The following is a 72,089-nucleotide window of genomic DNA, read 5'->3' on the forward strand; positions in this document are numbered from 1 at the left end:
GAAGGTCCAGGAAGATAGAAATCCTTGTGGATGTGGCGGAGCGGTTCCTTGGGCTGAAAGATTTCTCGGTGAAGGAGTTACATGGAATATTGTGACAAGCCGTACCACCTTCTCAGACCCTAGAGCAGGGAGATATGGAGATTTGAAAGAAGTGGGAGTTTTTGTTTTGTCAATTTACTATTTTTATTTGGGTCGATTAAGTTAGTTTCCCCATTAGGTATGGATTTTCTTTTTACCTTGTTTTGGTTTCAACCCGTCCAGTTGGTGGCAGCAATACACCTTTTGGGGTTGTAGTCCGCCATAAAACCCACAGAAGAAGAAGGACTTTGAGGAGCTACGGGTAGGCAGCTGCACAACGATTGATTTCGCTATTTTATAAATGTGTAGCGTCAGTTTAAAGGCGCTAGACTTTGCTTTATGTAGCGAACTGTGAAATGATGCATATCTGTTGTTTTACCTAGTTAACATGTAGCTACCTAACAACGATTAGCCATCGGCTTAGGAAAGCCAAATCGTTTAGTAACAGCTAGCTAATGAGGGCGGCAGGTAGCTTAGTGGTTAAGAGCGTTGTGCCAGTAACCGAAAGGTCGCTAGTTCTAATCCCCGAGCCGACTAGGTGAAAAATCTGTCGATGTGCCCTTGAGCAAGGCACTTAACCCTAATTGCTCCTGTAAGTCGCTCTGGATAAGAGCGTCTGCTAAATGACCAATTATTATTATTATTATTATTATTATAATGCACCTAAACATTGTTTTACTACATATAACAGGAAGCATGTTAACTGTTCGCTATATTGACGTTCAAATGTGTGGACTAGCATAGCTAGCTAACGTTAGTATTTCCAGTGTAGGCTAGCTACTTTAGCTAGATATGGACAGCTGTTAGCTAGCATCACACACGGGTATAAAATAAGGATACTTTCAGAGGATTGAGCTTGTAGACAAGGTGCCCTAGACTGCCATGATTTACTCTGCAAACATTACTGTAATGTAATAGATCAAATAAGATACTTTAGTTAGCTACGTGGAAGCTAGCTAGCCAACGTGAACTAGCCACCAATCTATTCTGGAGGTGTTTATTACGCCGTTTTGCAACAAAACCGTTTACTCCAAACGCTCTTCAACGTGACGTGAAAGCTGTTGGGTTCTTAAATGTAAGTTGTAGTACATTTTAATTGTATGGTTGCCATTAGTCTGCAAAGTGTGGCACAAACTGCATATCTATAAGTGATCGCTTCTTCCATATGCTCTAAAGTGGAGTTAAGTCCCAAATTCTTCCAGCCACTTTATATATTTTTTAAAGGAGACACGACTGAACTACAACTTCCGTCTTAAGAACAAAATGGAAGTCGACCGCGTTTGGAGTAAACTGTTTTGCAACAATCGGCGTAATGAATACACCCCAGGTTAGTTATTATTCTCGCTAGAAAAGTAAATCACAGCTGTTAGTGCAGGGCTTTCCAAACCCGGTTCCTGGAGAGCTACCCTGCTGTAGGTTTTTTGCTCCAACCCCAGTTGTAACTAACTTCATTTTATCAACCAGCGCATTAGTAGAATCAGGTGCGCTAGATTAGGGTTGGAGTGAAGACCTCTTCCAGGAACAAGGTTTGGGAGCCTTGTTCACATTGGCAGTTTGAAGTGACTCAAATCAAAATAAAAAATACATATCCGACTCGAATCTGTTCCTTTTCCTACAGCCAAAAAAATAAATAAAATCTGATATTTCAAGCCAAGTCCAATAAAAATCTGATTCCTGGCCATGTGACTTGTCTGTGGTCAGATCTGATTTATTTGCCCTCAAGTGGTTTTTAGACTGTTATTTGGCATATATTGTTGCTTCCTAGCTACTCTGTTCACAGTTTTACAAGAACATGTGGTAGCTAACTAGCTTGTAAATAGTTTACTAATGAGTGAATGTGCTAGTAAGCTAAACAGATACCTAGCTAGCAAGTTGACTGCTGTGGCTAGACAAAAAGGACTCGTTTTGGAAAGTTGGATCATTTTATTGAGGCTTTAAAAGTGTCCTTTACATTATGATTTTGAACATTAAAAGCAACTGGGAAACGTCTGTGGCAGGCATTGTCAGTGTAGCTTGCTACACGTGGTCCTCTGTAGCTCAATTGGTAGAGCATGGCGCTTGTAACGCCAGGGTAGTGGGTTCGATCCCCGGGACCACCCATACACAAAAATGTATGCACACATGACTGTAAGTCGCTTTGGATAAAAGCGTCTGCTAAATGGCATATTATTATTATATTATTACATAACTCCTGAGTGATGGGAAGCACCACCACCTATCAGCATACACCACTGTGCACACACCTGTTGTTACTATGACAACTAGCTTAGCCATGTCAGCCAATGACTGCTGTCTGAACACTCGTCAGGCTCCGGACCTGGTAGAGTAAGAGAGGAATACCCCTGCCCCATAACAATACCTATTTGTGTACAGCCTTATTGTATAGCCTAACCAATTCTTATCCATGAGCGTGATTCTGCAGTCCCACAGTTTTCCGTTGCCTACCTGACCACAGTGTTGTTTTTCTATTTTAAAGTCAAGCTCGGCCTCACTGTTCTTCTTCTGCCTTGCCAATGCTATTCTCTCCCTGCTGGATGTTTGATCTGGTCTAATGGCTCTGGCCTTATTCTCAGCATTTCAGATGCTTAGTGGTCACATATAAGACAACAGGAAGTAGACATTTAACAGCTGAAGGATGGACCATGTAATGAAGGGTCAGTTGGGGCTTTCTTCCTGTTCTGTTCTGTTGGGGCTGTGGATGGAGTATGTGGGAGGGATGGGACTTTAATTCACACGTATTATCAAATGTATCAATTGATCATCAAAATAGCTATATTCTGGGTAGTTTCACAATGTCAGTTAGCCATTAAGTTCTAGAAGACGTGTTTTGTGTTTTTGCTTTTAACAAGTTTCTAACCTGGCTGTGCCATGTAAGGATATCATTACATTTAGTCATTATAAAATGTCTTATTTTGTTAAAATATGTGCTTTAATATATTGCCTAGACGTGACATTGTGCTATATTTCCTCTGTATTAATTTAAATCTAGCTTTTACAATTGCATCCTAGTTAGCCTACATAGTTTTCCATTTGTAAACACATTTTACAATTTCAAAATGTGGCTAATCAATCATAATTTGAATGAAAGAAAACATGCGCATGAGAACCTGAGTTTTCCTATATTGGCAAGATGATTAGCAAAATTATTCATTACACTGTTCAAACAGATGAACATTGCTGCCTTACATTGACAATGTGTCCTCATGTCTGCCCTTGTCTTCCAGAGCATGGGATCAAGTTTCAGACTGTTGCTGGGCTTCACCGGGCGAAACACAAGCGGTCGCAAGCATGAACTCATTCTGAGGGCCTTGCACCTCCTAAAGAACGCCTCCTGCAGTCCAGCCCAAAATCAAGGAACTTTATCAACAGCACTACCCCAGGGCGATAGACAGTAGTCTCCCCGACATAGCGGTCATCACGTCGACGTTCTTCTAGGCAGTGGAAGGTGGTGTTGGTGTTATCGTGGTGAGCTCTGACCTCACTGACCTGTCCCCCGACGGTGGTGTCTCCCTGGACTCTTACCTGCTATCTGATTCGCTGGTCCTGTCTGGTGATTCGCTGCTGCTACACGAGGAGACCAATAAGGAGCTGAGGATGAACCTCCAGCAGCCCGACCCTCTCATTCCCCCTGTCCACCCAGACGTCCAGATGAAGTCTCTGCCGTTCTACGACGTGTTGGACATCCTCATCAAACCCTCCAGCCTGGGTCAGTGTCTCTGGTAAATCTATCTATGTGGAACCCTACCATATTACTGGGCAGGCTTTACGTTACTGGTGACGTGAATGATTACTGATAGACTCTGATTAGGTGTCTGAATGTTTGTTCACGCTGGTCACAATCGGTCCATTTCTTGTTGTAAATTCCATTTTTGAGCCTGAAATCAGCCTGTAGGCTCTAAACTTTAGACAGTTCTCCTAGATCCAATGATGGGTGTTGTCAATATCATAATAGCTTTCTGGTCATCTGGATACTGGCCAGGCTTGACGTTACTGACCAAAGACTGCAATGAAGTGTCTGATGTCCTTATTCTATTAGGAGGCAGCACTGTTCAGAGATACCACCAAGAGAAATACTGTTCAGAGATACCACCAAGAGAAATACTGTTCAGAGATACCACCAAGAGAAATACTGTTCAGAGATACCACCAAGAGAAATACTGTTCAGAGATACCACCAAGAGAAATACTGTTCAGAGATACCACCAAGAGAAATACTGTTCAGAGATACCACCAAGAGAAATACTTCCTCTTCGCCTTGACGCCTCAACAAGTCAGGGAGGTGTGCATCTCCAGGTATGGCCTACCCTACTCTACCCTACTGTACTGTTACCCTACTCTACCCTACTGTCCTGTTACCCTACTCTACCCTACTCTACCCTACTGTCCTGTTACCCTACTCTACCCTACTGTCCTGTTACCCTACTCTACCCCACTGTACTGTTACCCTACTCTACCCTACTGTACTGTTACCCTACTCTACCCTACTCTACCCTACTGTCCTGTTACCCTACTCTACCCTACTCTACTGTTACCCTACTCTACCCTACTGTACTGTTACCCTACTCTACCCTACTCTACCCTACTGTCCTGTTACCCTACTCTACCCTACTGTCCTGTTACCCTACTCTACCCCACTGTACTGTTACCCTACTCTACCCTACTGTACTGTTACCCTACTCTACCCTACTCTACCCTACTGTCCTGTTACCCTACTCTACCCTACTGTACTGTTACCCTACTCTACCCTACTGTCCTGTTACCCTACTCTACCCTACTGTACTGTTACCCTACTCTACCCTACTGTCCTGTTACCCTACTCTACCCTACTGTACTGTTACCCTACTCTACCCTACTGTCCTGTTACCCTACTCTACCCTACTGTACTGTTACCCTACTCTACCCTACTGTCCTGTTACCCTACTCTACCCTACTGTACTGTTACCCTACTCTACCCTACTGTACTGTTACCCTACTCTACCCTACTGTCCTGTTACCCTACTCTACCCTACTGTACTGTTACCCTACTCTACCCTACTGTCCTGTTACCCTACTCTACCCTACTGTACTGTTACCCTACTCTACCCTACTGTCCTGTTACCCTACTCTACCCTACTGTACTGTTACCCTACTCTACCCTACTGTCCTGTTACCCTACTCTACCCTACTGTCCTGTTACCCTACTCTACCCTACTGTCCTGTTACCCTACTCTACCCTACTGTCCTGTTACCCTACTCTACCCTACTGTCCTGTTACCCTACTCTACCCTACTGTACTGTTACCCTACTCTACCCTACTCTACCCTACTGTCCTGTTACCCTACTCTACCCCACTGTCCTGTTACCCTACTCTACCCTACTCTACTGTTACCCTACTCTACCCTACTGTCCTATTACCCTACTCTACCCTACTCTACCCTACTGTACTGTTACCCTACTCTACCCTACTGTCCTGTTACCCTACTCTACCCTACTGTACTGTTACCCTACTCTACCCTACTGTACTGTTACCCTACTCTACCCTACTGTACTGTTACCCTACTCTACCCTACTCTACTGTTACCCTACTCTACCCTACTCTACCCTACTGTACTGTTACCCTACTCTACCCTACTGTACTGTTACCCTACTCTACCCTACTCTACTGTTACCCTACTCTACCCTACTCTACCCTACTGTACTGTTACCCTACTCTACCCTACTCTACCCTACTGTACTGTTACCCTACTCTACCCTACTCTACCCTACTGTCCTGTTACCCTACTCTACCCTACTGTACTGTTACCCTACTCTACCCTACTGTACTGTCCTGTTACCCTACTCTACCCTACTGTACTGTTACCCTATTCTACCCTACTGTACTGTTACCCTACTCTACCCTACTGTACTGTTACCCTACTCTACCCTACTGTACTGTTACCCTACTCTACCACACTGTCCTGTTACCCTACTCTACCCTACTGTCATGTTACCCTACTCTACCCTACTGTACTGTTACCGTACTCTACCCTACTGTACTGTTACCCTACTCTACCCTACTTTTACCCTACTGTACTGTTACCCTAATCTACCCTACTCTACCCTACTGTACTGTTACCCTACTCTACCCTACTCTACCCTACTGTACTGTTACCCTACTCTACCCTACTGTACTGTTACCCTACTGTACTGTTACCCTACTCTACCCTACTGTACTGTTACCCTACTCTACTCTACTGTTACCCTACTCTACCCTACTGTACTGTTACCCTACTCTACCCTACTCTACTGTTACCCTACTCTACCCTACTGTACCCTACTGTACTGTTACCCTACTCTACCCTACTCTACCCTACTGTACTGTTACCCTACTCCACCCTACTGTACTGTTACCCTACTCTACCCTACTCTATTGTTACCCTACTCTACCCTACTCTACTGTTACCCTACTCTACCCTACTGTACTGTTACCCTACTCTACCCTACTCTACCCTACTGTACCCTACTCTACCCTACTCTACCCTACTGTACTGTTACCCTACTATACCCTACTGTACTGTTACCCTACTCTACCCTACTCTACCCTACTCTACCCTACTGTACTGTTACCCTACTCTACTGTTACTCTACTCTACCCTACTGTACTGTTACCCTACTCTACTCTACTGTTACCCTACTCTATCCTTACTGTACTGTTACCCTACTCTACCCTACTCTACCCTACTGTACTGTTACCCTACTATACCCTACTGTACTGTTACCCTACTCTACCCTACTCTACCCTACTCTACCCTACTGTACTGTTACCCTACTCTACTCTACTGTTACTCTACTCTACCCTACTGTACTGTTACCCTACTCTACTCTACTGTTACCCTACTATACCCTACTGTTACCCTACTCTACCCTACTGTACTGTTACCCTACTCTACCCTACTGTACTGTTACCCTACTCTACCCTACTCTACTGTTACCCTACTCTACCCTACTGTCCTGTTACCCTACTCTACCCTACTCTACCCTACTGTACTGTTACCCTACTCTACTGTACTGTTACCCTACTCTACCCTACTGTACTGTTACCCTACTCTACCCTACTGTACTGTTACCCTACTCTACCCTACTCTACTGTTACCCTACTCTACCCTACTGTACTGTTACCCTACTCTACCCTACTGTACTGTTACCCTACTCTACCCTACTGTACTGATACCCTACTCTACCCTACTCTACCCTACTGTACTGTTACCCTACTCTACCCTACTCTACCCTACTGTACTGTTACCCTACTCTACCCTACTCTACCCTACTGTACTGTTACCCTACTCTACCCTACTGTACTGTTACCCTACTCTACCCTACTGTACTGTTACCCTACTCTACCCTACTGTACTGTTACCCTACTCTACCCTACTGTACTGTTACCCTACTCTACCCTACTCTACCCTACTGTCCTGTTACCCTACTCTACCCTACTGTACTGTTACCCTACTCTACCCTACTGTACTGTTACCCTACTCTACCCTACTGTCCTGTTACCCTACTCTACCCTACTGTACTGTTACCCTACTCTACTGTTACCCTACTCTACCCTACTGTACTGTTACCCTACTCTACCCTACTGTACTGTTACCCTACTCTACCCTACTGTCCTGTTACCCTACTCTACCCTACTGTACTGTTACCCTACTCTACCCTACTGTACTGTACCCTACTCTACCCTACTGTACTGTTACCCGACTCTACTGTTACCCTACTCTACCCTACTGTACTGTTACCCTACTCTACCCTACTGTACTGTTACCCTACTCTACCCTACTGTACTGTTACCCTACTCTACCCTACTGTCCTGTTACCCTACTCTACCCTACTGTCCTGTTACCCTACTCTACCCTACTGTACTGTTACCCTACTCTACCCTACTGTACTGTTACCCTACTCTACCCTACCCTACTGTCCTGTTACCCTACTCTACCCTACTGTACTGTTACCCTACTCTACCCTACTGTACTGTTACCCTACTCTACCCTACTGTACTGTTACCCTACTCTACCCTACTGTACTGTTACCCTACTCTACCACACTGTCCTGTTACCCTACTCTACCCTACTGTCATGTTACCCTACTCTACCCTACTGTACTGTTACCCTACTCTACCCTACTGTACTGTTACCCTACTCTACCCTACTGTCCTGTTACCCTACTCTACCCTACTGTCCTGTTACCCTACTCTACCCTACTGTCCTGTTACCCTACTCTACCCTACTGTACTGTTACCCTACTCTACCCTACTCTACCCTACTGTACTGTTACCCTACTCTACCCTACTGTCCTGTTACCCTACTCTACCCTACTGTACTGTTACCCTACTCTACCCTACTGTACTGTTACCCTACTCTACCCTACTGTCCTGTTACCCTACTCTACCCTACTGTCCTGTTATCCTACTCTACCCTACTGTCCTGTTACCCTTCATCTACCCTACTGTCCTGTTATCCTACTCTACCCTACTGTACTGTTACCCTACTCTACCCTACTGTACTGTTACCCTACTCTACCCTACTGTACTGTTACCCTACTCTACCCTACTCTACCCTACTGTACTGTTACCCTACTATACCCTACTGTACTGTTACCCTACTCTACCCTACTCTACCCTACTCTACCCTACTGTACTGTTACCCTACTCTACTCTACTGTTACTCTACTCTACCCTACTGTACTGTTACCCTACTCTACTCTACTGTTACCCTACTATACCCTACTGTTACCCTACTCTACCCTACTGTACTGTTACCCTACTCTACCCTACTGTACTGTTACCCTACTCTACCCTACTCTACTGTTACCCTACTCTACCCTACTGTCCTGTTACCCTACTCTACCCTACTCTACCCTACTGTACTGTTACCCTACTCTACTGTACTGTTACCCTACTCTACCCTACTGTACTGTTACCCTACTCTACCCTACTGTACTGTTACCCTACTCTACCCTACTCTACTGTTACCCTACTCTACCCTACTGTACTGTTACCCTACTCTACCCTACTGTACTGTTACCCTACTCTACCCTACTGTACTGATACCCTACTCTACCCTACTCTACCCTACTGTACTGTTACCCTACTCTACCCTACTCTACCCTACTGTACTGTTACCCTACTCTACCCTACTCTACCCTACTGTACTGTTACCCTACTCTACCCTACTGTACTGTTACCCTACTCTACCCTACTGTACTGTTACCCTACTCTACCCTACTGTACTGTTACCCTACTCTACCCTACTGTACTGTTACCCTACTCTACCCTACTCTACCCTACTGTCCTGTTACCCTACTCTACCCTACTGTACTGTTACCCTACTCTACCCTACTGTACTGTTACCCTACTCTACCCTACTGTCCTGTTACCCTACTCTACCCTACTGTACTGTTACCCTACTCTACTGTTACCCTACTCTACCCTACTGTACTGTTACCCTACTCTACCCTACTGTACTGTTACCCTACTCTACCCTACTGTCCTGTTACCCTACTCTACCCTACTGTACTGTTACCCTACTCTACCCTACTGTACTGTACCCTACTCTACCCTACTGTACTGTTACCCGACTCTACTGTTACCCTACTCTACCCTACTGTACTGTTACCCTACTCTACCCTACTGTACTGTTACCCTACTCTACCCTACTGTACTGTTACCCTACTCTACCCTACTGTCCTGTTACCCTACTCTACCCTACTGTCCTGTTACCCTACTCTACCCTACTGTACTGTTACCCTACTCTACCCTACTGTACTGTTACCCTACTCTACCCTACCCTACTGTCCTGTTACCCTACTCTACCCTACTGTACTGTTACCCTACTCTACCCTACTGTACTGTTACCCTACTCTACCCTACTGTACTGTTACCCTACTCTACCCTACTGTCCTGTTACCCTACTCTACCCTACTGTACAGTTACCCTACTCTACCCTACTGTACTGTTACCCTACTCTACCCTACTGTACTGTTACCCTACTCTACCCTACTGTACTGTTACCCTACTCTACCCTACTGTCCTGTTACCCTACTCTACCCTACTGTCCTGTTACCCTACTCTACCCTACTGTCCTGTTACCCTACTCTACCCTACTGTACTGTTACCCTACTCTACCCTACTCTACCCTACTGTACTGTTACCCTACTCTACCCTACTGTCCTGTTACCCTACTCTACCCTACTGTACTGTTACCCTACTCTACCCTACTGTACTGTTACCCTACTCTACCCTACTGTCCTGTTACCCTACTCTACCCTACTGTCCTGTTATCCTACTCTACCCTACTGTCCTGTTACCCTTCATCTACCCTACTGTACTGTTACCTTACTCTACCCTACTGTACATTTACCCTACTCTACCCTACTCACCCTACCTTTTCCTACCTTACCCTACTCTACCCTACCTTACCCTCACACCACAACTGACTCTTCCTACCACATTCCATAGTAGTTCTGTTTCTAATTGTATTGGTTTTTGTTCTTTCTTAAAGGGACTTCCTACCAGGTGGCAGAAGAGACTACATGGTTCAGATACAACTGAGGTGAGAATGTTTGGAATGTATAGAATGCGGTGATTATTCCAGTAGGAATGTAGACGCCTCGAGCCCCAAGAACAGATTCACTAGGAACAGCTTTCTGGGAATGTGTTCTGATTGATTCACTAGAAACAGCTTTCTGGGAATGTGTTCTGATTGATTCACTAGGAACAGCTTTCTGGGGATGTGTTCTGATTGATTCACTAGAAACAGCTTTCTGGGAATGTGTTCTGATTGATTCACTAGGAACAGCTTTCTGGGGATGTGTTCTGATTGATTCACTAGAAACAGCTTTCTGGGAATGTGTTCTGATTGATTCACTAGGAACAGCTTTCTGGGAATGTGTTCTGATTGATTCACTAGAAACAGCTTTCTGGGGATGTGTTCTGATTGATTCACTAGAAACAGCTTTCTGGGGATGTGTTCTGATTGATTCACTAGAAACAGCTTTCTGGGAATGTGTTCTGATTGATTCACTAGAAACAGCTTTCTGGGGATGTGTTCTGATTGATTCACTAGAAACAGCTTTCTGGGAATGTGAAACAGCTTTCTGGGATTGATTCACTAGAATGTGTTCTGATTGATTCACTAGAATGTGTTCTGATTGATTCACTAGAATGTGTTCTGATTGATTCACTAGAATGTGTTCTGATTGATTCACTAGAATGTGTTCTGATTGATTCACTAGTATGTGTTCTGATTGATTCACTAGAATGTGTTCTGATTGATTCACTAGAATGTGTTCTGATTGATTCACTAGAATGTGTTCTGATTGATTCACTAGAATGTGTTCTGATTGATTCACTAGAATGTGTTCTGATTGATTCACTAGAATGTGTTCTGATTGATTCACTAGAATGTGTTCTGATTGATTCACTAGAATGTGTTATGATTGATGTGTTTCCTTGTAGGTTCTGTCTGTCCGAAACCAGTTGTCCCCAAGAAGACAACTACCCAAACAGTCTCTGCATTAAAGTCAATGGGAAGCTGTTCCCCATACCGGTATGTACTGGTTTCTGAACTGATCTAGGACCAGGGCCCCTCTGTCCATGCAATCTTATTCATTATGATCTATAAGGCAAAACGGATCCTAGATCAGCACAGTCTATGGTGAAAGTATTTGTGAATATGGGCCCTGATATCATTCATAAACATTGTTTTATTTCTATGCGGTTATATGAATAACATAAGGCTAACTTTAAAATTAAAATACAGTGGTTCTTCCTTTAAAAGTTGCTTCATACTGCAGCACAGTCGCAGAATTCTATGGGTATTTAACTGTCAGCCATTGTTGCCACTAATGCTAGTTCGACCACCAGAGGGAGTCTTTGAGAAGCTGAGTTATTTGAAATGACATGGAGCTGTGGGCCTAAGAGTCCTGTTTTCTGTAGCTGTTTTAGCGTAACGTACTTATTGGCATAAAGGCCTACTTTATAGGCCTACCTAAAGCATACAAGTCATCCATGGCTTTAAATACAGTATCAGTCTAAAGTTTGAAGACATCAAAACTATGAAACAACACATATGGAATCGCGTAGTAACCAAAAAAAGTATTAAACAAATCAAAATATATTATATTTGACATTTTTCAAATAGCCACCCTTTGCCTTGATGACAGCTTTGCACACTCTTGGCATTCTCTCAACCAGCTTCATGAGGTAGTCACCTGGAATGCATTTCAATTAGCAGGTGTGCCTTGTTAAAAGTTTAATCTGTGGAATTTCTTTCCTTCTTAATGCGTTTGAGCCAATCAGTTGTGTTGTGACACGAATGCATTTGACTGTTTTTAATATTGCCTATCAACCAAAAACACAGCGTCTACCGTGGTAGAAATATGTTATTGAATTAGATTTTTTGTTGATGAACTATTTCAAAATGCATGTGTTTATTGGGCTACTGTGTCTTTAAATAGCATGCTCCTCCTACCCTTCCTGGTAAGTCTATTGTCCTGCTTATAGCCCATCATGGGTGGATGGCTTCTTTTTCTATTCCAATGTATTGAATTAATGTATTAATTACAGTCCTTTACCATTCTCATTCTCGGAGTGGAAACGTTGTTTGCAGAGTTCACAACCTGCTACACTTGGGAAAAACAAGTGTTTGAAAAAACACATTTTCACAATGCCTCCAGCTGTCCATCACTACTGTAAACCGAGAACTGTGCCTCCAGCTGTCCATCACTACTGTAAACCGAGAACTGTATTCTAAAAATGAATAAACAGCATCTACAGTGGTACAAATATATAGTTGAATTCTGAAAAAATAAGAAAATAAATACACTTTTTAAAATATATTTATTAGGCTACTGTGCTTCTGATAAAAACCAACAGGACAATGAGATGTTTACTGGAGCCTACAGGACAATGAGATGTTTACTGGAGCCTACAGGACAATGAGATGTTTACTGGAGCCTACAGGACAATGAGATGTTTACTGGAGCCTACAGGACAATGAGATGTTTACTGGAGCCTACAGGACAATGAGATGTTTACTGGAGCCTACATAGTAAAGTGCCTGATTCCTTACATAAGGGAGAGCAGGTCATGTCCAGACTTTCTCAGTGACCTCAAGTACTCATTAACTCTGTCTTTAATGCTTTTTCGGGTTGCATCAGTCATGGACAGAAACCTCTGAGACACAGTGTTAATGATGAACACTCCGAGGTTCACTGGTAAGCCACGTTAGCCTCGGGATCCATCCCAGTTGGTATTCTGTGTCCACTCGTGGTATCTCTCTTCGGTAACACATCCTTGGAACAGCAGAACAGCAGAACAGTATAACGGTTCCGGACGGCCCTTGCTGTGCCTGGTGAGCAGTTCGTCAAGTTGCAACGAATACATGGATAATCTCAGCCAGGTTTTACCCGTGGTCGTGGAGCTGGGGGGAAGTGGTTTTACCCGTGGTCGTGGAGCTGGGGGGGGGGGGTTTACCCGTGGTCGTGGAGCTGGGGGGGGGTTTTACCCGTGGTCGTGGAGCTGGGGGGGGGTTTACCCGTGGTCGTGGAGCTGGGGGGAAGTGGTTTTACCCGTGGTCGTGGAGCTGGGGGGGGGGAGTGGTTTTACCCGTGGTCTTGGAGCTGGGGGGGGTTTTACCCGTGGTCGTGGAGCTGGGGGGGGGTTTTACCCGTGGTCGTGGAGCTGGGGGGGGGTTTACCCGTGGTCGTGGAGCTGGGGGGGGAAGTGGTTTTACCCGTGGTCGTGGAGCTGGGGGGGAAGTGGTTTTACCCGTGGTCGTGGAGCTGGGGGGGAAGTGGTTTTACCCGTGGTCGTGGAGCTGGGGGGGGGTTTTACCCGTGGTCGTGGAGCTGGGGGGGGGTTTTACCCGTGGTCGTGGAGCTGGGGGGAAGTGGTTTTACCCGTGGTCGTGGAGCTGGGGGGGGGAGTGGTTTTACCCGTGGTCGTGGAGCTGGGGGGGGGGGGTGGTTTTACCCGTGGTCGTGGAGCTGGGGGGGGAAGTGGTTTTACCCGTGGTCGTGGAGCTGGGGGGGGGGAGTGGTTTTACCCGTGGTCGTGGAGCTGGGGGGGGAAGTGGTTTTACCCGTGGTCGTGGAGCTGGGGGGAAGTGGTTTTACCCGTGGTCGTGGAGCTGGGGGGGGAAGTGGTTTTACCCGTGGTCGTGGAGCTGGGGGGGGAAGTGGTTTTACCCGTGGTCGTGGAGCTGGGGGGGGAAGTGGTTTTACCCGTGGTCGTGGAGCTGGGGAGGGAAGTGGTTTTACCCGTGGTCGTGGAGCTGGGGGGGAAGTGGTTTTACCCGTGGTCGTGGAGCTGGGGGGGGAAGTGGTTTTACCCGTGGTCGTGGAGCTGAGGGGAAGTGGTTTTACCCGTGGTCGTGGAGCTGAGGGGAAGTGGTTTTACCCGTGGTCGTGGAGCTGGGGGGGGGAAGTGGTTTTACCCGTGGTCGTGGAGCTGAGGGGAAGTGGTTTTACCCGTGGTCGTGGAGCTGGGGGGAAGTGGTTTTACCCGTGGTCGTGGAGCTGGGGGGAAGTGGTTTTACCCGTGGTCGTGGAGCTGAGGGGAAGTGGTTTTACCCGTGGTCGTGGAGCTGGGGGGAAGTGGTTTTACCCGTGGTCGTGGAGCTGGGGGGAAGTGGTTTTACCCGTGGTCGTGGAGCTGAGGGGAAGTGGTTTTACCCGTGGTCGTGGAGCTGGGGGGGAAGTGGTTTTACCCGTGGTCGTGGAGCTGGGGGGGAAGTTTTCATCTATATTTTTCATAGCTGTCTATTTACCACCACAAACCAATGCTGGCATTAAGATTGCACTGAATGAGTTGTACAAGGCCATTAATCAACAGGAAAACGCTCATCCAGATGCAGCGCTCCTAGAGGCCGGGGACTTTAATGCAGGGAAACTTAAATCCGTTCTACCTCATTTCTACCAGCATGTTAAATGTGCAACCAGAGGAAATAAAACTCTAGACCACCTTTACTCCACACACAGAGACGCATACAAAGCTCTCCCTCGCCCTCCATTTGGCAAATCTGACCATAACTCTATCCTCCTGATTCCTGCTTATAAGCAAAAACTAAAGCAGGAAGCACCAGTGATTCGGTTAATAAAAAAGTGGTCAGATGACGCAGATGCTAAGCTACAGGACTGTTTTGCTAGCACAGACTGGAACATGTTCCGGGATTCTTCAGACAGCATTGAGGAGTACACCACATCAGTCACTGGCTTCATCAATAAGTGCATCGATGACGTCGTCCCCACAGTGACCGTACGTACATACCCCAACCAGAAGCCATGGATTACAGGAAACATCCGCACTGAGCTAAAGGGTAGAGCTGCCGCTTTCAAGGAACGGGACTCTAACCCGGACGCTTATAAGAAATCCCGCTATGACCTCCGACGAACCATCAAACAGGCAAAGAGTCAATACAGGTCTAAGATTGAATCGTACTACACCGGCTCTGACGCTCGTCGGATGTGGCAGGGCTTGAAAACTATTACAGACTACAAAGGGAAGCACAGCCGCGAGCTGCCCAGTGACACAAGCCTACCAGACGAGCTAAACCACTTCTATGCTCGCTTCGAGGCAAGCAACACTGAAGCATGCATGAGAGCACCAGCTGTTCCGGACGACTATGTGATCACGCTCTCCGTAGCCGATGTGAGTAAGACTTTTAAGCAGGTCAACATTCACAAGGGCGCAGGGTCAGACGGATTACCAGGACGTGTACTCCGAGCATGTGCTGACCAACTGGCAAGTGTCTTCACTGACATTTTCAACATGTCCCTGACTGAGTCTGTAATACCAACATGTTTCAAGCAGACCACCATAGTCCCCGTGCCCAAGAACTCTAAGATAACCTGCCTAAATGACTACCGACCCGTAGCACTGACGTCTGTAGCCATGAAGTGCTTTGAAAGACTGGTCATGGCTCACATCAACAGCATAATCCCAGAAACCCTAGACCCACTCCAATTTGCATACCGCCCCAACAGATCCACAGATGATGCAATCTCTATCGCACTCCACACTGCCCTCTCCCACCTGGACAAGAGGAACACCTACGTGAGAATGCTATTCATTGACTACAGCTCAGCATTCAACACCATAGTGCCCTCTAAGCTCATCACTAAGCTAAGGATCCTGGGACTAAACACCTCCCTCTGCAACTGGATCCTGGACTTCCTGACGGGCCGCCCCCAGGTGGTAAGGGTAGGTAACAACACATCTGCCACACTGATCCTCAACACGGGGGCCCCTCAGGGGTGCGTGCTCAGTCCCCTCCTGTACTCTCTGTTCACCCATGACTGCATGGCCAGGCACGACTCCAACACCATCATTAAGTTTGCCGACGACACAACAGTGGTAGGCCTGATCACCGACAACGATGAGACAGCCTATAGGGAGGAGGTCAGAGATCTGGCCGTGTGGTGCCAGGACAACAACCTCTCCCTCAACGTGACCAAGACAAAGGAGATGATTGTGGACTACAGGAAAAAAAAGAGGACTGAGCACGCCCCCATTCTCATCGACGGGGCTGTAGTGGAACAGGTTGAGAGCTTCAAGTTCCTTGGTGTCCACATCACCAACGAACTATCATGGTCCAAACACACCAAGACAGTCGTGAAGAGGGCACGACAAAGCCTATTCCCCCTCAGGAGACTAAAAAGATTTGGCATGGGTCCTCAGATCCTCAAAAAATTCTACAGCTGCACCATCGAGAGCATCCTGACTGGTTGCATCACCGCCTGGTATGGCAACTGCTTGGCCTCTGACCGCAAGGCACTACAGAGGGTAGTGCGTACGGCCCAGTACATCACTGGGGCAAAGCTCCCTGCCATCCAGGACCTCTATACCAGGCGGTGTCAGAGGAAGGCCCTCAAAATTGTCAAAGACTCCAGCCACCCTAGTCATAGACTGTTCTCTCTGCTACCGCACGGCAAGCGGTACCGGAGTGCCAAGTCTAGGTCCAAAAGACTTCTCAACAGCTTCTACCCCCAAGCCATAAGACTCCTGAACAGCTAATCATGGCTACCCTGACTATTTGCACTGCCCCCCCACCCCATCCTTTTTACGCTGCTGCTACTCTGTTAAGTATTTATGCATAGTCACTTTAACTCTACCCACATGTACATATTACCTCAACTACCTCAACTAGCCGGTGCCCCCGCACATTGACTCTGCAACGGTACCCCCCTGTATATATAGCCTCCCTACTGTCACTTTATTTTACTGTATATATAGCCTCCCTACTGTCACTTTATTTTACTTCTGCTCTTTTTTTCTCAACACTTTTTTTGTTGTTGTTTTATTCTTACTTTTTTTGTTTAAAATAAATGCACTGTTGGTTAAGGGCTGTAAGTAAGCATTTCACTGTAATGTCTGCACCTGTTGTATTCGGCGCATGTGACCAATAAAATTTGATTTGATTTGATTTGAAGTGGTTTTACCTGTGGTCGTGGAGCTGGGGGGAAGTGCAGCTAAAATGTAGTTTAAATAAAACATCTGCATTTTGAAAGTCTTTTTTTAATGATTATTTTATGAACGAAAACATAAAGATGTTAATGAACAGATACTGTATATGCATCTATATGCATTACTTGGCCCAGTTACAGCTTCCTCTGACAACGTAGAGAAAACATTTATATATTTTTGAGTGTGAAATTGCTTCATCTGACATTTTGCGGTTGCATGAGGCTCAGTGATTTACATCTACATTTTAGTCATTTAGCAGACGCTCTTATCCAGAGCGACTTACAGTTAGTGAGTGCATACATTTTTCATACTGCCCCCCCCCCCCCCCCCCCCGTGGGAATCGAACCCACAACCCTGGCGTTGCAAGCGCCATGCTCTACCAACTGAGCTACAGGGGGGGGTCACAGGATCAGTAGGATATTAAATACAGGGGGGGGTCACAGGATCAGTAGGATTTTAAATACGGGGGGGGGGTCACAGGATCAGTAGGATATTAAATACAGGGGGGGGTCACAGGATCAGTAGGATATTAAATACAGGGGGGGGTCACAGGATCAGTAGGATATTAAATACAGGGGGGGGTCACAGGATCAGTAGGATATTAAATACAGGGGGGGGTCACAGGATCAGTAGGATATTAAATACAGGGGGGGGTCACAGGATCAGTAGGATATTAAATACAGGGTGGGTCACAGGATCAGTAGGATATTAAATACAGGGGGGGGGGGTCACAGGATCAGTAGGATATTAAAAAAACACTGAACTAGGCAACGGAAGCAGGAACATTCCTGGCTTTCATTCAAAATAAGTTATATTATTAAAACGGAGTCTGGTGCTCTCTAAGGCCACTGGGAGTAAACGGATACCGGACTGCACGCTGGTCAGAGGGTGATGACCGACAGAAGCCCAGTCTAGGAGGGGTCCTCTGTAGCTCAGCTGGTAGAGCACGGCGCTTGGTCCTCTGTAGCTCAGCTGGTAGAGCACGGCGCTTGGTCCTCTGTAGCTCAGCTGGTAGAGCACGGCGCTTGGTCCTCTGTAGCTCAGCTGGTAGAGCACGGCGCTTGGTCCTCTGTAGCTCAGCTGGTAGAGCACGGCGCTTGGTCCTCTGTAGCTCAGCTGGTAGAGCATGGTGCTTGGTCCTCTGTAGCTCAGCTGGTAGAGCACGGCGCTTGGTCCTCTGTAGCTCAGCTGGTAGAGCACGGCGCTTGGTCCTCTGTAGCTCAGCTGGTAGAGCACGGCGCTTGGTCCTCTGTAGCTCAGCTGGTAGAGCACGGCGCTTGGTCCTCTGTAGCTCAGCTGGTAGAGCACGGCGCTTGGTCCTCTGTAGCTCAGCTGGTAGAGCACGGCGCTTGGTCCTCTGTAGCTCAGCTGGTAGAGCACGGCGCTTGGTCCTCTGTAGCTCAGCTGGTAGAGCACGGCGCTTGGTCCTCTGTAGCTCAGCTGGTAGAGCACGGCGCTTGGTCCTCTGTAGCTCAGCTGGCAGAGCACGGCGCTTGGTCCTCTGTAGCTCAGCTGGTAGAGCACGGCGCTTGGTCCTCTGTAGCTCAGCTGGTAGAGCACGGCGCTTGGTCCTCTGTAGCTCAGCTGGTAGAGCACGGCGCTTGGTCCTCTGTAGCTCAGCTGGTAGAGCACGGCGCTTGGTCCTCTGTAGCTCAGCTGGTAGAGCACGGCGCTTGGTCCTCTGTAGCTCAGCTGGTAGAGCACGGCGCTTGGTCCTCTGTAGCTCAGCTGGTAGAGCACGGCGCTTGGTCCTCTGTAGCTCAGCTGGTAGAGCACGGCGCTTGGTCCTCTGTAGCTCAGCTGGTAGAGCACGGCGCTTGGTCCTCTGTAGCTCAGCTGGTAGAGCACGGCGCTTGGTCCTCTGTAGCTCAGCTGGTAGAGCACGGCGCTTGGTCCTCTGTAGCTCAGCTGGTAGAGCACGGCGCTTGGTCCTCTGTAGCTCAGCTGGTAGAGCACGGCGCTTGGTCCTCTGTAGCTCAGCTGGCAGAGCACGGCGCTTGGTCCTCTGTAGCTCAGCTGGTAGAGCACGGCGCTTGGTCCTCTGTAGCTCAGCTGGTAGAGCACGGCGCTTGGTCCTCTGTAGCTCAGCTGGCAGAGCACGGCGCTTGGTCCTCTGTAGCTCAGCTGGCAGAGCACGGCGCTTGGTCCTCTGTAGCTCAGCTGGTAGAGCACGGCGCTTGGTCCTCTGTAGCTCAGCTGGTAGAGCACGGCGCTTGGTCCTCTGTAGCTCAGCTGGTAGAGCACGGCGCTTGGTCCTCTGTAGCTCAGCTGGTAGAGCACGGCGCTTGGTCCTCTGTAGCTCAGCTGGTAGAGCACGGCGCTTGGTCCTCTGTAGCTCAGCTGGTAGAGCACGGCGCTTGGTCCTCTGTAGCTCAGCTGGTAGAGCACGGCGCTTGGTCCTCTGTAGCTCAGCTGGTAGAGCACGGCGCTTGGTCCTCTGTAGCTCAGCTGGTAGAGCACGGCGCTTGGTCCTCTGTAGCTCAGCTGGTAGAGCACGGCGCTTGGTCCTCTGTAGCTCAGCTGGTAGAGCATGGTGCTTGTAACGCCAGGGTAGTGGGTTCGATCCCCGGGACCACCCATACGTAAACATTTATGCACACATGACTGTAAGTCGCTTTGGATAAAAGCGTCTGCTAAATGGCATATTATTATTATATTATTATGGTCTGTGTACAGAGGGAAACAAGATAAAGAAATGTAAATCCAATAAACAATATTACATTAAACAGTAATGTCAACAATCTCTATACGATTGACAATAAGAGAATAATAACGCACCATCATTCCTCTCAGGAGAATTACCATTACAGTTACACCAACTGGTAGGCGACTCACACACAATGGGAAGAGAGCTGGTGCAGAAATTTACCCCTCTACATAAACATGTCTTGTATTTACATATAACGACAGCAACAGGAAACGTGAAATAAAGTATTTTTTTTCTGACTTGCATTTGGTCAGAAATGCACAAATATCCCTGCAAATGAAAATGGTCTGATCGCCACGAAAAGCCAACCGAACTGAGAAATAAGTTTAGTTTTTATACTAACAAGTGGTTGCCATGGTGAATAATCCAATAATAATTGGTAGGACACGTAAAAGGAAACGGAACGGAGTTTACCGGAATCTTTAGACCACCTAGCTGAGCTATTAGAGCTATTAGACCACCTAGCCGAGCTATTAGACCACCTAGCTGAGCTATTAGAGCTATTAGACCACCTAGCTGAGCTATTAGACCACCTAGCTGAGCTATTAGAGCTATTAGACCACCTAGCTGAGCTATTAGACCACCTAGCTGAGCTATTAGAGCTATTAGACCACCTAGCTGAGCTATTAGAGCTATTAGACCACCTAGCTGAGCTATTAGACCACCTAGCTGAGCTATTAGAGCTATTAGACCACCTAGCTGAGCTATTAGACCACCTAGCTGAGCTATTAGAGCTATTAGACCACCTAGCTGAGCTATTAGAGCTATTAGACCACCTAGCTGAGCTATTAGACCACCTAGCTGAGCTATTAGAGCTATTAGACCACCTAGCTGAGCTATTAGAGCTATTAGACCACCTAGCTGAGCTATTAGACCACCTAGCTGAGCTATTAGAACACCTAGCTGAGCTATTAGACCACCTAGCTGAGCTATTAGACCACCTAGCCAAGCTATTAGAGCTATTAGACCACCTAGCTGAGCTATTAGACCACCTAGCCGAGCTATTAGAGCTATTAGACCACCTAGTCGAGCTATTAGACCACCTAGCTGAGCTATTAGACCACCTAGCTGAGCTATTAGACCACCTAGCTGAGCTATTAGAACACCTAGCTGAGCTATTAGACCACCTAGCTGAGCTATTAGACCACCTAGTCGAGCTATTAGACCACCTAGTCGAGCTATTAGACCACCTAGCTGAGCTATTAGACCACCTAGCTGAGCTATTAGAGCTATTAGACCACCTAGCTGAGCTATTAGACCACCTAGCTGAGCTATTAGACCACCTAGCTGAGCTATTAGAGCTATTAGACCACCTAGTCGAGCTATTAGACCACCTAGCTGAGCTATTAGAGCTATTAGACCACCTAGTCGAGCTATTAGACCACCTAGCTGAGCTATTAGACCACCTAGCTGAGCTATTAGACCACCTAGCTGAGCTATTAGACCACCTAGCTGAGCTATTAGAGCTATTAGACCACCTAGCTGAGCTATTAGACCACCTAGCTGAGCTATTAGAGCTATTAGACCACCTAGCTGAGCTATTAGACCACCTAGCCGAGCTATTAGACCACCTAGCTGAGCTATTAGACCACCTAGCTGAGCTATTAGACCACCTAGTCGAGCTATTAGACCACCTAGCTGAGCTATTAGAGCTATTAGACCACCTAGCTGAGCTATTAGACCACCTAGCTGAGCTATTAGAGCTATTAGACCACCTAGCTGAGCTATTAGACCACCTAGCCGAGCTATTAGAGCTATTAGACCACCTAGCTGAGCTATTAGACCACCTAGCTGAGCTATTAGACCACCTAGCTGAGCTATTAGACCACCTAGCTGAGCTATTAGACTATCCTTTGGTAAATTAATGGAGGTGTGAATGTACATTTCATAAATAAATGAAGTAGCTAACCTTTTCCCCACCCTGTCCTTCCTGTCCACCCTGTCCCCCTGTCCTCCCTGTCCTCCCTGTCCTCCCTGTCCTCCATGTCCCCCTGTCCTCCCTGTCCTTCCTGTCCACCCTGTCCACCCTGTCCTTCCTGTCCACCCTGTCCTCCCTGTCCTCCCTGTCCTCCATGTCCTCCATGTCCTCCATGTCCCCCTGTCCACCCTGTCCTCCCTGTCCTCCCTGTCCTCCCTGTCCTCCATGTCCCCCTGTCCTCCCTGTCCCCCTGTCCTCCATGTCCTCCCTGTCCACCCTGTCCTCCCTGTCCCCCTGTCCACCCTGTCCTTCCTGTCCACCCTGTCCTCCCTGTCCCCCTGCCCTCCCTGTCCTTCCTGTCCACCCTGTCCCCCTGTCCTCCCTGTCCTCCCTGTCCTCCCTGTCCTCCATGTCCTCCATGTCCTCCATGTCCCCCTGTCCACCCTGTCCCCCTGTCCACCCTGTCCTCCCTGTCCTCCCTGTCCTCCATGTCCTCCATGTCCCCCTGTCCTCCCTGTCCTCCATGTCCTCCATGTCCCCCTGTCCACCCTGTCCACCCTGTCATCCCTGTCCACCCTGTCCTCCCTGTCCTTCCTGTCCTCCCTGTCCACCCTGTCCACCCTGTCCTCCCTGTCCACCCTGTCCCCCTGTCCTTCCTGTCCTTCCTGTCCACCCTGTCCTCCCTGTCCCCCTGCCCTCCCTGTCCTTCCTGTCCACCCTGTCCCCCTGTCCTCCCTGTCCTCCCTGTCCTCCATGTCCCCCTGTCCTCCCTGTCCTCCCTGTCATCCATGTCCTCCATGTCCCCCTGTCCTCCCTGTCCACCCTGTCCACCCTGTCATCCCTGTCCACCCTGTCCTCCCTGTCCTTCCTGTCCTCCCTGGACTCTTTCATTCAGTTTCTTCTTCCCATCAGTAAAGAAGGACTCCGTGTTTCAGAAACTCCCTTCATATAGAGGGGCTATCACTCTTTCACACTGTGGTAAATAAAGCCAGTTTGTTATTTAGAATGATTTATTTCTGTTTTTAGAGTGAGAGAAACCTAAAGCCCTCTGTGTCTATTTTTCGAAAATGGTCAGTCCACATGTCAACTGTAATTGGGCCATTGTATCAACTCAAGTTCTCTCTCAACTCCGGGACCACCCGGTTCTCTCTCAACTCCGGGACCACCCGGTTCTCTCTCAACTCCGGGACCACCCGGTTCTCTCTCAACTCCGGGACCACCCGGTTCTCTCTCAACTCCGGGACCACCCGGTTCTCTCTCAACTCCGGGACCACCCGGTTCTCTCTCAACTCCGGGACCACCCGGTTCTCTCTCAACTCCGGGACCACCCGGTTCTCTCTCTCAACTCCGGGACCACCCGGCAGCTATTTTTGTTGTTGCTGCCTGATGCAAGACTCTAATACCAGAGAAGAGAGACTCTCGGACTGAAACATTCACACCTCCGTACATTTTACGAAAAGACAAGTCAATTTGTGCCACAGTTCAAACTACCGGTAGATCAGCGTTCTGACACCCCCTTGTGGTAGTGTGGTGCAATGACAGAATGATACAATTTACCGCAATCTGCCACCATCTACCACAAATGGTCGCGGCATAAGCTCAAAACCTTTTAAAGGAAGAACCACTGAAGCTGTCATGTTTTTAGGGTTACGCCCCGCCCCCTAAAAATGGAGTGGAACAGAAGAGACCAGGAAGACCTCTAAACATCACTTCATTGGTCAGATTGTCCTCTGCAGTACCCAATCAGATGTCCGTAACGTGGGCACCTGAAATCGGAAAGGTAAGCACTAACATTGAGGATCAACGTACTCTTCACTATTTTATTGTGAATTGTATTTAAAGTAGTGGCCAACTTTCTGCATTATAGCCGTCATCAGCCTGTCGTTGTTCAAGCGGACGTATAATTCTATTTCTGACTGTTGCTCCAGACGTACTCCGTGTCGGTGTACCTGGTGAGACAGCTCACATCACCTCTACTGCTGCAGAGGCTCAGGATGAAGGGCATCAGAAACCCAGAACACTCCAGAGCCCTGAGTGAGCACACACACACACGCTCATATGGTCACACACGTTCATGTGGTCACACACGTTCATATGGTCACACACGCTCATATGGTCACACACGCTCATATGGTCACACACGCTCATATGGTCACACACGCTCATATGGTCACACACGTTCATGTGTTTCATCTGTAATGCCCCCGACACCGTCCTCTTTCCTAATGCAGTAAAAGAGAAGCTGACAGCAGACCCTGACAGTGAGATTGCTACAACCAGTCTAAGAGTGTCGCTCATGTGCCCCGTAAGTAAAACCTGCTGGAAACAAGTGCATTTGATAGTCAGTTTGATAACAGAAAGATTTGGTGATTTGTTAATGTTTTCTGCTTCTTTCACTGTCCTCCTCTTTTTTTGTCTTTATCTATCTCTCCTCCCCCATCTCTCTCCTCCCCCATCTCTCCTCCCTCCCTCATCTCTCTCCTCCATCTCTCCTCCCCCATCTCTCTCCTCCCTCTCTCTCCTCTCTCTCTCCTCCCTCTCTCTCCTCCCTTCCTCTCCCCCATCTCTCTCCTCCCTCTCCCCCATCTCTCTCCTCCCTCTCCTCATCTCTCCCCCATCTCTTCTCCCTCTCCCCCAACTCTTCTCCCTCTCCCCCAACTCTTCTCCCTCTCCCCCAACTCTCTCCTCCCTCTCCCCATCTCTCTCCTCCCCCATCTCTCTCCTCCCTTCATCTCCCCCATCTCTCTCCCCCATCTCTCTCCTCCCTCTCCCCATCTCTCTCCTCCCTCTCCCCATCTCTCTCCTCCCCCATCTCTCTACTCCCTCTCTCTCCTCCCTCTGTCTCCTCCCTTCCTCTCCCCATCTCTCTCCTCCCTCTCCCCCATCTCTCTCCCCCATCTCTCTCCTCCCTCTCTCTCCCCCATCTCTCTCCTCCCTCTCTCTCCTCCCTTCCTCTCCCCCATCTCTCTCCTCCCTCTCTCTCCTCCCTTCCTCTCCCCCATCTCTCTCCCCCATCTCTCTCCTCCCTCTCCCCCATCTCTCTCCTCCCTCTCCCCCATCTCTCTCCTCCCTCTCTCGCCTCCCTTCCTCTCCCCCATCTCTCTCCTCCCTCTCTCTCCTCCCTTCCTCTCCCCCATCTCTCTCCCCCATCTCTCTCCTCCCTCTCTCTCCCCCATCTCTCTCCTCCCTTCCTCTCCCCCATCTCTCTCCCCCATCTCTCTCCTCCCTCTCCCCCATCTCTCTCCTCCCTCTCCAGCTGGGTAAGATGCGCCTGACTGTGCCGTGTCGAGCTGTCACCTGTTCCCACCTGCAGTGTTTCGACGCAGCGCTCTACCTGCAGATGAATGAGAAGAAACCCACCTGGGTCTGTCCTGTCTGTGACAAGAAGGCTGCCTACGAGAGCCTCATCATCGACGGGTTGGTACCTCTCTCTAATAATTATTATAATAATACCTGGATCTGTCCTGTCTAATTCCTGGGTCTGTCCTGTCTAATTCCTGGGTCTGTCCTGTCTAATTCCTGGATCTGTCCTGTCTAATACCTGGATCTGTCCTGTCTAATTCCTGGATCTGTCCTGTCTAATTCCTGGATCTGTCCTGTCTAATTCCTGGATCTGTCCTGTCTAATACCTGGATCTGTCCTGTCTAATACCTGGATCTGTCCTGTCTAATTCCTGGATCTGTCCTGTCTAATTCCTGGATCTGTCCTGTCTAATTCCTGGATCTGTCCTGTCTAATTCCTGGATCTGTCCTGTCTGTGACTAGAAGGCTGCCAGGGGGAAAGTACTGTTAGACTTCTCATTTGATTTGTTACTTTTATCATTTATAAAGAAAGGTAACACCTGATTTTACAGCCCGGTTATTGCAGTGGCAATAATCTTCTAACTTGTCTTAGTGTTTTAGCTGAGGTTAAAACAGCTCTGAATGGTATAAAGAGCAGAACTCAATACTGGAGTGTTCTATGGAAGTTTAGAACATTAATGGAATGTCAAAATGAACGTTATTGGAACATGGAAGTCTGTCTGTCCCTCTGACTGTCCCTCTGTCTGTCCCTCTGACTGTCCCTCTGTCTGTCCCTCTGACTGTCCCTCTGACTGTCCCTCTGTCTGTCCCTCTGTCTGTCCCTCTGACTGTCCCTCTGTCTGTCCCTCTGTCTGTCCCTCTGTCTGTCCCTCTGACTGTCCCTCTGTCTGTCCCTCTGACTGTCCCTCTGTCTGTCCCTCTGTCTGTCCCTCTGTCTGTCCCTCTGACTGTCCCTCTGTCTGTCCCTCTGTCTGTCCCTCTGTCTGTCCCTCTGTCTGTCCCTCTGACTGTCCCTCTGTCTGTCCCTCTGACTGTCCCTCTGTCTGTCCCTCTGTCTGTCCCTCTGTCTGTCCCTCTGTCTGTCCCTCTGACTGTCCCTCTGACTGTCCCTCTGACTGTCCCTCTGTCTGTCCCTCTGACTGTCCCTCTGTCTGTCCCTCTGACTGTCCCTCTGTCTGTCCCTCTGTCTGTCCCTCTGTCTGTCCCTCTGTCTGTCCCCCTGTCCCTCTGTCTGTCCCTCTGTCTGTCCCTCTGACTGTCCCTCTGTCTGTCCCTCTGTCTGTCCCTCTGACTGTTCCTCTGACTGTCCCTCTGTCTGTCCCTCTGACTGTCCCTCTGTCTGTCCCTCTGACTGTCCCTCTGTCTGTCCCTCTGACTGTCCCTCTGTCTGTCCCTCTGACTGTCCATCTGACTGTCCCTCTGTCTGTCCCTCTGTCTGTCCCTCTGTCTGTCCCTCTGTCTGTCCCTCTGTCTGTCCCTCTGACTGTCCCTCTGCCTGTCCCTCTGACTGTCCCTCTGACTGTCCCTCTGTCTGTCCCTCTGTCTGTCCCTCTGACTGTCCCTCTGTCTGTCCCTCTGTCTGTCCCTCTGACTGTCCCTCTGTCTGTCCCTCTGACTGTCCCTCTGTCTGTCCCTCTGACTGTCCCTCTGTCTGTCCCTCTGTCTGTCCCTCTGTCTGTCCCTCTGTCTGTCCCTCTGACTGTCCCTCTGTCTGTCCCTCTGTCTGTCCCTCTGTCTGTCCCTCTGTCTGTCCCTCTGACTGTCCCTCTGACTGTCCCTCTGTCTGTCCCTCTGACTGTCCCTCTGTCTGTCCCTCTGTCTGTCCCTCTGTCTGTCCCTCTGTCTGTCCCCCTGTCCCTCTGTCTGTCCCTCTGACTGTCCCTCTGTCTGTCCCTCTGACTGTCCCTCTGTCTGTCCCTCTGACTGTTCCTCTGACTGTTCCTCTGACTGTCCCTCTGTCTGTCCCTCTGACTGTCCCTCTGTCTGTCCCTCTGACTGTCCCTCTGTCTGTCCCTCTGACTGTCCCTCTGTCTGTCCCTCTGACTGTCCCTCTGACTGTCCCTCTGACTGTCCCTCTGACTGTCCCTCTGACTGTCCCTCTGTCTGTCCCTCTGTCTGTCCCTCTGTCTGTCCCTCTGTCTGTCCCTCTGACTGTCCCTCTGCCTGTCCCTCTGTATGTCCCTCTGACTGTCCCTCTGTCTGTCCCTCTGTCTGTCCCTCTGTCTGTCCCTCTGTCTGTCCCTCTGACTGTCCCTCTGTCTGTCCCTCTGACTGTCCCTCTGTCTGTCCCTCTGACTGTCCCTCTGACTGTCCCTCTGTCTGTCCCTCTGTCTGTCCCTCTGCCTGTCCCTCTGTCTGTCAGGTTATTCATGGAGATTCTGAATGACTGTTCTGATGTGGATGAGATCAAGTTCCAGGAAGACGGGACCTGGTGCCCCATGAGACCAAAGAAAGAGCCCCTGAATGTGTCCTCAACCTGCATCCCCAAAATAGAACGTAAGTCAAGCAGAATGTATTTGTTATAGAATAGGGAACAAGTTGGTCAAGTGGTCCAGAACAACTATAAATCACTGGATGGAGGTATCCATGTGTTCCAGCCATTACAATGAGCCCGTCCTCCTATAGACATCACTGCTATAAATATCTATAGTATACCTACTAGTGATGGGGGGGGGAAATCGATAGTTACATATCACAATTATTATTTTGGGACGATATTCTATCGATATTTGACTTGAGGTTTGGATAGGTAGCGCTGGCTAGTGCTGTTGTACCTATCGTTCATCATATAGCTTGTTTTCCATCTTTTTAAACAGGGATAGAAGGGGAGGGGCTGGAACACAGAGAAGGGGAGGGGCTGGAACACAGAGAAGGGGAGGGGCTGTAACACATAGAAGGGGAGGGGCTGGAACACATAGAAGGGGAGGGGCTGTAACACAGAGAAGGGGAGGGGCTGGAACACAGAGAAGGGGAGGGGCTGGAACACAGAGAAGGGGAGGGGCTGTAACACATAGAAGGGGAGGGGCTGGAACACATAGAAGGGGAGGGGCTGTAACACAGAGAAGGGGAGGGGCTGGAACACAGAGAAGGGGAGGGGCTGGAACACATAGAAGGGGAGGGGCTGTAACACATAGAAGGGGAGGGGCTGTAACACATAGAAGGGGAGGGGCTGGAACACATAGAAGGGGAGGGGCTGTAACACAGAGAAGGGGAGGGGCTGGAACACATAGAAGGGGAGGGGCTGGAACACATAGAAGGGGAGGGGCTGGAACACATAGAAGGGGAGGGGCTGGAACACAGAGAAGGGGAGGGGCTGGAACACAGAGAAGGGGAGGGGCTGGAACACAGAGAAGGGGAGGGGCTGTAACACATAGAAGGGGAGGGGCTGTAACACATAGAAGGGGAGGGGCTGTAACACATAGAAGGGGAGGGGCTTGTTTTCAGCACGTTTTATTATTTTGATGACTGTTCAAAACTCCTTTTCTCATCTCTGCAGCAGACATATACTGAGTAATATGGAACATGGAATCGCAATACATAGTGTATAGTAGAGTGTTAAGGGAAGCTGTTGATCTGGTGTTGTACTCTGTATTCCATGTCATAGAGAAGCTTTTCAGGAACTCAGAACACTTTATTTCATGAGGATAGGACTTACCACTGCTGAGATCTCATTTTCAAGTGATCGGAAAAAGGTCGCAGACAGGTCAGTGTTAATCCCTAGTCAATAATGGCACCAAATCAATTGATAACAAATTCAACATGTTTTGTCCAGTATCTCAAGATAGAGTTGTCATATTGTTATGACACACATCACCCCCACCACCACATCACCCCCACCACCACATCACCCCCACCACCACATCACCCCCACCACCACATCACCCCCACCACCACATCACCTCCACCACCACATCACCCCCACATCACCCCCACCACCACATCACCTCCACCACCACATCACCACCACATCACCCCCACCACCACATCACCTCCACCACCACATCACCACCACATCACCCCCACCACCACATCACCCCCACCACCACATCACCCCCACCACCACATCACCACCACATCACCCCCACCACCACATCACCCCCACCACCACATCACCCCCACCACCACATCACCACCACATCACCCCCACCACCACATCACCCCCACCACAACATCACCCCCACCACCACATCACCATGGCCCAGCGTCGTCCAGGGTAGGGGAGGGAATGGCCGGCAGGGATGTAGCTCAGTTGATAGAGCATGGCGTTTGCAACGCCAGGGTTGTGGGTTCGATTCCCACAGGGGGTATGAAAAAAATAAATAATAATGTAAGTCGCTCTGGATAAGAGCGTCTGCTAAATGACGTAAAATGTAAATGTAAATCACCACCACATCACCCCCACCACCACATCACCCCCACCACCACATCACCCCCACCACCACATCACTCACACCACATCACCCCCACCACCACATCACTCACACCACATCACCCCCACCACCCCAACCACATCACCCACACCACATCACACACAATATCACATCACCCCCACCACCACATCACCCCCACCACCACATCACCCCCACCACCACATCACCCCCACCACCACATCACTCACACCACATCACCCCCACCACCCCAACCACATCACCCACACCACATCACACACAGCCTTACACAGACACACACTAAGTCTGAACTGTAACACAAAAGGCTACTAGTCTAAAAACACAGCTTACGTCTAAGCTAGGCCAAAAGGCTACTAGTCTAAAAACACAGCTTACGTCTAAGCTAGGCCAAAAGGCTACTAGTCTAAAAACACAGCTTACATCTAAGCTAGGCCAAAAGGCTACTAGTCTAAAAACACAGCTTACGTCTAAGCTAGGCCAAAAGGCTACTAGTCTAAAAACACAGCTTACGTCTAAGCTAGGCCAAAAGGCTACTAGTCTAAAAACACAGCTTACGTCTAAGCTAGGCCAAAAGGCTACTAGTCTAAAAACACAGCTTACGTCTAAGCTAGGCCAAAAGGCTACTAGTCTAAAAACACAGCTTACGTCTAAGCTAGGCCAAAAGGCTACTAGTCTAAAAACACAGCTTACGTCTAAGCTAGGCCAAAAGGCTACTAGTCTAAAAACACAGCTTACGTCTAAGCTAGGCCAAAAGGCTACTAGTCTAAAAACACAGCTTACGTCTAAGCTAGGCCAAAAGGCTACTAGTCTAAAAACACAGCTTACGTCTAAGCTAGGCCAAAAGGCTACTAGTCTAAAAACACAGCTTACGTCTAAGCTAGGCCAAAAGGCTACTAGTCTAAAAACACAGCTTACGTCTAAGCTAGGCCAAAAGGCTACTAGTCTAAAAACACAGTTTACGTCTAAGCTAGGCCAAAAGGCTACTAGTCTAAAAACACAGCTTACGTCTAAGCTAGGCCAAAAGGCTACTAGTCTAAAAACACAGCTTACGTCTAAGCTAGGCCAAAAGGCTACTAGTCTAAAAACACAGCTTACGTCTAAGCTAGGCCAAAAGGCTACTAGTCTAAAAACACAGCTTACGTCTAAGCTAGGCCAAAAGGCTACTAGTCTAAAAACACAGCTTACGTCTAAGCTAGGCCAAAAGGCTACTAGTCTAAAAACACAGCTTACGTCTAAGCTCGGCCAAAAGGCTACTAGTCTAAAAACACAGCTTACGTCTAATCTAGGCCAAAAGGCTACTAGTCTAAAAACACAGCTTACGTCTAAGCTAGGCCAAAAGGCTACTAGTCTAAAAACACAGCTTACGTCTAAGCTAGGCCAAAAGGCTACTTGTCTAAAAACACAGCTTACGTCTAAGCTAGGCCAAAAGGCTACTAGTCTAAAAACACAGCTTACGTCTAAGCTAGGCCAAAAGGCTACTAGTCTAAAAACACAGCTTACGTCTAAGCTAGGCCAAAAGGCTACTAGTCTAAAAACACAGCTTACGTCTAAGCTAGGCCAAAAGGCTACTAGTCTAAAAACACAGCTTACGTCTAAGCTAGGCCAAAAGGCTACTAGTCTAAAAACACAGCTTACGTCTAAGCTAGGCCAAAAGGCTACTAGTCTAAAAACACAGCTTACGTCTAAGCTAGGCCAAAAGGCTACTAGTCTAAAAACACAGCTTACGTCTAAGCTAGGCCAAAAGGCTACTAGTCTAAAAACACAGCTTACGTCTAAGCTAGGCCAAAAGGCTACTAGTCTAAAAACACAGCTTACGTCTAAGCTAGGCCAAAAGGCTACTAGTCTAAAAACACAGCTTACGTCTAAGCTAGGCCAAAAGGCTACTAGTCTAAAAACACAGCTTACGTCTAAGCTAGGCCAAAAGGCTACTAGTCTAAAAACACAGCTTACGTCTAAGCTAGGCCAAAAGGCTACTAGTCTAAAAACACAGCTTACGTCTAAGCTAGGCCAAAAGGCTACTAGTCTAAAAACACAGCTTACGTCTAAGCTAGGCCAAAAGGCTACTAGTCTAAAAACACAGCTTACGTCTAAGCTCGGCCAAAAGGCTACTAGTCTAAAAACACAGCTTACGTCTAATCTAGGCCAAAAGGCTACTAGTCTAAAAACACAGTTTACGTCTAAGCTAGGCCAAAAGGCTACTAGTCTAAAAACACAGCTTACATCTAAGCTAGGCCAAAAGGCTACTAGTCTAAAAACACAGCTTACGTCTAAGCTAGGCCAAAAGGCTACTAGTCTAAAAACACAGCTTACGTCTAAGCTAGGCCAAAAGGCTACTAGTCTAAAAACACAGCTTACGTCTAAGCTAGGCCAAAAGGCTACTAGTCTAAAAACACAGCTTACGTCTAAGCTAGGCCAAAAGGCTACTAGTCTAAAAACACAGCTTACGTCTAAGCTAGGCCAAAAGGCTACTAGTCTAAAAACACAGCTTACGTCTAAGCTAGGCCAAAAGGCTACTAGTCTAAAAACACAGCTTACGTCTAAGCTAGGCCAAAAGGCTACTAGTCTAAAAACACAGCTTACGTCTAAGCTAGGCCAAAAGGCTACTAGTCTAAAAACACAGCTTACGTCTAAGCTAGGCCAAAAGGCTACTAGTCTAAAAACACAGCTTACGTCTAAGCTAGGCCAAAAGGCTACTAGTCTAAAAACACAGCTTACGTCTAAGCTAGGCCAAAAGGCTACTAGTCTAAAAACACAGCTTACGTCTAATCTAGGCCTACACCTGAGTTGTGTTTGGTGTTGATGCGTAACTCTGGTGATGGGAGGCTAAAAAGCAGGAATAATTAGCATAGGCTCAGAAGAGACAGTGAACTAACTGCCTGCTAGCAGAACAGAAAGATAGATGGGACTCATTTTCAATTCACTGGTATCTAGCTGTGTTGTTATCGATTGGCTGTAGCCACAGAGTTCTGGTAGTTTTTAATCACAATCACAGAATTCCTTGCTTTCGCAATACAGCCAATGCCGCGCAGCGCTGCCGCTCACCCGGCTCGTTGCCACGGCGAACGGCGTCAGGCACGCGCCCTTACAGCTAGCAATCTAGCACTCGCAATGAAATAGGGTGGCAACGTGGATCTGGACCCTGACAACCCACGCATCAAAACAAACCTCTACTTTGTAACCTGCTGTTTTTTTGTTTCGTTTCTCTGAAAACAATGACCGAAGGAAAAAACGTTTTTACCTGGTATTTCAGTCAAAAGATGTCCGATGACCGTGAAACACCCTCAGGACGTTCCCATACTTCTTGGCGATACAATGTCACATCCATCTTATTCTGATAGGTTGAGGAATAACACCACAAAGAGCTAAATTAGGAACACACCGATTTGGCAGGTTTTTTACAAAAAGGTGTCCCACTGATTTGAACGTTCTTAGCACGGCACCTGCTTTACGTTTTGGGTTCATATCAGTCAATATAACGCACAGTATTGGATTTAGACAATGTTTTCAAATGATTTATGTATTTAGACAACCACATTATTGTCATTTTAGAGAACAGATTTGTTTACTGCGTCTTTCTGTTGAATTCTCCCATAACATCCATTGTTGAGTCACCTAACACCCTACATATAGAATTGCAATACATATCATGTCGCCACCTAAGTATGGTGATAATTTAGTGAGGTCCGATTCCCAGCCTTAATACCTACTGTTTAAGCCGTTGTTTAATACATTTAAACCCCGCCCCCCAGCGCGTCAGTGTGCTGTGGTCCCTGCCCACAGAGAGCCCAGCTCGACCAATAAGAAGGCAGGCGTGATCGACCTGACCCTGGAGAGCTCGTCAGAGGACGAGGAGCCTGACGCACCACTGAAGAAGAGATGCCTCTACAGGTCCAAGACAGAGGAGGTGCACGCCAAGGGGTGAGTTAACTGATCTGTAACTTTAATTAGTCTTTAGGGGTGAAGTCAATATGGCCTCCATTATGGCCTGCAACCAACCAATCAAACCACACGATGAAGCTGTGTCTCGAATGCGTCTTAATCCATCTCTCCCTGGACTGTTTCTAATCCTCAGAGTATTGCCCTATCAGCCGTCGACGGTGCGCCTGCCAAACGCCCAGGCCCTGGACACCTCCCACCGGACGACCTCGCTGGCCGACTACGCAGTCCCCTTCCACCACTCCCCCCTGTCCACCATCCCTACAGACATGCAGAGTAAGTCACCCCCCTGTCACTAGAGTAAGTCACCCCCCTGTCACCAGAGTAAGTCACCCCCCTGTCACCATCCCTACAGACATGCAGAGTAAGTCACCCCCCTGTCACCAGAGTAAGTCACCCCCCTGTCACCATCCCTACAGACATGCAGAGTAAGTCACCCCCCTGTCACCAGAGTAAGTCACCCCCCTGTCACCATCCCTACAGACATGCAGAGTAAGTCACCCCCCTGTCACCAGAGTAAGTCACCCCCCTGTCACCAGAGTAAGTCACCCCCCTGTCACCAGAGTAAGTCACCCCCCTGTCACCATCCCTCCAGACATGCAGAGTAAGTCACCCCCCTGTCACCAGAGTAAGTCACCCCCCTGTCACCATCCCTACAGACATGCAGAGTAAGTCACCCCCCTGTCACCATCCCTACAGACATGCAGAGTAAGTCACCCCCCTGTCACCAGAGTAAGTCACCCCCCTGTCACCATCCCTACAGACATGCAGAGTAAGTCACCCCCCTGTCACCAGAGTAAGTCACCCCCCTGTCACCATCCCTACAGACATGCAGAGTAAGTCACCCCCCTGTCACCAGAGTAAGTCACCCCCCTGTCACCAGAGTAAGTCACCCCCCTGTCACCAGAGTAAGTCACCCCCCTGTCACCATCCCTCCAGACATGCAGAGTAAGTAACCCCTTTGTCACCAGAGTAAGTCACCCCCCTGTCACCATCCCTACAGACATGCAGAGTAAGTCACCCCCCTGTCACCAGAGTAAGTCACCCCCCTGTCACCAGAGTAAGTCACCCCCCTGTCACCATCCCTACAGACATGCAGAGTAAGTCACCCCCCTGTCACCAGAGTAAGTCACCCCCCTGTCACCATCCCTACAGACATGCAGAGTAAGTCACCCCCCTGTCACCAGAGTAAGTCACCCCCCTGTCACCAGAGTAAGTCACCCCCCTGTCACCATCCCTACAGACATGCAGAGTAAGTCACCCCCCGTCACCATCCCTACAGACATGCAGAGTAAGTCACCCCCCTGTCACCAGAGTAAGTCAACCCCCTGTCACCATCCCTACAGACATGCAGAGTAAGTCACCCCCCTGTCACCATCCCTACAGACATGCAGAGTAAGTCACCCCCCTGTCACCATCCCTACATACATGCAGAGTAAGTCACCCCCCTGTCACCATCCTTACAGACATGCAGAGTAAGTCACCCCCCTGTCACCATCCCTACAGACATGCAGAATAAGTCACCATCCCTACAGACATGCAGAGTAAGTCACCCCCCTGTCACCAGAGTAAGTCACCCCCCTGTCACCTGAGTAAGTCACCCCCCTGTCACCAGAGTAAGTCACCCCCCTGTCACCATCCCTCCAGACATGCAGAGTAAGTCACCCCCCTGTCACCAGAGTAAGTCACCCCCCTGTCACCATCCCTACAGACATGCAGAGTAAGTCACCCCCCTGTCACCAGAGTAAGTCACCCCCCCGTCACCAGAGTAAGTCACCCCCCCGTCACCAGAGTTAGTCACCCCCCCGTCACCAGAGTAAGTCACCCCCCCGTCACCAGAGTAAGTCACCCCCCCGTCACCAGAGTAAGTCACCCCCCCAGTCACCAGAGTAAGTCACCCCCCGTCACCAGAGTAAGTCACCCCCCCGTCACCAGAGTAAGTCACCCCCCGTCACCAGAGTAAGTCGCCCCCGTCACCAGAGTAAGTCACCCCCCTGTCACCAGAGTAAGTCACCCCCCTGTCACCAGAGTAAGTCACCCCCCTGTCACCAGAGTAAGTCACCCCCCTGTCACCAGAGTAAGTCACCCCCCTGTCACCAGAGTAAGTCACCCCCCTGTCACCAGAGTAAGTCACCCCCCCCGTCACCAGAGTAAGTCACCCCCCCGTCACCAGAGTAAGTCACCCCCCTGTCACCTGAGTAAGTTACCCCCCTGTCACCAGAGTAAGTCACCCCCCTGTCACCATCCCTCCAGACATGCAGAGTAAGTCAACCCCCTGTCACCAGAGTAAGTCACCCCCCCGTCACCAGAGTAAGTCACCCCCCCGTCACCAGAGTAAGTCACCCCCCTGTCACCTGAGTAAGTTACCCCCCTGTCACCAGAGTAAGTCACCCCCCTGTCACCATCCCTCCAGACATGCAGAGTAAGTCACCCCCCTGTCACCAGAGTAAGTCACCCCCCTGTCACCATCCCTACAGACATGCAGAGTAAGTCACCCCCCTGTCACCAGAGTAAGTCACCCCCCCGTCACCAGAGTAAGTCACCCCCCCGTCACCAGAGTTAGTCACCCCCCCTTCACCAGAGTAAGTCACCCCCCCGTCACCAGAGTAAGTCACCCCCCGTCACCAGAGTAAGTCACCCCCCGTCACCAGAGTAAGTCACCCCCCCGTCACCAGAGTAAGTCACCCCCCCGTCACCAGAGTAAGTCACCCCCGTCACCAGAGTAAGTCACCCCCCTGTCACCAGAGTAAGTCACCCCCTGTCACCAGAGTAAGTCACCACCCTGTCACCAGAGTAAGTCACCCCCCTGTCACCAGAGTAAGTCACCCCCCTGTCACCAGAGTAAGTCACCCCCCTGTCACCAGAGTAAGTCACCCCCCTGTCACCAGAGTAAGTCACCCCCCCCGTCACCAGAGTAAGTCACCCCCCCGTCACCAGAGTAAGTCACCCCCCTGTCACCTGAGTAAGTCACCCCCCTGTCACCAGAGTAAGTCAACCCCCTGTCACCATCCCTCCAGACATGCAGAGTAAGTCACCCCCCTGTCACCAGAGTAAGTCACCCCCCTGTCACCATCCCTACAGACATGCAGAGTAAGTCAACCCCCTGTCACCAGAGTAAGTCACCCCCCCGTCACCAGAGTAAGTCACCCCCCCGTCACCAGAGTAAGTCACCCCCCCGTCACCAGAGTTAGTCACCCCCCTGTCACCAGAGTAAGTCACCCCCCTGTCACCAGAGTAAGTCACCCCCCTGTCACCAGCGTAAGTCACCCCCCTGTCACTAGAGTAAGTCACCCCCCTGTCACCAGAATAAGTCACCCCCCTGTCCCCAGAGTAAGTCACCCCCCCCGTCACCAGAGTAAGTCACCCCCCTGTCACCAGAGTAAGTCACCCCCCTCTCACCTGAGTAAGTCACCCCCCTGTCACCAGAGTAAGTCACCCCCCTGTCACCAGAGTAAGTCACCCCCCTGTCACCATCCCTCCAGACATGCAGAGTAAGTCACCCCCCTGTCACCAGAGTAAGTCACCCCCCTGTCACCATCCCTACAGACATGCAGAATAAGTCACCATCCCTACAGACATGCAGAGTAAGTCACCCCCCTGTCACCAGAGTAAGTCACCCCCCTGTCACCTGAGTAAGTCACCCCCTGTCACCAGAGTAAGTCACCCCCCTGTCACCATCCCTCCAGACATGCAGAGTAAGTCACCCCCCTGTCACCAGAGTAAGTCACCCCCCTGTCACCATCCCTACAGACATACAGAGTAAGTCACCCCCCTGTCACCAGAGTAAGTCACCCCCCCGTCACCAGAGTAAGTCACCCCCCCGTCACCAGAGTTAGTCACCCCCCCGTCACCAGAGTAAGTCACCCCCCCGTCACCAGAGTAAGTCACCCCCCGTCACCAGAGTAAGTCACCCCCCCAGTCACCAGAGTAAGTCACCCCCCTGTCACCAGAGTAAGTCACCCCCCTGTCACCAGAGTAAGTCACCCCCCTGTCACCAGAGTAAGTCACCCCCCTGTCACCAGAGTAAGTCACCCCCCTGTCACCAGAGTAAGTCACCCCCCTGTCACCAGAGTAAGTCACCCCCCTGTCACCAGAGTAAGTCACCCCCCCGTCACCAGAGTAAGTCACCCCCCTGTCACCTGAGTAAGTCACCCCCCTGTCACCAGAGTAAGTCAACCCCCTGTCACCATCCCTCCAGACATGCAGAGTAAGTCACCCCCCTGTCACCAGAGTAAGTCACCCCCCTGTCACCATCCCTACAGACATGCAGAGTAAGTCAACCCCCTGTCACCAGAGTAAGTCACCCCCCCGTCACCAGAGTAAGTCACCCCCCCGTCACCAGAGTAAGTCACCCCCCCGTCACCAGAGTTAGTCACCCCCCTGTCACCAGAGTAAGTCACCCCCCTGTCACCAGAGTAAGTCACCCCCCTGTCACCAGCGTAAGTCACCCCCCTGTCACTAGAGTAAGTCACCCCCCTGTCACCAGAATAAGTCACCCCCCTGTCCCCAGAGTAAGTCACCCCCCCGTCACCAGAGTAAGTCACCCCCCTGTCACCAGAGTAAGTCACCCCCCTGTCACCTGAGTAAGTCACCCCCCTGTCACCAGAGTAAGTCACCCCCCTGTCACCAGAGTAAGTCAACCCCCTGTCACCATCCCTCCAGACATGCAGAGTAAGTCACCCCCCTGTCACCAGAGTAAGTCACCCCCCTGTCACCATCCCTACAGACATGCAGAATAAGTCACCATCCCTACAGACATGCAGAGTAAGTCACCCCCCTGTCACCAGAGTAAGTCACCCCCCTGTCACCTGAGTAAGTCACCCCCCTGTCACCATCCCTCCAGACATGCAGAGTAAGTCACCCCCCTGTCACCAGAGTAAGTCACCCCCCTGTCACCATCCCTACAGACATACAGAGTAAGTCACCCCCCTGTCACCAGAGTAAGTCACCCCCCCGTCACCAGAGTAAGTCACCCCCCCGTCACCAGAGTTAGTCACCCCCCCGTCACCAGAGTAAGTCACCCCCCCGTCACCAGAGTAAGTCACCCCCCGTCACCAGAGTAAGTCACCCCCCCAGTCACCAGAGTAAGTCGCCCCCGTCACCAGAGTAAGTCACCCCCCTGTCACCAGAGTAAGTCACCCCCCTGTCACCAGAGTAAGTCACCCCCCTGTCACCAGAGTAAGTCACCCCCCTGTCACCAGAGTAAGTCACCCCCCTGTCACCAGAGTAAGTCACCCCCCTGTCACCAGAGTAAGTCACCCCCCTGTCACCAGAGTAAGTCACCCCCCCGTCACCAGAGTAAGTCACCCCCCTGTCACCTGAGTAAGTTACCCCCCTGTCACCAGAGTAAGTCACCCCCCTGTCACCATCCCTCCAGACATGCAGAGTAAGTCACCCCCCTGTCACCAGAGTAAGTCACCCCCCTGTCACCATCCCTACAGACATGCAGAGTAAGTCACCCCCCTGTCACCAGAGTAAGTCACCCCCCCGTCACCAGAGTAAGTCACCCCCCCGTCACCAGAGTTAGTCACCCCCCCTTCACCAGAGTAAGTCACCCCCCCGTCACCAGAGTAAGTCACCCCCCGTCACCAGAGTAAGTCACCCACCCGTCACCAGAGTAAGTCACCCCCCGTCACCAGAGTAAGTCACCCCCCCGTCACCAGAGTAAGTCACCCCCCGTCACCAGAGTAAGTCACCCCCCTGTCACCAGAGTAAGTCACCCCCCTGTCACCAGAGTAAGTCACCCCCCTGTCACCAGAGTAAGTCACCCCCCCGTCACCAGAGTAAGTCACCCCCCTGTCACCTGAGTAAGTCACCCCCCTGTCACCAGAGTAAGTCAACCCCCTGTCACCATCCCTCCAGACATGCAGAGTAAGTCACCCCCCTGTCACCAGAGTAAGTCACCCCCCTGTCACCATCCCTACAGACATGCAGAGTAAGTCAACCCCCTGTCACCAGAGTAAGTCACCCCCCCGTCACCAGAGTAAGTCACCCCCCCGTCACCAGAGTAAGTCACCCCCCCGTCACCAGAGTTAGTCACCCCCCTGTCACCAGAGTAAGTCACCCCCCTGTCACCAGAGTAAGTCACCCCCCTGTCACCAGCGTAAGTCACCCCCCTGTCACTAGAGTAAGTCACCCCCCTGTCACCAGAATAAGTCACCCCCCTGTCCCCAGAGTAAGTCACCCCCCCGTCACCAGAGTAAGTCACCCCCCTGTCACCAGAGTAAGTCACCCCCCTGTCACCTGAGTAAGTCACCCCCCTGTCACCAGAGTAAGTCACCCCCCTGTCACCAGAGTAAGTCAACCCCCTGTCACCATCCCTCCAGACATGCAGAGTAAGTCACCCCCCTGTCACCAGAGTAAGTCACCCCCCTGTCACCATCCCTACAGACATGCAGAATAAGTCACCATCCCTACAGACATGCAGAGTAAGTCACCCCCCTGTCACCAGAGTAAGTCACCCCCCTGTCACCTGAGTAAGTCACCCCCCTGTCACCATCCCTCCAGACATGCAGAGTAAGTCACCCCCCTGTCACCAGAGTAAGTCACCCCCCTGTCACCATCCCTACAGACATACAGAGTAAGTCACCCCCCTGTCACCAGAGTAAGTCACCCCCCCGTCACCAGAGTAAGTCACCCCCCCGTCACCAGAGTTAGTCACCCCCCCGTCACCAGAGTAAGTCACCCCCCCGTCACCAGAGTAAGTCACCCCCCGTCACCAGAGTAAGTCACCCCCCCAGTCACCAGAGTAAGTCGCCCCCGTCACCAGAGTAAGTCACCCCCCTGTCACCAGAGTAAGTCACCCCCCTGTCACCAGAGTAAGTCACCCCCCTGTCACCAGAGTAAGTCACCCCCCTGTCACCAGAGTAAGTCACCCCCCTGTCACCAGAGTAAGTCACCCCCCTGTCACCAGAGTAAGTCACCCCCCTGTCACCAGAGTAAGTCACCCCCCCGTCACCAGAGTAAGTCACCCCCCTGTCACCTGAGTAAGTTACCCCCCTGTCACCAGAGTAAGTCACCCCCCTGTCACCATCCCTCCAGACATGCAGAGTAAGTCACCCCCCTGTCACCAGAGTAAGTCACCCCCCTGTCACCATCCCTACAGACATGCAGAGTAAGTCACCCCCCTGTCACCAGAGTAAGTCACCCCCCCGTCACCAGAGTAAGTCACCCCCCCGTCACCAGAGTTAGTCACCCCCCCTTCACCAGAGTAAGTCACCCCCCCTTCACCAGAGTAAGTCACCCCCCGTCACCAGAGTAAGTCACCCACCCGTCACCAGAGTAAGTCACCCCCCGTCACCAGAGTAAGTCACCCCCCCGTCACCAGAGTAAGTCACCCCCCGTCACCAGAGTAAGTCGCCCCCCGTCACCAGAGTAAGTCACCCCCCTGTCACCAGAGTAAGTCACCCCCTGTCACCAGAGTAAGTCACCCCCCTGTCACCAGAGTAAGTCACCCCCCTGTCACCAGAGTAAGTCACCCCACTGTCACCAGAGTAAGTCACCCCCCTGTCACCAGAGTAAGTCACCCCCCTGTCACCAGAGTAAGTCACCCCCCCCGTCACCAGAGTAAGTCACCCCCCCGTCACCAGAGTAAGTCACCCCCCTGTCACCTGAGTAAGTCACCCCCCTGTCACCAGAGTAAGTCAACCCCCTGTCACCATCCCTCCAGACATGCAGAGTAAGTCACCCCCCTGTCACCAGAGTAAGTCACCCCCCTGTCACCATCCCTACAGACATGCAGAGTAAGTCACCCCCCTGTCACCAGAGTAAGTCACCCCCCCCCGTCACCAGAGTAAGTCACCCCCCCGTCACCAGAGTAAGTCACCCCCCCGTCACCAGAGTTAGTCACCCCCCTGTCACCAGAGTAAGTCACCCCCCTGTCACCAGAGTAAGTCACCCCCCTGTCACCAGAGTAAGTCACCCCCCTGTCACTAGAGTAAGTCACCCCCCTGTCACCAGAGTAAGTCACCCCCCTGTCACCAGAGTAAGTCACCCCCCCGTCACCAGAGTAAGTCACCCCCCTGTCACCAGAGTAAGTCACCCCACTGTCACCAGAGTAAGTCACCCCCCTGTCACCAGAGTAAGTCACCCCCCTGTCACCAGAGTAAGTCACCCCCCCCGTCACCAGAGTAAGTCACCCCCCCGTCACCAGAGTAAGTCACCCCCCTGTCACCTGAGTAAGTCACCCCCCTGTCACCAGAGTAAGTCAACCCCCTGTCACCATCCCTCCAGACATGCAGAGTAAGTCACCCCCCTGTCACCAGAGTAAGTCACCCCCCTGTCACCATCCCTACAGACATGCAGAGTAAGTCACCCCCCTGTCACCAGAGTAAGTCACCCCCCCCGTCACCAGAGTAAGTCACCCCCCCGTCACCAGAGTAAGTCACCCCCCCGTCACCAGAGTTAGTCACCCCCCTGTCACCAGAGTAAGTCACCCCCCTGTCACCAGAGTAAGTCACCCCCCTGTCACCAGAGTAAGTCACCCCCCTGTCACTAGAGTAAGTCACCCCCCTGTCACCAGAGTAAGTCACCCCCCTGTCACCAGAGTAAGTCACCCCCCCGTCACCAGAGTAAGTCACCCCCCTGTCACCAGAGTAAGTCACCCCCCCCGTCACCAGAGTAAGTCACCCCCCTGTCACCAGAGTTAGTCACCAGCTAGTGTTGGAGCTAGGCTAGTTTTCCAGAAATTCTTTGTTTCCGTAATCAAGCGGGAATATTATTGGAAGGAAATCCTGCAACCAGTATTTCTGGAAAACCTGTGAATTTCCTGAATTTTGCAATCCTAGTTGGAGCTTTGACCTCTTTGTCCTGCCGATCAAACAATGTCTGGTTATATGTCTGGTTATATGTCTGGTTATATGTCTGGTTATATGTCTGGTTATATGTCTGGTTATATGTCTGTGATGCTTTGAGTTCAGAGGAGGAGAGTGAAACAATCTTTTCCCCTCTCATCTAGGTCTGGATCTGTTCTCACTGATCCAAGGTGACCGGCAGCATTACAGAGCTCCCATGTTCCTGGATAACCTGCAGGCTGTGCCCACTAGCGCCGCCCTGGTGTCCTCTTCTAGCCAGTACGAGCCCAGCTCTCACCACACTTCCACCTCTTCCTACGAAACTGGGGTTATTACCGGGGGAGGGGGAGGGTCCAACAGCATCTCAGACATCATCTCATTGGACTGATTCTCTTATCACTCAAAGGATCCTCCTATCAGAAGCCTTCAATGGCTGTGTCCGAAATGGTATCTTAATCCCTACATAGTGCACTACTTTTGGCCGTCCAGCCACTATATAGGGAATAGGGTGCCATTTGGGACACAGTCTCTGTCCACTGGGCCAGCGAGATCCCAGAGCTAGTGGTCTCCTTCCCTTCATCTGCATTGGCGTCTGGATGCCAGTAACAGTAAAGTCGGGACACCGTGAAGTTGGGACACCGTAAAGTTGGGACACCGTAAAGTTGGGACACTGTAAAGTTGGGACACTGCAAAGTTGGGACACCGTAAAGTCAGGACACAGTGAAGTCGGGACACCGTAAAGTCGGGACACCGTAAAGTTGGGACACTGTAAAGTCGGGACACAGTAAAGTCGGGACACCGTAAAGTTGGGACACTGTAAAGTTGGGACACTGCAAAGTCGGGACACAGTAAAGTCAGGACACAGTGAAGTCGGGACACCGTAAAGTCGGGACACCGTAAAGTCGGGACACCCTAAAGTCGGGACACCGTGAAGTCGGGACACCGTAAAGTCGGGACACCGTAAAGTCGGGACACCGTAAAGTCGGGACACCGTGAAGTCGGGACACCGTAAAGTCGGGACACCGTGAAGTCGGGACACCGTAAAGTCGGGACACAGTAAAGTTGGGACACAGTAAAGTTGGGACACATTATTTTATTTCACCCGGCCCCTGCTTTGTTAGGTCAGTGCTGATGGAAGGAAAAGATAGTTGGGAGGCACCCCACCCACAGACTCCAGCTGGTCTCACTGAGCTGGTCTCACTGAGCTGGTCTCACTGAGCTGGTCTCACTGAGCTGGTCTCACTGAGCTGGTCTCACCAGCTAATGAGGAAGAGAAGAGAAGGGGAGGGGCTTTAACATGACACTTGACTTTTACCACCTGTCTGTCTTCACTTTATTGCTTTTTCTATTGGATGAACTGACATGGAAGCATTCAGCAGGAGGCGGGACAATGGCTATGGTTGACGGTGTCGATTGGTTGAAGCGGCTGCTTTTCAGTAGCTAGGGGAAGTTATCCCAAGGCAGCTCACTGTTGTACTACTAACTAATTAGGGGTTCAAGCAGCGACGCTAGGTAAAACCCCATTGTACTGTGAGTTCAGTGAGTATTCATACCCCTTGACATATTCAAATCAAATCAAATTTTATTTGCCACATGCGCCGAATACAACAGGTGCAGACATTACAGTGAAATGCTTACTTACAGCCCTTAACCAACAGTGCATTTATTTTTAAATAAAAAAGTAAAATAAAAAAACAACAAAAAAGTGTTGAGAAAAAAAGAGCAGAAGTAAAATAAAATAACAGTAGGGAGGCTATATATACAGGGGGGTACCGGTGCAGAGTCAATGTGCGGGGGCACCGGCTAGTTGAGGTAGTTGAAGTAATATGTACATGTGGGTAGAGTTAAAGTGACTATGTATACATAATTAACAGAGTAGCAGCAGAGTAAAAAGATGGGGTGGGGGTGGGGGGGCAGTGCAAATAGACCGGGTAGCCATGATTAGCTGTTCAGGAGTCTTATGGCTTGGGGGTAGAAGCTGTTGAGAAGTCTTTTGGACCAAGACTTGGCGCTCCGGTACCGCTTGCCGTGCGGTAGCAGAGAGAACAGTCTATGACTAGGGTGGCTGGAGTCTTTGACAATTTTTAGGGCCTTCCTCTGACACCGCCTGGTATAGAGGTCCTGGATGGCAGGAAGCTTGGCCCCAGTGATGTACTGGGCCGTACGCACTACCCTCTGTAGTGCCTTGTGGTCGGAGGCTGAGCAGTTGCCATACCAGGCGGTGATGCAACCAGTCAGGATGCTCTCGATGGTGCAGCTGTATAACTTTTTGAGGATCTGAGAACCCATGCCAAATCTTTTCAGTCTCCTGAGCCATGTTAGAGGGCTGTAAAACAGCAGCCATGAATCTAATCAAATAATTTGTCTAATATTTCCACATTTTGTTGTTACAGCTGAAATTCAAAATGGATTTAATTGATTGTTTTTCTCACCCATCTACACACAATACTCCATAATGACAAAGTGAAAACATGTTTTTAAACATTTGTGCAAATTTGTTGAAAATGAAATACAGAAATACCCCTGAGTCAATACATGTTAGAATCAAATCAAATCACATTTTATTGGTCACATGCGCCGAATACAACAGGTGCAGACATTACAGTGAAATGCTTACTTACAGCCCTTAACCAACAGTGCATTTATTTTAAACAAAAAAAGTAAGAATAAAACAACAACAAAAAAAGTGTTGAGAAAAAAAGAGCAGAAGTAAAATAAAGTGACAGTAGGGAGGCTATATATACAGGGGGGTACCGTTGCAGAGTCAATGTGCGGGGGCACCGGCTAGTTGAGGTAGTTGAGGTAATATGAATCACCTTTACACCTGTGAGTCTTTCTGGGTACGTCTCTTAAGAGCTTTCCACACCTGGATTGTAAAATATTTGCACATTATTCTTTTAAAAATTCTTCAAGCTCTGTCAAATTGGTTGTTGATCATTGCTAGACAGACATTTTCAAGTCTTACCATAGATTTTCAAGCAGATTTAAGTCCAAATTGTAACTCGGCCACTCAGGAACATTCACTGTCTTGGTAAACAACTCCAGTGTATATTTGGCCTTGTGTTTTAGGTTATTGTCCTGCTGAAAGGTGAATTAGTCTCTGTGTCTGTTGGAAAGCAGACTGAACCAGGTGTTCCTCTAGTCTCGGTGTCTGTTGGAAAGCAGACTGAACCAGGTGTTCCTCTAGTCTCGGTGTCTGTTGGAAAGCAGACTGAACCAGGTGTTCCTCTAGTCTCGGTGTCTGTTGGAAAGCAGACTGAACCAGGTGTTCCTCTAGTCTCGGTGTCTGTTGGAAAGCAGACTGAACCATGTGTCCCTCTGGGATTCTGCCTGTGCTCTATTCTGTTTGTTTTTATCCTCCCAAACTCCTTAGTCCTTGTCGATGACAAGCACACCCATAACATGATGTAGCCACCACCATGCTTGAAAATATGGAGAGTGGTACTCGGTGATGTGTTGTGTTGGATTTGCCCCAAACATAACACTTTGTATTCAGGACATAACGTTTCTTTCTTTCCCACATTTTTTTTGCAGTATTACTTTAGTGCCTTATTGCAAATAGGATGCATGTTTTGGAATATTTTTTATTCTGTACAGACTTCCTTCTTTTCACTCTGTCAGTTAGGTTATTATTGTGGAGTAACTACAATGTTGTTGATCATCCACAGCCATTAAACTCTGTAACTGTTTTAAAGTCACCATTGGCCTCATGGTGAAATCCCTGAGCGGTTTCCTTCCTCTCCGGCAACGGAATTAGGATAGACGCCTGTATCTTTGTAGTGACTGGGTGTATTGATACACCATCCAAAGTGTAATTACACTGAACAAAAATATAAAACGCAACATGTAAAGTGTTGGTCCCATGTTTCATGAGCTGAAATAAAAGATCCCTGACATTTTCCATACGCACAAAAAGCTTATTTCTCAAAAATGTTGTGCACAAATTTGTTTGTATCCCTGTTAGTTAGCATTTATACTTTGCCAAGATAATCCATCCACCTGACAGGTGTGGCATATCAAGAAGCTTTAAACGGCATGATCATTACACAGGTGCACCTTGTGCTGGGGACAATAAAAGGCCACTCTAAAATGTGCAGTTTTGTCACACAACACAATGCCACAGATGTCTCAAGTTTTGAGTGTGCAATTGGCATGCTGACTACAGGAATGTTGCCAGAGAATTGAATGTTAATTTAGTGAAATGTTAATAAGGTGAAAACACTTAAATGACATCTCCGGAACCACTGGGCCGATCTAGACGAAACTTGACATATATCGTCGATTGACCAATGTCTCTCAATGCAATATTTTCCAGGCTAGCATCTCAAACAACATGGCCAATAAACATTCACGTGGGCGTGGTCTTGCACATAAATCAGACACATTCATATTGTAACAAAACTTAGAACATTTGTACTGAACACTGTTGACACTCGACATATGCAAGGACATTCAAATTGACCACACAGTGGCGCTATACATCTCTTGATCTGTTTTACTCAGAGTGATGAAATTTGGCACATGGTCAGGGAAATGAGTCTAGCTAACCTGTTAATCATGGTTCAGTTTAGTCGCATGGTGGCGCTATCGGACGGGAAAAACATTTACGCAATCTCATGTATCCAAGATGGCGTAGCAGTGCGGTCGTGTACTATGTGTGTGTCCGTGTAAATAGCCTGTTTTTTAAATTTATTTTTGGTATTTTTCATACATATTACCCTATCACACTTTTACATTTACATTTTAGTCATTTAGCAGACGCTCTTATCCAGAGCGACTTACATGAGCAATTAGGGTTAAGTGCCTTGCTCAAGGGCACATTGACAGATTTTTCACCTAGTCGGCTCGGGGATTAGAACCAGCGACCTTTCGGTTACTGGCACAACGCTCTTAACCACTAAGCTACCTGCCGCCCCCTTTTCATCTTTCTACTAAATATACTTTCCTGCAACCCGGAACGGATTCTATTATTGACTTACCTTTTATCTAGAATCTCCAGTTGAAACTAGTTAGCTATACTTGCTATTAGCCACCGTTAGCGGTTTTCACCCAGAACATCAGATTTTCTGCCGGAATAACTGAATCACTGGACATTAACACCGGATTGCAACTAGCTAGCCGCAACCGAATGGATGTTGCTGTTGGCTAATCACCACTGCCCCCGAAGCAAGCACCAGTTAGCCTTGAGCTAGCCTCGAGCCAGGGCCATATCCCGGCTATCTACCTCTCTGTCTACCGGACGGGAGTAGCCAGCTAACTAGCTACTTGCTATCAGCTACCGTTAGCGGTTTTTCATCTTTGTCCATGGCCTGCACTACCTACCAGCCAGCTCTAGCCTGGACTATTATTCGGCCAGTCTGCACTGTCTGCACAGCGCGTTATCGACCCAGAACATATCGGTTTTTCTGCCGGAATCACTGGACCTTTAACTCCGGATCATCGCAACTAGCTAGCTGCAACCAAATGGATGTTGTTGTTGGCTAATCAGCCTTGAGCTAGCCTCGAGTCAGGCCCATCTCCCAGCTATCTACCTCTCTGTCAACCGGACTGGATCTCCTAGAGTCGACACGGAGCCCTGCCGATCCATCACGACTGGTCTGCCAACGTAATCATCTGTGGTTTCAACAGGCTTCCCGTTGCGACGTCCACGAAGATCCATCTGCTAGCCCCGGCCCGCTAGCACACGCAAACAACAGCCGTGCTTCCTGCTAGCCAGTGCTGTAGCACCAATTCGAACTGCTCTCGGACTCACATATTGCTGTTCACTGGACCTTATGATCACTCAGCTGCACAGCTGATGCCTGCTGGACTGTTCCTTTACACGGTACCCTGTCCTGTTTATCTGTTTAGCCTCAGCCCAAACTTTCATCGCCATTACCAGTTGTTGTCTTAGCTCTCTCGAATAACACCTGTGATTGCTTTATGCCTCTCTCCCATGTAAATATGCCTTGCCTATTGCTGTTCCAGTTAGTTATTATTAAACAATTTCACTGTAAAGCACCAAGTCCCTCTCAAACTGCCTCAAATAGCTCCTTTGTTCCACCCCCCATACACGCGGAGACCGGCTCAATCGGTGCCTCCAGTGATGCTATCTCTTTCATTGTTACCCAACGCTTAGGTCTACCTCCACTGTACTCATATCCTTCCATATCCTTGTCTGTACATAATGGCCTGAATCTATTCTACAACGCCCGGAAATCTGCCCCCTTTACTCTCTGTCCCCAACGCACTAGAAGACCAGTTCTTAAAGCCTTTAGCCGTATCCTTATTCTAGTCCTCCTCTGTTCCTCTGGTGATGTAGAGGTTAACCCAGGCCCTGCAGCCCCCAGAATCACTCCTACTCCCCAGGAGCTATCATTTGTTGACTTCTGTAACTGTAAAAGCATTGGTTTTTTGCATGTTAACATCAGAAGCCTCCTCCCTAAGTTTGAGTTATTCACTGCGTTAGCACACTCCGCCAACCCTGATGTTCTAGCAGTGTCTGAATCCTGGCTTAGGAAGGCCACCAAAAATTCAGAAATGTCCATCCCCAACTACAACATTTTCCGTCTAGATAGAACTGCCAAAGGGGGTGGAGTTGCAATCTACTGTAGAGATAGCCTGCAGAGCTCTATCATACTATCCAGGTCTGTGCCCAAACAGTTTGAGCTCCTACTTCTAAAAATCCACCTTTCCAGAAATAAGTCTCTCACTGTTGCCGCTTGCTACAGACCCCCCTCAGCCCCGAGCTGTGCCCTGGACACCATATGTGAATTGCTTGCCCCCCATCTATCCTCAGAGTTCTTACTGCTTGGTGACCTAAACTGGGATATGCTTAACACCCCGGCCAACCTACAATCTAAACTAGATGCCCTCAATCTCACACAAATTATCAAGGAACCTACCAGGTACAACCCTAAATCCGTAAACATGGGCACCCTTATAAATATCATCCTGACTAACTTACCCTCTAAATACACCTCCGCTGTCTTCAACCAGGATCTCAGTGATCACTGCCTTATTGCCTGCGTCTGTAATGGGTCCGCGGTCAAACGACCACTCCTCATCACTGTCAAACGCTCCCTAAAACACTTTAGCGAGCAGGCCTTCCTAATTGACCTGGCCCAGGTATCCTGGATGGATATCGATCTCATTCCGTCAGTAGAGGATGCCTGGATGTTCTTTAAAAGTGCTTTCCTCTCAATCTTAAATAAGCATGCCCCATTCAAAAAATTCAGAACTAAGAAAAGATATAGCCCCTGGTTCTCCTCAGACTTGACTGCCCTTGACCAGCACCAAAACATCCTTTGGCGTACTGCATTAGCATTGAATAGCCCCAGCGATATGCAACTTTTCAGGGAAGTTAGGAACCAATATACACAAGCAGTTAGGAAAGCAAAGGCTAGCTTTTTCAAACAGAAATGTGCATCCTGTAGCACTAACTCCAAAAGGTTTGGGGACACTGTAAAGTCCATGGAGAATAAGAGCACCTCCTCCCAGCTGCCCACTGCACTGAGGCTAGGAAATACTATCACCACCGATAAATCTACAATAATCGAGAATTTCAACAAGCATTTTGCTACGGCTGGCCATGCTTTCCACCTGGCTACCACTACCCCGGTCACCAGCTCTGCACCCTCCGCTGCAACTTGCCCATGCCCCCCCCGCTTCTCCTTCACACAAATTCAGACAGCTGATGTTCTGAAAGAGCTGCAAAATCTGGACCCCTACAAATCATCTGGGCTAGACAATCTGGACCCTTTCTTTCTAAAATTAGCCGCCAAAATTGTTGCAACCCCTATTACTAGCCTGTTCAACCTCTCTTTCGTAACGTCTGAGATCCCCAGAGATTGGAAAGCTGCCGTGGTCATCCCCCTCTTCAAAGGGGGTGACACTCTAGATCCAAACTGTTACAGACCTATATCCATCCTGCCCTGCCTTTCAAAAGTTTTTGAAAGCCAAGTTAACAAACAGATCACCGACCATTTCGAATCACACCGTACCTTCTCCGCTATGCAATCCGGTTTCCGAGCTGGTCATGGGTGCACCTCAGCCACGCTCAAGGTCCTAAACGATATTATAACCACGATCGATAATAGACAGTACTGTGCAGCCATCTTCATCGACCTGGCCAAGGCTTTCGACTCTGTCAACCACCACATTCTTATTGGCAGACTAAATAGCCTTGGTTTCTCAAATGACTGCCTCGCCTGGTTCACCAACTACTTCTCAGATAGAGTTCAATGTGTCAAATCGGAGGGCTTGTTGTCTGGACCTATGGCAGTCTCTATGGGGGTGCCACAGGGTTCAATTCTTGGGCCGACACTTTTCTCTGTGTATATCAATGATGTCGCTCTTGCTGCTGGTGATTCTCAGCTCCACCTCTACGCAGACGACACCATTTTGTATACATCTGGCCCTTCATTGGACACTGTGTTAACAAACCTCCAAACGAGCTTCAATGCCATTCAACACTCCTTCCGTAGCCTCCAACTGCTCTTAAACGCTAGTAAAACTAAATGCATGCTCTTCAGTCGAATGCTGCTGGCACCCACCCACCCGACTAGAATCACTACTCTCGACGGGTCTGACCTAGAGTATGTGGACAACTACAAATACCTAGGTGTCTGGTTAGACTGTAAACTCTCCTTCCAGACTCACATTAAGCATCTCCAATCCAAAGTTAAATCTAGAATCGGCTTCCTATTTCGCAACAAAGCCTCCTTCACTCATGCTGCCAAACATGCCCTCGTAAAACTGAATAGCCAACAAAATAGCCTCCAACACTCTGCTCAGCAAATTGGATGTAGTCTATCACAGTGCTACTCGTTTTGTCACCAAAGCCCCATATACTACCCACCACTGTGACCTGTACGCTCTTGTTGGCTGGTCCTCACTACATATTCGTCGTCAAACCCACTGGCTCCAGGCCATCTATAAATCACTGCCAGGCAAATCCCTGCCTTATCTTAGCTCATTGGTCACTATAGCAACACCCACCCGTAGTATGCGCTCCAGCAGGTATATCTCACTGGTCATCCCCAAAGCCAACACCTCCTTTGTCCGCCATTCCTTCCAGTTCTCTGCTGGGAAAAAAGTATTTGATCCCCTGATGATTTTTTACGTTTGCCCACTGACAAAGAAATGATCAGTCTATAATTTTAATGGTAGGTTTATTTGAATAGTGAGAGACAGAATAACAACAACAAAAATCCAGAAAAATGCATGTCAAAAATGTTATAAATTGGTTTTTCATTTTAATGAGGGAAATAAGTATTTGACCCCCTCTCAATCAGAAAGATTTCTGGCTCCCATGTGTCTTTTATACAGCTAACGAGCTGAGATTAGGAGCACACTCTTAAAGGGAGTGCTCCTAATCTCAACTTGTTACCTGTATAAAAGACACCTGTCCACAGAAGCAATCAATCAATCAGATTCCAAACTCTCCACCATGGCCAAGACCAAAGAGCTCTCCAAGGATGTCAGGGACAAGATTGTAGACCTACACAAGGCTGGAATGGGCTACAAGACCATCGCCAAGCAGCTTGGTGAGAAGGTGACAACAGTTGGTGCGATTATTCGCAAATGGAAGAAACACAAAAGAACTGTCAATCTCCCTCAGCCTGGGGCTCCATGCAAGATCTCACCTCGTGGAGTTGCAATGATCATGAGAACGGTGAGGAATCAGCACAGAACTACACTGGAGGATCTTGTCAATGATTTCAAGGCAGCTGGGACCATAGTCACCAAGAAAACAATTGGTAACACACTATGCCGTGAAGGACTGAAATCCTGCAGCGCCCACAAGGTCCCCCTGCTCAAGAAAGCACATATACAGGCCCGTCTGAAGTTTGCCATTGAACATCTGAATGATTCAGAGGAGAACTGGGTGAAAGTGCTGTGGTCAGATGAGACCAAAATCGAGCTCTTTGGCATCAACTCAACTCGCCGTGTTTGGAGGAGGAGGAATGCTGCCTATGACCCCAAGAACACCATCCCCACTGTCAAACATGGAGGTGGAAACATTATGCTTTGGGGGTGTTTTTCTGCTAAGGGGACAGGACAACTTCACCGCATCAAAGGGATGATGGACGGGGCCATGTACCGTCAAATCTTGGGTGAGAACCTCCTTCCCTCAGCCAGGGCATTGAAAATGGGTCGTGGATGGGTATTCCAGCATGACAATGACCCAAAACACACGGCCAAGGCAACAAAGGAGTGGCTTAAGAAGAAGCACATTAAGGTCCTGGAGTGGCCTAGCCAGTCTCCAGACCGTAATCCCATAGAAAATCTGTGGAGGGAGCTGAAGGTTCGAGTTGCTAAACGTCAGGCTCGAAACCTTAATGACTTGGAGAAGATCTGCAAAGAGGAGTGGAACAAAATCCCTCCTGAGATGTGTGCAAACCTGGTGGCCAACTACAAGAAACATCTGACCTCTGTGACTGCCAACAAGGGTTTTGCCACCAAGTACTAAGTCATGTTTTGCAGAGGGGCCAAATACTTATTTCCCTCATTAAAATGCAAATCAATTTATAACATTTTCGACATGCATTTTTCTGGATTTTTGTTTTGTAATTCTGTCTCACTGTTCAAATAAACCTACCATTAAAATTATAGACTGATCATGTCTTTGTCAGTGGGCAAACGTACAAAATCAGCAGGTGATCAAATACTTTTTCCCTGTATTTAACTCTGTGTTGTTGTTTTTATCGCACTGCTTTGCTTTATCTTGGCCAGGTCGCAGTTGTAAATGAGAAAAACTTGTTCTCAACTGGCTTACCTGGTTAAATAAAGGTGAAATAAAAAATAAAAAATAGAAACATTGGCTCATAGTCGACATATTGCTTGAGCTAGAGGCCTGGAAAATATTGCGTTTAAACTTTAAAGGGGTGTAAATGTTCAAACTTTTAAATGAAGTTGGGATCCTTAACATTAAGAAAAATCCCTAACCGTAAAAAAGGTTTTTTGGTTTTTCTTCCCCCACAAAATGTAAAATCACAAAACATTTTCCGTGTTAACTAGATGATATAAAGGCCTGGGGAATTCACGTGGAATTCTATACATTTGTATTGTTTTAATGATAAAAGGCTGTTTAAACTTTAAGGAAAATTGTCAATTTGTCACATCCCTAGTACATAGATGCTACCAAATTTGGTGCCAGTCGGTCCAGCGGTTCTGGAGAAGAAGACATTTTAAAGTAGTCAACATCATTGAAAATGTACCAAAAGCATATTGCATCATGTGTTCGATGTTGAGTTCTGATATTTTGTAGGCATGGTAAGGAGTACAGAAGTAGCTCATCCTAGGGCGACGTGTCCAATGTGTCCTGATGGTGGCGCTATGGGGCCAAAGCTTAAATCCGGCATGGCTGCTTGCAGCTATATTTAACAGTGGATTTGTGTTCCCCTTTCTGTCACAGCAATAATAATCCACCACACCATACATTGACCACAAATAAATAAATAGAAACTTGAGCGCCAAGAGTGCTCAAATGCCATCTTTCCCAAAATGTTGAAAATATGTTTTGTATTTAGTTTTACCTTGTGTATGTACCATCTAATTACTTTTGCCATCTTGTATTTGTATTTATTATGGATATCCATTAGCTGCTGCCAAGGCAGCAACTACTCTTCCTGGGGTCCAGCAAAATTAAGGCAGTTATACAATTTTAAAAACATTACAATACATTCACAACAGATTTCACAACCCTCAGGCCCCTACTCTACTACCACATATCTACGACACAAAATCCATGTGTGTGTTTGTATGCATGTGTCTGTGCCTATGTTTGTGTCAGTCCCCACTGTTCCATGAGGTGTATTTTTATGTTTTTTTTTTTAACCTAATTTTACTGCTTGCATTAGTTACTTGATGTGGAATAGAGTTCCATGTAGTCATGCCTCTATGTAGTACTGTGCGCATCCCATATTCTGTTCTGGACTTGGGGACTGTGAAGAGACCTCTGGTGGGGTATGCATGGGTGTCTGAGCTGTGTGCTAGTAGTTTAAACAGACAGCTCGTGCATTCAACATGTCAATAACTCTCACAAATACAAGTAGTGATGAAGTCAATCTCTCCTCCAATTTGAGCTAGGAGGGATTGACGTGCATAAACTCAGCAAAAAAAGAAACGTCCCTTTTTCAGGACCCTGTCTTTCAAAGATAATTCGTAAGAATCCAAATAACTTCACAGATATTCATTGTAAAGGGTTTAAACACTGTTTCCCATGCTTGTTCAATTAACCATAAACAATGAATGAACATGCACCTGTGGGACGGTCGTTAAGACACTAACAATTAAGGTAATTAAGGTCACAGTTATGAAAACAAAGGACACTAAAGAGGCCTTTCTACTGACTCTGAAAAACACCAAAAGAAAGATGCCCAGGGTCCCTGCTCATCTGCGTGAACTTGCCTTAGGCATGCTGCAAGGAGGCATGAGGACTGCAGATGTGGCCAGGGCAATAAATTGCAATGTCCGTACTGTGAGACGCCTAAGACAGCGCTACAGGGAGACAGGACGGACAGCTGATCGTCCTTGCAGTGGCAGACCACGTGTAACAACACCTGCACAGGATCGATACATCTGAACATCAAGTCGCGGTTTTGTCTCACCAGGGATGATGGTCGGATTCGCGTTTATCGTCAAAGGAATGAGCGTTACACCGAGGCCTGTACTCTGGAGCGGGATCGATTTGGAGGTGGAGGGTCAATCATGGCCTGTGGCGGTGTGTCACAGCATCATCGGACTGAGCTTGTGGTCATTGCAGGCAATCTCAACGCTGTGCGTTACAGGGAAGACATCCTCCTCCCTCATGTGATACCCTTCCTGCAGGCTCATCCTGACAATGACCCTCCAGCATGACAATGCCACCAGCTATACTGCTCGTTCTGTGTGTGATTTCCTGCAAGACAGGAATGTCAGTGTTCTGCCAAGGCCAGCAAAGAGCCCGGATCTCAATCCCATTGAGCATGTCTGGGACCTGTTGGATCGGAGGGTGAGGGCTAGGGCCATTCCCCCCAGAAATGTCCGGGATCTTGCAGGTGCTTTGGTGGAAGAGTGGGGTAACATCTCACAGCAAGAACTGGCAGATCTGGTGCAGTCCATGAGGAGGAGATGCACTGCAGGACTTAATGCAGCTGGTGGCCACACCAGATACTGACTGTTACTTTTTTTGCTGAGTTTATTATTAACATTAGCTCTCTGTATACATTCAAGGGCCAGCCGTGCTGCCCTGTTCTGAGCCAATTGCAATTTTTCCTAAGTCCCTCTTTGTGGCACCTGACCACACGACTGAACAGTAGTCCAGGTGCAACAAAACTAGGGCCTGTAAGACCTGCATTGTTGATAATGCTGTTAAGAAAGCAGAGCAGCGCTTTATTATGGACATACTTCTCCCCATACTAGCTACTGTTGTATCAATATATAATATGTTTTGACCATGACAGTTTACAATCCAGGGTTACTCCAAGCAGTTTAGTCTCCTCAACTTTCTCAATTTCCACATTATTCATTACAAGATTTAGTTGAGGTTTAGGGTTTAGTGAATGATTTGTTTCAAATACAATGCTTTTAGTTTTTGAAATATTTAGGACTAACTTATTCCTTGCCACCCATTCTGAAACTAACTGCAGCTCTTTGTTAAGTGTTGCAGTCATTTCAGTCGCAGTAGTAGCTGACGTGTATAGTGTTGGGTCATCCGCGCACATAGACACACTGGCTTTACTCAAAGCCAGTGGCATGTCGTTAGTAAAGATTGAAAAAATTAAGGGGCCTAGACAGCTGCCCTGGGGAATCCCTGATTCTACCTGGATTTTGTTGGAGAGGATTCAATTAAAGAACACCCTCTGTGTTCTGTTAGACAGGTAACTATTTATCCACAGTATAGCAGGGGGTGTAAAGCCATAACACATTTTTCCATCAGCAGACTATGATAGATAATGTCAAAAGCCGCACTGAAGTCTAACAAAACAGCCCCCACAATCTTTTTATCATCAATTTCTCTCAGCCAATCATCAGTCATTTGTGTAAGTGCTGTGCTTGTTGTTTGTCCTTCCCTGTCTTGGAGCATCCCTTTTGTATTTTGTGTAAAATTGTATACAAGTTAATATCCCCAAATCCAAAATGGTTTCCGGACCACAACAGTCCCAACTTTTGAACCTTTAGTTTGTTGGTTATGAATCAGGATATTTTAACACATTTAATATCCATATTCACAGAACCAGATGTAGAGCTAAGTTGTCCTTCTTTGTTGAAATGCTTTGTTAAACATAGCCAAAAGCAATCAGGGCCTGAGAGAGTGCATTTTATTTAATGTATAAACCTGTACATTGTTAAGGCAAATAATGTTTAAAGTGTATAGAATGGCATTTAGACCACAGCCTGGTATGGGATGAGGACCTACCCACTAAAACGTTATGACTGTTAGATTAGATTAAGTTAGGTTAATGTTTTAAAATGGAAACTGAATTTAAGGAATAGATATGTTGATATTTTATGGAGAATATAGCCCTACTTATCTGGTAACTTTACAGTGCCTTGCTAAATATTCACCCCCCTTTGCATTTTTCCTATTCTGTTGCCTTACAACCTGGAATTAAAATAGATTTTTGTGGGGTTTTGTATAATTTGATATACACAACATGCATACCACTTTGAAGATGCAAAACATTTTTTATTGTGAAACAAACAAGAAACAAGACAAAAAAACTACTTGAGCGTGCATAACTATTCACGCCCCCCAAAGTCAATACTTTGTAGAGCCACCTTTTGCAGCAATTACAGCTGCAAGTCTCTTGGGGTATGTCTTTATAATCTAGCCACTGGGATTTTTGCCCATTCTTCAAGGCAAAACTGCTCCAGCTCCTTCAAGTTGGATGGGTTCCGCTGGTGTACAGCAATCTTTAAGTCATACCACAGATTCTCAATTGGATTGAGGTCTGGGCTTTGACTAGGCCATTCCAAGACATTTAAATGTTCCCCTTAAACCACTCGAGTGTTGCTTTAGCAGTATGCTTAGGGTCATTGTCCTGCTGGAAGGTGAACCTCCGTCCCAGTCTCAAATCTCTGGAAGACTGAAACGGGTTTCCCTCAAGAATTTCCCTGTATTTAGCACCATCCATCATTCCTTCAATTCTGACCAGTTTCCCAGTCCCTGCCGATGAAAAACATCCCCACAGCATGATGCTGCCACCACCATGCTTCACTGTGGGGATGGTGTTCTTGAGGTGATGAAAGGTGTTGGGTTTGCGCCAGACATAGCGTTTTCCTTGATGGCCAAATAGCTCAATTTTAGTCTCATCTGACCAGAGTACCTTCTTCCATATGTTTGGGGAGTCTCCCACATGCCTTTTGGCGAACACCAAACATGTTTGCTTCTTTTTTTCTTTAAGCAATGGCTTTTTTCTGGCCACTCTTCTGTAAAGCCGAGCTCTGTGGAGTGTACGGCTTAAAGTGGTCCTATGGACAGATACTCCAATCTCCGCTGTGGAGCTTTGCAGCTCCTTCAGGGTTATCTTTGGTCTCTTTGTTGCCTCTGATTAATGCCCTCCTTGCCTGGTCCGTGAGTTTTGGTGGGCGGCCCTCTCTTGGCAGGTTTGTTGTGGTGCCATATTCTTTCAATTTTTTTATAATGGATTTAATGGTGCTCCGTGGGATGTTCAAAGTTTCTGATATTTTTTTATAACCCAACCCTGATCTGTACTTCTCCACAACTTTGTCCCTGACCTGTTTGGAGAGCTCCTTGGTCTTCATGGTGCCGCTTGCTTGGTGGTGCCCCTTGCTTAGTGGTGTTGCAGACTCTGGGGCCTTTCAGAACAGGTGTACAGTGGGGGAAAAAAGTATTTAGTCAGCCACCAATTGTGCAAGTTCTCCCACTTAAAAAGATGAGAGAGGCCTGTAATTTTCATCATAGGTACACGTCAACTATGACAGACAAATTGAGGGAAAAAAATCCAGAAAATCACATTGTAGGATTTTTTTATGAATTTATTTGCAAATTATGGTGGAAAATAAGTATTTGGTCAATAACAAAAGTTTCTCAATACTTTGTTATATAACCTTTGTTGGCAATGACACAGGTCAAACGTTTTCTGTAAGTCTTCACAAGGTTTTCACACACTGTTGCTGGTATTTTGGCCCATTCCTCCATGCAGATCTCCTCTAGAGCAGTGATGTTTTGGGGCTGTCGCTGGGCAACACGGACTTTCAACTCCCTCCAAAGATTTTCTATGGGGTTGAGATCTGGAGACTGGCTAGGCCACTCCAGGACCATGAAATGCTTCTTATGAAGCCACTCCTTCGTTGCCCGGGCGGTGTGTTTGGGATCATTGTCATGCTGAAAGACCCAGCCACGTTGCATCTTCAATGCCCTTGCTGATGGAAGGAGGTTTTCACTCAAAATCTCACGATACATGGCCCCATTCATTCTTTCCTTTACACGGATCAGTCGTCCTGGTCCCTTTGCAGACAAACAGCCCCAAAGCATGATGTTTCCACCCCCATGCTTCACAGTAGGTATGGTGTTCTTTGGATGCAACTCAGCATTCTTTGTCCTCCAAACACGACGAGTTGAGTTTTTACCAAAAAGTTCTATTTTGGTTTCATCTGACCATATGACATTCTCCCAATCCTCTTCTGGATCATCCAAATGCACTCTAGCAAACTTCAGACGGGCCTGGACATGTTTTATGTCATTATTTTCTACTCCTTATATATAACCATGTTATTTTCTACTTCCTGTATATAACCATGTTATTTTCTACTCCATATAAATGTATATAGTCATATTTTACTAATTTTGTATTCTTTACTCACTGTCACTATTTCTATTTCTATTTTATCTTATCGTTCTACATTTACATTTTACATTTTAGTCATTTAGCAGACGCTCTTATCCAGAGCGACTTACAGTTAGTGAGTGCATACATTTTTCATACTGGCCAGTTCTCTCTGCATTGTTGGAAAAGGACCCTTCAGTAAACACTGTTAGTGTACACCTGTTTTCTACGAAGCATGTGACAAATAACATATGATTTGACCTCCCCTCCCCAGGTGACTTTTACAGTAGACCAGATCCGTGCGATCATGGACAAGAAGTCCAACATCAGGAACATGTCTGTGATCGCCCATGTGGACCACGGGAAGTCCACGCTCACAGACTCCCTGGTGTGCAAGGCTGGCATCATTGCTGGCGCCCGGGCTGGCGAGACGCGTTTCACAGACACCAGGAAAGATGAGCAGGAGAGGTGCATCACATTCAAGTCAACGTAGGTGTTCCTGCAAGACAATATACCTGGTCATCCTCAATGAATGACCTGCAGAGAGCTGGGACCAAAGTAACAAAGCCTACCATCAGTAACACACTACGCTGCCAGGGACTCAAATCCTGCAGTGCCAGACGTGTCCCCCTGCTTAAGATAGTACATGTCCAGGCCCGTCTGAAGTTTGCTAGAGTGCATTTGGATGATCCAGAAGAGGATTGGGAGAATGTCATATGGTTAGATGAAACCAAAATAGAACTTTTTGGTAATAACTCAACTCGTCGTGTTTGGAGGACAAAGAATGCTGAGTTGCATCCAAAGAACACCATACCTACTGTGAAGCATGGGGGTGGAAACATCATGCTTTGGGGCTGTTTTTCTGCAAAGGGACCAGGACGACTGATCCGTGTAAAGGAAAGAATGAATGGGGCCATGTATCGTGAGATTTTGAGTGAAAACCTCCTTCCATCAGCAAGGGCATTGAAGATTAAACGTGGCTGGGTCTTTCAGCATGACAATGATCCCAAACACACTGCCCGGGCAACGAAGAGTGGCTTCGTAAGAAACATTTCAAGGTCCTGGAGTGGCCTAGCCAGTCTCCAGATCTCAACCCCATAGAAAATCTTTGGAGGGAGTTGAAAGTCTGTGTTGCCCAGCGACAGCCCCAAAACATCACTGCTCTAGAGGAGATCTGCATGGAGGAATGGGCCAAAATACCAGCAACAGTGTGTGAAAACTTTGTGAAGACTTACAGAAAACGTTTGACCTGTGTCATTGCCAACAAAGGGTATATAACAAAGTATTGAGAAACTTTTGTTATTGACCAAATACTTATTTTCCACCATAATTTGCAAATAAATTCATAACAAATCCTACAATGTGATTAACTGGATTATTTTTTCTCAATTTGTCTGTCATAGTTGACGTGTACCTATGATGAAAATTACAGGCCTCTCATCTTTTTAAGTGGGAGAACTTGCACAATTGGTGGCTGACTAAATACTTTTTTCCCCCATAGGCAACAATTGTGTAATAATTATGCAATAATTATTTTTTTGATTTGTACATTGTGTTTGACATTCTTTTGTCAATTTCACAGGGTTGTTCCAATGCTTTATCAATTCCATGGTTTACAGGCTACATTTAGGCTCCTTCATACTATTTTTAAAATAAATGGACAACATCCAAATGTATTGGTCAGCAATAACCCATTGCATTTGATTGGTAAAATTGTAAGTAAAATACATTTGATTGGTAGGCCTAAAAATAAAAAAAATACAGGCTAAAACATTCTAAGGACTATCCAAAATATGCGTGTAGTGACGCACAGCACAGGACACGTGTTGGCACACCATGTGAACCAAAAGTCTCTCAACATCCTCCTTAAACTAGGCCTAGATAATTACCCTGGTCCAAGTAAATAACTGTCCATGTTTCAAGTAAAGATACAAAGGATCTTTGGGAAAGATGAAGGCGCGAGCGCCTCTTTGGCGCCACCCAGCAGTGATTCTCGTGCAGGTTGCTATGGTAATCGGCCAGCGTAAGTAAATAACAGTAAAATATGGAGGAGGACAACGCTGCCGCGGCTCTCGACAATATTGTGACGGAATTTCACACATACGAAGATTTCCTCGACTCTCAAATTACGTCTTTGGACTTGTATTATCTCGAGGTAACGTTTTAAAAGTGTTTGCAAATGTTTTGATAAATTGCTGCCAGCGTTTACCCCTACACACGACGTGTCGTTGGCAAGCCAAACTTCCTTTGCTAACGTTACGTAGCTAGCTAACCTAGCGATAGATTAACATAGCTTGCCATATGCAGTTGGCATTACTTGGTTGACATTGCTATTGTACCCCCTTGTGCAATGCAAAAAGTTCTGTGTAGTCTACCTTGGAACATGTTTGTTGTGGTAGTCAAAATTATCAGGCGGTAGGTGGCAGTATAGGCCTTGACTTCAGTGAGTCATTCATTGGTACGTTCATTAAGGAATAAAGTCAAAGCTGTGTTCGAATATCCATACCAACATACTGTATACTACATACTTAATGAGTATGTACTACATACTATTAGTTCATTTTAGTATACTGTAAACGAACGGTGTCGTTTCAGTTGAGCCTGGACACTTACTGACAGTTGTGGCTGCTTCACGTGATGTAGTGTTGTCTCTACCTTCTTGCCCTTTGTGCTGTTGTCTGTGCCCAATAATGTTTGTACCATGTCTTGTGCTGCTACCATGTTGTGCTGCTGCCATGTTGCTACCTTGCTGTGTTGTCATGTGTTGCTGCCATGTTATGTTGTTGTCTTAGGTCTCTCTTTATGTAGTGTTGTGTTGTCTCTCTTGTTGTGATGTGTGTTTGGTCCTATATTTATATATAATAATTTTTTTAATCCCAGCTCCCGTCCCCGCAGGAGGCCTTTTGGTAGGCCGTCATTGTAAATAAGAATTTGTTCATAACTGACTTGCCTAGTTAAATAAAGGTTAAAATAATAATAAAAAAGTGTACTACTAGTGTTACGCCTGTCTACCGGAAGTTGATGCTGTTGCTATGCAACATCTTACTAGCTTGTTGGCGTAACACGTTACTGGCAAGATGTTTTACGACTTCGGGTGTGTTCGTAAATTCATTCTGGAGTGCCAGAGTGCGCTCTGGGGGTTCGTAAATTCAGAGCGTTGTCAGATTGTCAGTTTGTAAATCCAGAGCGTTGTCAGATTGTCTGTTCGTAAATTCAGAGCGTTGTCAGATTGTCTGTTTGTAAATCCAGAGCGTTGTCAGATTGTCTGTTCGTAAATTCAGAGCGTTGTCAGATTGTCTGTTTGTAAATTCAGAGCGTTGTCAGATTGTCTGTTCGTAAATTCGAGCGTTCAGAACGCACACTGGAGGAGTAGGGTTGATCCAAGCGTTCTGACCTCACAATGGCAGTCAAGCACCCAAGCTAACTGGCTAGCTACTTCCAATACAAATGAGAGACCTCACTGACCATTTTACTCGCCCTAGCAGAGCTGGTTAGGCTGTTTTCATGTCATCCAGAGCGTTGGTGACTGTAACAGTGCTGGCAACAATTTAATTACGCCTTTTTTTTTTTTTCCCGACGTTTACTGACACCGGCGGTATTCAACGGGGGTTGAGGGTTCTTAAATTCATCAGTTATTCTGCGCTCTGGCACACTCAGACGAGAGTGTTCTGAAATCGGAGTAGATAGCCAGAGCGAATTTACGAATGCACCCAAATTAACAATGTCAATTGAGAACGCACAAGGACTATACCACTTAGCTAAGATAAGAATGACGTGAATAATCAAGTCAATGGGTAGTTAGTTAGATATCATATAATTAATATACTGGCAAGTTCAATGTATTAGGAGCAGACTAACGTTAGGTAACTTAGCTAGCTAACATACCGGTACACATACTGCTGTAATGCTATGCGGTTCGTAAGGATAGCGTAGCTAACAAATTATCAGACAACATTTTTTAAATTTATTTTTTATTTTATTTTTTATTTCACCTTTATTTAACCAGGTAAGCCAGTTGAGAACAAGTTCTCATTTACAACTGCGACCTGGCCAAGATAAAGCAAAGCAGTGCGATAAAAACAACAACACAGAGTTACATATGGGGTAAAAAAAAACAAAGTCAAAAATACAACAACAAAAAAATATACAGTGTAACTCTGTGTACAGTGTAACATAACGTGTAACTTAAGTTATTTGAAAAGTAATTACTTTATTACATTACTCAACATTTTCTTAACATTTGTCATAATTAGTTAAAGCAATGAATTTGTATCCTCTCTCGTCAGACTTCGGCTGCATATTTTCTGCCATTTTCATAAAATCTGAAAACGTTGTGAAGCCACGCCCATTTTCGGAATAATTGGATTATGGGCCCTAAAAACATGGAAATAGAGTCCACTGCTTGTATACATAAGCAATAAGACCCGAAGGGGTTTTGCATATTTACATATACTTTATAGTTATTTAGCAGACGCTCTTATCCAGAGCGACTTACAGTTAGTGAGTGCATACATTTTCATTCTTCTGCACATCTATCACTCCAGTGTTAATACTAAATTATAATTGTAATTATTTTGCACTATGGCCTATTTATTGCCTTAACTCCATAACTTACTACATTTGCACACACTGTATATGGCCAATATACCACGGCTAAAGGCTGTTCTTATGCACGATGCAACGCGGAGTGCTAGGACACAGCTCTTAGCCGTGGTATATTGGTCATATATCACAAACCCCCGAGGTGCCATATTGCTATTATAAACTGGTTACCAAAGTAATTAGATCAGTAAAAATAAATGTTTGTCATACCCATGGTATACGGTCTGATATACCACGGCTTTCAGCCAATCAGCATTCAGGGCTCGAACCACCCAGTTAATAATTGGTATTTTGCCGAATGTAGTACGACATCAGGGAACCTTTGACATACTAACTATATCCATACTATGACCAATAAGCATACTACATACTCAATTTATGTCACAAATAGTATGGTTAGTGAGAGGAAGCCCAGTGGCCGACAGTGGGAGAAGATGGATTTTGGCCGACATTCTGCAAATTTTCTCATCGATGACATTTGAGCTCAATACAGTTTTCTGTTCCCAAAATTAGAATCTGTTATGAACAGTGGACTACGTTTTGTAGACTTTAACCTTTGCCAAAGTTGTAAAAAATTGCGTTGTTTAGAAGGAGTGCAAAGGCGAATTGAGTTAACCCGCACTTCACAGAGTTGGTGTTTCCTAATGGGATTATGCAGATGTATGGTAGAACGGGCCAATAGGATCTCGCTAGCTCCTGCTTGGCTCTGCCCACCATCTTGCTTGTTCTGCCCACTATGAATCATTTGTTCCTATTGGAAACGACAGGCTGTGGTCTATCTTGGTTTAGTTATACAAATCTTTGATAATACTATCCAGAAATACTCCAAAGAAGTCAAACTGTTCAACTCAGTGTTTTCCACAAGACAATGCACATTTTTGTGCTAGCCCTGCACTGGCACACCTTAGTCACCTAATCACCAAGCCTTTTGATTTGTTGAAATAGATGTGCTCATGCTTGGTTAGAACCCAAATGTGCACTGTCACTGACTGTTGAGAAACCCCTAGCTTTATGCAATCATCATTCTACAACACCTAGGCTTAGCCTTCTTGTCCAATCTATAATCCATCTAGTGTTGGCTCCCTTAGCCAATGTCTAGGCTTTAACTCAGAGGTCTAACACTGTCTGTGGCGGATTTGAACCCAGTTGGTTGATTTCCATAAACAAACTGAACGTGGCCCCATGTTGTCCCTGACAGGAATAAATGGTACATTTATCTTATTATCTCCTTGCTTACTTAGGATTTGTTAATGTGGCGTTAAAGTGATGAGGTTTATAAACAAGTCAGCTGTTAGTTAACTAGGTCTAGTATATCTCATTAGCCAGAATAATATGCAATTGTTGAGGCCCCCTGTGGACTAATAACTAATACATTTATTATCTGACTGCTTGCTTACTTTTGTTAATGTTAATGTGGTGTTAAAGAGATGAGTCACTCGCTAGGCCTAGTTTAGGTCATTAGCCCACAATATAATATTCACTTTAAAGTGTGCCTTGTTTCAGCACTACCTCCCAGAGACAGTTGGGTCATTCCTAGGCAGAGAATGTTTATGTTAAATGACAGTGATTAGCATCATGGAAACATTATTTATTTATTTTCCTGAGAAGGGACTCATTTTTATCAGTCTAATCAATCCAACAAAGACATTTTTAAAAAATCCTCCAAAAAAATGGTGGTCATGAAAAAGGGCTAAATTAGTTTATACTGAACAAAAATAGACACAACATGCAACAATTTCAAAGATTTTACTGAGTTACAGTTCATATAAGGAGATCAGTCAATTTAAATAAATAAATTAGGCCCTAATCTATGGATTTAAAATGACTGGGAATACAGATATGCATCTGTTGGTCACAGATACCTTTAAAAAAAAGTAGGGGCGTAGATCAGAAAACCAATCAGTATCTGGTGTGACCACCATTTGCCTCTTGCAGCGCGACACATCTCCTTCGCATAGAGTTGATCAGGCTGTTGATTGTGGCCTGCGGAATGTTGTCCCACTCCTCTTCAACGGCCGTGCGAAGTTGCTGGATATTGGCGGGAACTGGAACACGCTGTTTTACACGTTGATCCAGAGCATCCCAAACATGCTCAATGGGTGACATGTCTGGTGAGTATGCAGGCCATGGAAGAACTGGGACATTTTCAGCTTCCAGGAATTGTGTACAGATCCTTGCGACATGGGGCCGTGCATTATCATGCTGAAACATGAGGTAATGGAGGCGGATGAATGGCACGACAATGGGCCTCAGTATCTGCCATCTGACCGGTACAGTTGAAACCGGGATTAATCCGTGAAGATCACACTTCTCCAGCATGCCAGTGACCATTGAAGGTGGGCATTTGTCCACTGAAGTCAGTTACGACGCCGAACTGCAGTCAGGTCAAGACCCTGGTGATCCTTTTTCAGTTCATGAAACATGGGACCAACACTTTACATGTTGCGTTTATATTTTTGTTCAGTGTAGTTTGACTGTCCAATCTTTTTTTTTGTAATCTTTTTTAAAAATATATGTAAATCTTTTTTGATCCCTGTCAAAGGGGGGGTATTTGTCAGTCAATATGAGAAATGTCATAAATTCAGTTCACAGAAGGCCACTAGGCCTATAAAGCTTGGCCAGCAGATGGGACTATCGACTATTGCTGAGGAGTTACATAACGTTCAGCTGAATAGCCGGGCCGTGCTGGAACACCTGTGTCCACAGAGGGTAGAACACAACACGTATCTCACCTGGTTATCAGCCATGGACAAACAGTATCAAACTCTATCACCTCCCTCACCTGGCTGGTCAGGTGTGGACACACTGCAGTCAACCCAGGTCTAGGCTAAACCTGCGCAGTCATGACTTGTGTAGGTATTGATCAAGTGTGTTGTTGCCAATGGTTTTTCTATGGACACTTTAACTGACACTGTTGTTTGATAGCATTTAGGCCTAGGTTAGTCAAGTGTACATTTCTGAAAATCTGCCTAGGGTTTTCCCCAGAGTCAGGTATTTAGAGAGTTGGTATATTGAGGTTTCAGCGTTATGATATTCAAAATTTAAAAAAATTGGCCCAACTCTCTAAATACATTGCTCTGGTTTGCTCTGGTTTGCCCTATAACATCTAGGCCTACAGGAAACCCCAACAACCAGTCAGAAGTTTATTTAGATAACATTTTTGGTTTGAGTCCATTCAGCAACATAATCTCAGTTGTTTAAAACAAGCAAATCAAGTTTGAATAGCAGAACTCAGAACAGTCAAATGGATTCAGTCAATGAGCCTTGACGTGACAACGAATGAAGACAGTGAACACCAATCACTGACCGAATAAAGCTATTTTGGAAACAATAGAACTCTAGCAGAGACTGGTTTGCTTGGAATGGTTTGCCACATGAAAGATGAAGGAAATAAAAATTTTCCCTGACTTTTCTGGATGCCGAGGCCTGAGGACTGGCTGGATGAGGACTGTCTGGGCTTGGCTTAGCCTAGTTTGGGTAGTAGAATGACATGTGGCGCAAGCCTTGATCCAACAAGCCAACCAGCCACAGGCCTGGGTTGGGTTGGGCTTAAAAGGGGATAGCTCTGTTTAGATGACTGGTCATGATGATGTGTACATATCAAGCTATGTCCTTACCACAGATTTGACCACAAGCATGCTGCCTCCCTTAACCTAACCCCAACGACCTCCGCTATGCACACACACACACACACACACACACACAATCTTTTTTTAAATCTACAATTAATCTTTAGCTGACTGTCCACTTGTGTTTTGCATTGTCTGCTCCAGCCTCCATTCAAAAAGAAGCACAACGTGTGTGTGTTTATTTTCATTGGTTCATCAGGATGAGGAGTTGGCCCGCCAGCTGGTGGAGCTTGGCTATAGGGGCAGCGGAGAGGTCCTGAAGAGGGAGGAATTTGAGACCAGGAAAGCAGCTGCAGAGGCCTCCAGGCTCTCCAAGAGGAGCCAGCAAAAGTAAGTCAGTTAGCTTCACTCTGTCTGTCTGTCAACTGGTGACCGCAGTGCTCTCCAAGGGGAAGGCACTGTCTGTCTGTCAACTGGTGACCGCAGTGCTCTCCAAGGGGAAAGCACTGTCTGTCTGTCAACTGGTGACCGCAGTGCTCTCCAAGGGGAAAGCACTGTCTGTCTGTCAACTGGTGACCGCAGTGCTCTCCAAGGGGAAAGCACTGTCTGTCTGTCAACTGGTGACCGCAGTGCTCTCCAAGGGGAAAGCACTGTCTGTCTGTCAACTAGTGACCACAGTGCTCTCCAAGGAGAAGGCACTGTCTGTCTGTCAACTAGTGACCACTGCTCTCCAAGGGGAAGGCACTGTCTGCTTGGGCTTGTGTCTTTGTGTGTGTTTTGTAATTACATTGCTGGATTTGACTTCATTGTAGAAAGGAAAATGTTGTGATGATTTCAGCTTGATCCGACATCCGCAGCGATTACGATCTCTGTGAATGTCGTCTGGGATATTATTATGTTTTATTTAATCAGGGGAGCCCTTTGAGACCAGGGTCTCATTTTCAATGGTGCCCTGAGGACAACATATTCAACACAAACATTCCAATACAAAATAAATAAAAACTACAGGTTACAATTCCAAAAACGAGAATTTCAACACCACAATTCATTTGTAAATTTAATCAAAACAAATTCAATTCTCATTTAACAAATTCAACATTAAACTCTTAAACTGCCCTAGCAGCATCAGGGAATCAAGACGCAGGGAGTTCTGCAGGTTATTCAAAAAATGGGGGGCATTAAAACTGAAGGCAGATTTACCTAATTCGGTGGAGACCCGAGGAACCTCAAGAGTTAACCAACCCTGTGAACGGGGTAGGTATCTTAAAGTTAGGTAAGTCAGAAGCTTGTGTAGTAGAGCTTTGTAAACAGAAAGGGAATAGTGAAGTGATCTACGGAACTTTAATGAGGACCAGCCAACCTTTTGATACAGGATGCAGTGATGCGTATTAAAACTGTTACGTGTGATAAAGTGAAAGGCGCTATGGTAGACTGCATCCACAGGTTTAAGAGCAGTGGCTGCTGCATTCTGGTAAATGGAGTCAACGTAGTCAAGAACTGGCAGGAAAGTTGACTGCACAATCTGCTTCCTGCTGTTTAGGGAGAGGCAAGATCTATCTCTAAAAAAGAAGCCCACTGTAAATCTTAGCTTTTTAACTAGCTCATCAGTATGTTTTTTAAACGTTTAATCCTTGTCAATCCAAATGCCCCGATATTTATAGGCGGGAACCCGATCGATTAGAGAACCATACAATAAATAAATATGTAGTCCATCTGAAACATTTTTGTGAGAATTAGAGAACAACATGGATTTAGACTTGCCAACATTAAGTACAAGTTTTAAACCAACCAGGGCTTTCTGTTAGGTAACAAGGTCCCATTGCAGCTCTAACATTGCCTGGTCTACAGTTGGAACGGGATACATAACAGTATCGTCTGCATACAGATGAATATTGCAAGTTTTAACAGATAGATCAATATTATTTATATATTTAGTAAAGAGAACATGTCCCAATACCGAGCCCTGTGACACCTTTCATAATATCCAGGAAACTAGACTTAAAACTATCAGAAATCACACATTGTATCCTGACAGATAATTCTCAAACCACTTGCAAGAAGCCTGATCCAGGCCTATTTCAGTCAACTTTTGAATGAGAACTTGATGTTCAACAGTGTCAAAGGCCTTGGAAAAGTCTATAAATAAGGCAGCACAATGATTTTTATGATCCAAGCAATTTAACACATTTAAATCAAGCGTAGCAGCTGAAACTGTGCTGTATCCTGGTCTAAAACAGGATTTGTGCACATTAACAATAGAGTGAGAAGTTAAAGTTCTCTGCTGAGAGTTGGCCAGGGATTCTAAAACTTTGGAAAGGCAAGAATATTTTGAAATTCGACGGTAGTTATCTAAGTCAGAAGTCTATTGCAGTGTGCAGGTTGTTAATCTGGGTTGGTGATAGGAGACATAGCCTGGTCCCAGATCTGTTATTGCTGTCTTCTTACAAACTCCAGATGTAGGACTAGGCTAGAGGAGACTCCCCCGTAGATGAACTGAAACCATCTCAAACTCTCTGCTAGAGGAGGTGAACTTGCTGAAACATGTTCATACTTGATTTAGCCGTTTGATGAGGAACTATGTCTTTAATGTAGCCTATTCCCTCTGTGCCCTGGTGTGACCTGGCTAAAAGTTAACCATTTATGACGTTCATCACCAAGGCAAATATCGTGCTGTAACTCCGAGGCTACCCCTGAGAACATTCTCACTAGGGTACTGAGGTAATCCTAGATAAACTCTAAACCTAGGCTACCCCTGAGAACATTCTCACTAGGGTACTGAGGTAATCCTAGATCAACTCCAAACCTAGGCTACCCCTGAGAACATTCTCACTAGGGTACTGAGGTAATCCTAGATCAACTCCAAACCTAGGCTACCCCTGAGAACATTCTCACTAGGGTACTGAGGTAATCCTAGATCAACTCCAAACCTAGGCTACCCCTGAGAACATTCTCACTAGGGTACTGAGGTAATCCTAGATCAACTCCAAACCTAGGCTATCCCTGAGAACATTCTCACTAGGGTACTGAGGTAATCCTAGATCAACTCCAAACCTAGGCTACCCCTGAGAACATTCTCACTAGGGTACTGAGGTAATCCTAGATCAACTCCAAACCTAGGCTACCCCTGAGAACATTCTCACTAGGGTACTGAGGTAATCCTAGATCAACTCCAAACCTAGGCTATCCCTGAGAACATTCTCACTAGGGTACTGAGGTAATCCTAGATCAACTCCAAACCTAGGCTACCCCTGAGAACATTCTCACTAGGTGTAAAGTCCATGGAGAATAAGAGCACCTCCTCCCAGCTACCCACTGCATTGAGGCTAGGAAACACTGTCACCACCGATAAATCTATGATAATCGAGAATTTCAAGAAGCATTTTGCTACAGCTGGCCATGCTTTCCACCTGGTTACCCCTACCCCGGCCATCAGCTCTGCACCCTCCGCTGCAACTTGCCCATGCCCCCCCCCCGCTTCACCTTCACCCAAATTCAGATAGCTGATGTCCTGAAAGAGCTGCAATATCTGGACCCCTACAAATCAGCTGGGCTAGACAATATGGACCCTTTCTTTCTAAAATTAGCCGCCGAAATGGTCGCAACCCCTATTACTAGCCTGTTCAACCTCTCTTTCATATCGTCTGAGATCCCCAGAGATTGGAAAGCTGCCGGGGTCATCCCCCTCTTCTAAGGGGGTGACACTCTAGATCCAAACTGTTACAGACCTATATCCATCCTGCCCTGCCCTTCGAAAGTATTTGAAAGCCTAGTTAACAAACAGATCACCGACCATTTCGAATCCCACCGTACCTTCTCCGCTATGCAATGCGGTTTCCAAGCTGGTCATGGGTGCACCTCAGCCACGCTCAAGGTCCTAAACGATATAATAACTGCGATTGATAAAAGACAGTACTGTCTTCATCGACCTGGCCATGGCTTTTGACTCTGTCAATCACCGCATTCTTATTGGCAGACTAAATAGCCTTGGTTTCTCAAATGACTGCCTCGCCTGGTTAACCAACTACTTCTCAGATAGAGTTCAATGTGTCAAATCGGAGGGCCTGTTGTCTGGACCTCTGGCAGTCTCTATGGGGGTGCCACAGGGTTCAATTCTCGGGCCGACTCTATTCTCTGTGTATATCAATGATGTCGCTCTTGCTGCTGGTGACTCTCAGATCCACCTCTACGCAGATGACACCATTTTGTATACATCTGGCCCTTCATTGGACACTGTAATAACAAACCTCCAAACGAGCTTCAATGCCATACAACACTCCTTCCGTGGCCTCCAAATGCTCTTAAACGCTAGTAAAACTAAATGCATGCTCTTCAATCGAACGCTGCTTGCACCCGCCCGCCCGACTAGAATCGGCGGGTCTGACTTAGAATATGTGGACAACAACAAATACCTAGGTGTCTGGTTAGACTGTAAACTCTCCTTCCAGACTCACATTAAGCATCTCCAATCCAAAGTTAAATCTAGAATCGGCTTCCCATTTCGCAACAAAGCCTCCTTCACTCATGCTGCCAAACATGCCCTT

General features: G+C 47.4%; 1 protein-coding gene across 1 annotated transcript; it reads left to right on the top strand.

The window, feature by feature from the left end:
* The first annotated feature begins 3,512 nt into the window (after positions 1–3,512).
* On the top strand, positions 3,513–43,580 carry LOC311115747 (E3 SUMO-protein ligase PIAS2-like). Its single transcript, XM_084190894.1, has 12 exons — positions 3,513–3,784; positions 4,115–4,370; positions 10,592–10,642; positions 11,548–11,638; positions 23,827–23,961; positions 24,110–24,215; positions 24,413–24,486; positions 25,438–25,598; positions 27,846–27,979; positions 33,642–33,810; positions 33,965–34,104; positions 42,785–43,580. The coding sequence occupies exons 1-12, from the start codon at positions 3,673–3,675 to the stop codon at positions 43,006–43,008; spliced, it is 1,653 nt and encodes a 550-aa protein (XP_084047020.1). The 5' UTR covers positions 3,513–3,672; the 3' UTR covers positions 43,009–43,580.
* Positions 43,581–72,089: the final 28,509 nt, after the last annotated feature.

The sequence above is a fragment of the Coregonus lavaretus genome (genome assembly GCF_964263955.1).
Source record: "Coregonus lavaretus genome assembly, contig: HAP1_SCAFFOLD_555, whole genome shotgun sequence".
NCBI lineage: Eukaryota > Metazoa > Chordata > Actinopteri > Salmoniformes > Salmonidae > Coregonus > Coregonus lavaretus.

What these genes read in the sequence shown, in the direction of transcription:
- LOC311115747 (XM_084190894.1), top strand. Translation starts at nt 3,673, where the DNA reads ATGAACCTCCAGCAGCCCGACCCTCTCATTCCCCCTGTCCACCCAGAC. An exon ending in GAGAGCCTCATCATCGACGG is followed by an intron (nt 25,599 to 27,845) that starts GTTGGTACCTCT and finishes TCTGTCTGTCAG; the next exon opens with GTTATTCATGGAGATTCTGA. An exon ending in CTGCATCCCCAAAATAGAAC is followed by an intron (nt 27,980 to 33,641) that starts GTAAGTCAAGCA and finishes CCCGCCCCCCAG; the next exon opens with CGCGTCAGTGTGCTGTGGTC.